The 72,089-nt window shown below is 30.0% G+C and overlaps 1 protein-coding gene across 1 annotated transcript; it reads left to right on the forward strand.

The window, feature by feature from the left end:
• Window positions 1-15,945: 15,945 nt before the first annotated feature.
• Window positions 15,946-20,425, forward strand: LOC123290946 (glucose dehydrogenase [FAD, quinone]-like). Its single transcript, XM_044871333.1, has 3 exons — window positions 15,946-16,037; window positions 17,145-18,064; window positions 19,180-20,425. Exons 2-3 carry the CDS (start codon window positions 17,181-17,183, stop codon window positions 20,288-20,290), a joined length of 1,995 nt encoding a protein of 664 aa, XP_044727268.1. The 5' UTR covers window positions 15,946-16,037; window positions 17,145-17,180; the 3' UTR covers window positions 20,291-20,425.
• Window positions 20,426-72,089: the final 51,664 nt, after the last annotated feature.

Raw genomic sequence — 72,089 nt, forward strand, 5'->3', positions numbered from 1 at the left:
TTACATATTACACAAAAGAAAATTGTTAGTTTAACGGTTTGTTTTAAACCAATTTTCTTTTTATTTATTTCCATATTTTTTAAGCAATAGTTACTATAGTACAGTACTAAAGATGTTACAAAAATACATGTAAGCTAATAAAGGAAAATGAAAGAAAACACTCGCACTTTGCTAAAAGCAGAAAGGCTTGAATAAGAGGCGTAAATGTTTCTATTTGTTTATAAACAATAAATTTTTAATTCAATGAAACGTTAAAGTTCACTTAAAAAATTTGTAAATAGGCAACTTGTATGACGTTAATGTTAAGTGCTTGTCAAATATTCGAAAACTATTATACATGTATAACGCATACGTAATCCAAGTTGTCTATTTAATGATTTTGTAAGTCAACTTAACCGTTCATCATTTCATTGAATTAACAATTTATTGTTTATTAACAAATTGAAACATTTGCACAACTAACTCATGCCTTACTTAATATTGGACACCTATAAGAAACACATTCCGTCAGGTTTTAGCAAAATGCTAGTGGTTTCTTTCATTTTCCTTTATTTGTAACATCTTTAACTGTACTACCTACTATGTTTCTAAACAAATTAATTTTTTTGGATGAAGTATATCTGATAATATTGGTTGAACAGGTATCCATAAATTGTATCTCCTCCACCCTGTTTGTTTTATATTGTTTTATATACTTTTTAATTATCTATGCCAGTTATGTAAGGATAAAAATGCGGGTGAAGCCGATGGCAAAAGCTAGTTACGTATATATAAATACAATATATTAAAGCGTTTATTTTGATAATCTTGAAAAGATACAATAAGTAAAATATACATGATAAAACTTATATAATCGAACAAAGTGTAGTTAAAAGAAATATAAATAGGAAGAAAAAAGGTTAAAATTGTTAAAAACAGATAAATAAAATTAGACTACACATTTAAAAGAAAACACAATAAATAGTTAAAAGAGTTTAAAAAAAAAAATCGGAGAAATAAAAGTGTCATATATCACAGTAAAAATTTTATATCAAAATAAACCAAACTGATTATCTTCCAGAATATTTTGAATATACAGGGTCAGCCAACATATAGAGTACATTGAGTATTTTAAGTTGACCGCCTTAATTTAATTTAATATTTTCATTGGATATACAAATATCCAATAGTAGGAGATTTTTGTAAATAATAAAAAATATCTATTTTCAAATATATTATCTGTCTCATTGTAAAGCAATAAAGCAATAAAGCAATAAATATTTCATGTTAAAACGAATCATTAATTGGTGGTAAAATGCTTGATTTTAAGCCGACACTGCAATGTATGTTTCACCAAAGGCTTCAATATAATTTGCAAAATATTTGCTTTCGTGTACATCGAACATCGAATACTTAAATTCGTTAAACATTATATTTATTATATATACATGATAATATTGCAATAATTTAGTAACAACGTTTTATGTTAATGAACATATCACGGTTTGTACTCTAGTAGCTAATAATCAATTATATTATGTGTTATTTGTTATACAATTTTAATCAAAGGTGTATAACAAACAAATCCGTGTTAAATATATATATAATAATACACCTAATAAAATAAATATGTTATACTATACCAAATCACTGCTATTATTATCAGTTAAAGCTTCAGCTTTTCACCACTTGCATGTACTATTTTTAAATATTCCGACTGTATGACCGTCAGAGCCATCTATATTCATTTTCATCAACTATCAAATGAAAGCTGCAATAAATGAAATACAGTTTTCTATAAAATGGTTTAGGTGGAAAATTATTTGTGCTTATAATCACATATTTTCATAGTTTTTATAAATATATATTTCAAATAGATGCGGCACTAGTTCTCTAAAAGATCTATAACTTCTTCTAAAAACATATAAATATTTGCTTTTATTTACTTTTTCTGTAGTTGATCCTTGGAGAAATTTTCTTGTAAATTTCGTGAATATTTGCAATTTTTATTCAAATTTCTTGTCGTGCTTTAAGCAAAAAGCAGTAAAGACGTCTCGAAAACATTAACTCTTTCGAAATATTTCTTTATGTATTATCATTTATTGGATTTGAAAGTCATTCTGATAACTGTTATTGATAGATGTACAACTTTTAAACCTAAAATTCAAATAAAATTTTTGATAAGTTTTTGTAATTTCAGAACATACATAACATCGTAAATCTTTTATAAAGCTACATTTTTGTAAAATTTAATTTTTTAGTGATCGGTAATTAATTTTTAATATTTTTCAAAATTTACTCAAACGCTCAAACGCGCTCCTTTGACTTCCGAAACCAGATTGATCCGAAATAAAAAATTAAACATCTTTTTAACGAAACTTTTGTTGATATAAATTTTTTTTTTAATTCTTTGGTCGCAATTTTCTATGTGATCGTCTAGTGTCACAGTGTAAAAAAATAGTTCATTGAACTATTTACATGTTTGATGTATCTCGGTTACGAAAATTTGACAAAATGCTCAAAATAGACTGACTAGACGATTTCGTTTTCGAAACATAAGGGTCGAAACTTTTAAAAATCCATCTTTTAGAATTAAAAGTAAATATTCTTGCTGAATTTAAGCCTAAAACATTTCTTTTTGCCTTAAACCTAAATAAATGGACCACTCTATAAAAAAGATTGTTCGACGTTTCATCAGCTGTTTCTGTAGCTACCCTTTTCATTAGCATACAATTTGATTTGAATTTTTAAATAATTCATATCTCCTTTAACAAACAAATATCTCACGATAAGTGTCTATTAGAAAATTCTTGAAAATGAATAATTTATAGAAAATGTAAAACTTGATTCAGTTCAAAATAGTTGACTGAACAGAACAGATGTACAATTTATTACCATTTTTATACCATGTATATGAAATAAACTAAGGTATACTAAGTTTAGTCCCAAGTTTGTAACGCTTAAAAATATTGATACTAGGAACAAAGGTTTGGTATAGGTGTTCATAAAATCACCTAATTAGTCCATTTCCGGTTGCCGGTCTGTCTGTCGTCTGTCTGTCCGCCTGTCTTCACAATTACTCAAAAACGAAAAGAGATATCAAGCTAACATTTTTATAGCGTGCTTAGGACGTAAAAAGTCAGGTCAAGTACGCGCAAATGAGCAATATAGGTCAATTTGGCCTCCTACGGACCCATCTTGTAAACCGTTAGAGATATAACATAAGTTTAAATATTAAAAAATGTTCTTTGTAAAAATAAACAACTTTTGTTTGAAATATTTTTTCGTAAACATCACTGTTTACCCGTGAGAACGCAAATTATGCGCAAATTATATAGTATGTATTATATAGGAATATCAGTTATATATGTGTGACATGTATGTATGTGTAATATGACAGAGTAATCAACACTGTCTATGCATGGTATTTCAACAATTTACTCAGTCAATTGTTTGTTTTCACTTGTATTATTATAGGTCCGATGGAATGCATTTACATATTTTCTTGAATCTGTCTGTTTGCTTCGGTCGAATTTTTGGTGCGCAATATTCAATTAGAAAATTAGTGATTTGGATTTTTCAGAATATACCACCCACTTATTTTACTACAAAATGTGTTTAAATATTATGCTTCAAAGCTTACAGACGTTATGTATATAACGTTGGTTGAAATAAAAAGCAGATGGAAGTAAATTGATTTATTAAAGTCTGTTCAAAATTTTATTGAGCAGCATTAGCAATTTCACTTTTCAAATTTTCGAATGAATTCTGACATAGTTTCCATTTTAAATTCATGATATCACACTTAGACTATTTTATTTTATTATGCCACGCTCACTGCTTCCACTAGATTTACATTAAACTTTTTTTTAATGCACGAAGTTTTTAGAACTTCATGTGAACATAACACTTGGACGAAATATGATTCTGGCTCACAGTATTGGAAATTTAACCGTCAGCACTCGCGTTATAACCACGTTGCTTGCGCTTGACTTGAAACATAAAGAACTACTATTTTTTAAATAGTATACGTGATTGAAACTTTAATTTTATCTTCATATAATCTATTTTCCAATTTTTTGATTTTTCGAAAACACTTTTAACTGACTGAATCTTAACCATCATCCGATCCACTTGAATTCACACACAAAATTTCATCAAAATCGGTTCGGTCGATTAGGAGGAGTTTAAAGACTAACATCCACACACGAAATATTTTACTCAAAACGCATGATCAAATCTCTTATCAGGCGACTAAAGATTATCGAACGATTGACACAAGTTCTGACGGGTTAATAAGTCTAGTGCAAACTGAAACTTACAAAAATGTAAACTTTAGCATTTTTTTTTTTTTTCGATATTTGTGTATATTATAAGCTAGACTAGTCAACGATCATGTAGGTGAACCGATGAAACAATTTGTGACAACCCTGACAAGGTTGTAATCCGGCTTGTTGGAGAACGGGATAATGGTGTAATTTAAAGCTCGTGTGTGTCGGGATTTAAGCATTGTCGTTAAAAAGCCTAACATTTCATTCAAATTTTTTAGTTATTATTTATTTGCAACATCAATAACATGTAACGATATATTAAATCAGTTCAGATTTTCAGTAGTAAATTCAAACAGTTTTTTTTTATAGAGATAGTAACAGATACTTTATTATAACATCGAAACAAAATAGGGGAAGGTTTAAAACCAGGCAAGAAAATTTATTTTTTTTTTAAGTTATATTTTAAAGTAGCACGATGAGAATAGTTTCTGTTTATAGCACTGTAATGCCGAAACACCGTGTATTTTACTCGATATTCTAAATATTAAACAACAATCGAATAAAAATGTGCTATTTATGATACATGGAGTGTGTTCCATGATACCATATAATCATGTGCCATGGGTCACTCTCTTCACTCTCTAATTATTCTAGAATCAACCCTCATCCGCGCAGAATGGACCGTCTTCAATACTCAGCCTTTCATTTCACTTCAAGGAACAGCGTTATACAAGACATAAAATAAGAGTTATATTTTATTAAAATTTTTATACCATGCATATTTGTAATATGCAAGGTATACTAAGTTTAGTCCCAAGTTTGTAACGCTTAAAAATATTGAATCCATGCACAAAATTTTGCTATAGATGTTCATAGAATCACCTAATTAGTCCATTTCCGGTTGTCCGTCCGTCCGTCCGTCTGTGGGCACGATAACTCAAAAACGAAAAAAGATATCGAGCTAAAATTTTTACAGCGTACTCAGGACGTAAAAAGTTGAGGTCGAGTTTGTAAATGAGCATCATAGGTCAAATGGGTCTTGGGTCCGTAGGACCCATCTTGTAAACCGTTAGAGATAGAACAAAAGTTTAAATGTAAAAAATGTTCCTTATCAAAACATGTGATTTAAACACAAGAAATAATAATAAATTTGTAAATAGATGAAATTTTTGTTGTTTGAAATAATCAAAATATAATTTCTACTTTATTTGAAAACAAATGCACAAGTAGGACCATAATTTACGTTGCTTGCCTTTTCGCTAATAAATTTTGTTTTTATATAAATGATATATTATATTAATATTTGTCGAAAAAATTTGAGAGAAATGAAAGAAAGAATGGTACTAAGGTGTATTGTACTCATGGTACAACATCCTTCTCTATAAATTTAGACTCTCAAACATTGATATTTTGATTTCCCATTAGACTGAATATATCCTTTGTGAATACCAAATGTATATGCCATATTCATTGGATGACCACAGTAACAAATAAGGTCAATCAATCATTTGCAAATATAAAATGCATTAAAATATTATCGGAACAAACGGATGTGTGTCTTTGATTTGATTGAATATTTAGGAAACAGTTCTATTGGTTTATATGTGGTTACTTGATGTTCCGTCTGAGAAAATAATCACAACCTACTCATTCTTTCTGATTATTTATAGGACTATAAACTACACCTTGAAAAGGACCCCGTAATATTCGATAGGAAATTGGCTTTCTGTGAAACTTTTTCTAACCCACTCTATGTTCTTTGGATCATTCTGGTCAAAAGCTCTCACGGCTACAAACATTTTTAACGAGTAGTTGTCGAGCTACGAGCGATCAAAGCTACATATTATTATATTTATAGTAGAATTAAGACTAGGAAAATGGCTTTCTGTGAAACGTTTTCAAACTGCCTCCAAAATGTTTTTCAGATCGTTCTGATCAAAAGCTCTCAAAATTTTTTAACGGTTATTTTCGAGGTACGGGCTATATATCCAAAATGTATGTGCTTTGAACGCACGTAGCTCAAAAACAATCCGTTAAAAAAGTTTGTGGCCGTGAGAACTTTTGATCAGAACGATCCGAAAATACTTTGAGGGTGGTTTGAAAAAGTTCACAGAAGGCCATTTTTTTCATCAGATATTTACTATAAATATAATACATGTGTATCTTTGACCATCCGGAGCTCGAAAACTACCTACTCGTTAAAAAGTTTTGTAGTCGTAAGAGTATTTCATCAGAATGATTTGAAGAACATTTTGGGATTGGTTTGAAAAAGTTTCAGAGAAAGTCATTTTCCTAGTCTCGAAGTTTTGATTGCCCACAGCTCGAACGTGAAATGTTGAAAATTTCGATTTCGAAAATAGAATTCATTACAATAGCTTCCTATAGTGGGATGTTAAAAAACTTATACTATAATAAATGATTTATTATAGTTTGGCCTTATCGGTAAACAAATTTTTGTTTTCACTATGTCTGTTATCACGTTAACGTCTTTAAATATCGTATAATCGAATCCATATATTTCACGTTGAATTTGTTCAAAAAATTCGACCTTTGCCAATAATATCTTAAAATAAAGTCACAATCTTAACAATCTTAAAGAAAAGAAAAAATTTGAATAGCAATTTTTTTAAAGATAATGCCTGCGACCATATTAAGATATTTATTCATTTTATAGAATTAGCATAAAAATTTCAAAATCGAATTTAATTTAGAAAAAAGTTTTTGTAAAGTATGTGCTTAAATTATATATATATATAGACTGAACAATTAGAACCACTCACTAAACACAAGTCGTAAATACTTTTTCGAAAAAATCAGAGGTCATTTTAAACTGCAAAAACCGGGATAATAAATTAACTTATGAATTAGTGCTGCCGTTGACTAATTACCGTTGTTAAATTACACAAAAATAATAAAACATTTTGTAGCGTGATTAAAGACACAATTGTTTTTTTTCTTTATACCTAGATGCAGAGGTTATTTGATTTAAAAATCACATCACACTATAGCTGATAAATGATGATAGCCACTCAACATAAAATGGTAGGAACAATCAGATCATCATCCCATCCATATGTACACGTACAATGGCGATATTATAGGGAGACGGATGTTACATATTACCATAGCAACAATAAGGATTATTATGTATAATGAATAAAAAATGTCCACTCATAGAAAAACTACACACAATACTCTTTTTTTTTGACAAGGTGATCGTTTTTAACTGAAGATGATTTTAGTACCTGGATTTAGCACACTAGTATGACAAAACTTTTACAACAAAGAACTGTAGCTTAGTGGAAGTTTTCTATACCTACTAGTGTTCGAAACAAGGAACGTAAACTAATCCCTGCAAATTTTAAGTCTGAATGTCAAATTGCAAACCAAATATTTCTCCTCTACCTCCACTCCTTTCTTCGTACTCTTTTATCCAGAATTCTGGCCTGTGATCTAAGTTTTCTTAGTTGAAGCAAATGCTTATAAAATCCTGCTCTAAATCAAAATGAAAAATTAATATTAAATAAAACATACTACATACAGTATGCAATTAGCAAATTACCACTAATCTGGACAATCTGCTATGATATACATCACATATGATACACAATTATGCCATTGTGACTTCTTTGCTGTATAAAATATAAAAATATGTATAATGCTTCATTTAATTAGAAGTGCAAAATTCATGTGGGTTTGCGTAAACTAATTTGTAATTGCATTTTATTTGACAATTTCGATTAAAATTTTATTAAATGACTTTTTATGTTCCTATTAAGATCATAATTATTAAATATAAACTGAAAAGAAATAAACAAGTCCAGCAGTTTGCATAGCGACTTTAGCAGTCGGGACCCGTTATTGAAAAGATTTAAGTCGATGTAGATTTTAATGGGTCCCGACTGTTAAAGCCGCTATGTAAACTACTGGACTTGTTTATTTCTTTTCAGTTTATATATAACTTTTCAGTTTTTTGATTCTTTAAATAATTTTTTTATTTTACCCCTTTTAGTAAGGATTTTCAAATACCTATTCAACGATACCCCTCTCACCATAGTTTATATACTTTCATTTCATTCAGCCTATGTATGTATGTTTGGTCCTTTGATCCCAAACGCGTGAGCCGATTTTAATCATTATTACGTTTATCGATTTTTCTATTTAAAAGCTATTCAATGATATCCCACTTGACATAGTTCGCCGATTTTCATTGTTTGCTTTTTCACAATATGGCGTAAGTGGTCGCCATATTAAATTTTCATTATTACCATGCCTTCGGTAGCAAATTGATTGGCGTAAGAATCATTGAAATCGGCCCAAGCGCTTGGTCTCTATTGAGCCACATAGGAACACACATACATTATTTTCACAATATGGCGTCTGGTGGTCGTCAATTTTGACTACTGCATACTTTTCAGCAGCACTCACAAGGTTTGGACAAATCGATTGACGTCTGAATCATCAAAATAGGTCCACGCGTTTGGTCTCTAGTGTGTCTTATAGGAACACACATATATGGACTGATAAACATATTGCCACTCCTTTGCGTTGCTCAGTTGGGTAAAAATAAAATCGAATGAATTAAAGTACTTCCTTTAATTTTTAAACATAAGTGAATGAGAAATAATAACAGATTGAGAAAAATCTTAATAGACCAAAATTATGAACCAACCTTTTCTCGAAACTCTTTCTCGAAAACCTTACGGACTCGGCTCAAACTCGGCTATTTTTAAAGAATTTATGTAATGCTTTGATATCAAGAATAAACCCATCTAGTAACGAACGCTGATTTACATTCATCTTGCATGAGATTAGATAGATCAATCATTTAAATTGAACTAGATTTGTGGGAATATGGGCATAATATAACTATCTCACTTGAACACATGATACCATAATTTTATTTTCCCATTAAAAAAGTATTGTTTTATTATACCTTCTTGCCCCATGATATCACAGTTAGCCATTCGGTTATAGTTATGACAACAAAACTTTATTGCTTTGAGTATCGTTTTTAATTTCAAATGCTACGAATACAGTCTCTTCACTTCCTTGTACTAGGTTAAAGAAGTGTTGACATCAAATTAACGTATGCGGTATAACTAAAAACTATTAGCATCATAATGTTAAAATTTCGAATTTAGGACTGCTGCAACACGTCTACTTGTGAATTTTCTCTTTTGTGCTTCTTTGTAACGATATTGAAAATTTTTGATGTAAAGATCTCAATCGAAATAACAATTTTGGTTATACATGATATTCTAAGCGATAAAGCGTTATTCAACTAGTACTTGTACTTGAGTTGTTGTAATTCAAGTAATTTGGTAGAAAAATCCTTTGAATGATTTTTGAACTTGTCTAAAAAAAAAAAATTTATAACAGTATAAACTTTCAAATTGTGAGTTTTGTTCGCTTTTGTATATGAACATAAAACTAAACAAAAATATCAATCACCGATAAGGGACGTTTATAGAGCCCTAAAACTTATCTACAACAGTAGGAAAGTGCTGACATTTTTCAATTTTATCCATTTTAGGGCATATATTTAGGTTTTTGGATTTTCTTATGACGAATTACTCAAAGTCTGCAGTATCTTGGCAAATAAAAATTTTGGAAAAAGTGGACAAACCAATGGTTTCCAAATGAATGACATCTGTATTTTGTAAAAATTCTTTTACAAAATTGGGGATGCTTATTTCAAATTTTAATTTTTTCAAAATTTTAAATTGAAGCCTATCGAATAGCATTTTTACTTTGTGGAAATTCTCATTTAGGAGTGCTGAAGAAAATTATAATTTCCTAATAACTAAAAATTGAAGGGTGGGCAAATAAAAATTTTGGGTGGACAATTTTGGGCAAATGATAGACAAACGAATCCAATGAGCATTTTATGAAAATTTGTATTTGGGGGTGCTATTTTTATGGGGCCTCATTACGCCCACCATTTAACAAAATAATAAAGGGAATGAATCAGTTTAAAAACGTGACTACAATGGAACATCCCCATTCATGGGTGGCGTAATTCTATTTCCCAGTCACAGAAAGCACTCGCGTACTATAATATAAGAATAATTTTATTTCTCCTTTTATAGATATTTATAATTTATAAACATTTTCTTTTAATTTAAAGCGAGGCAAGTTTTGCTTCTGTCGTAGGTCTTATCATACAAAACATACTTTTTTTTATTGATTATTTATAAAACAACTTCGGTTAGAAAATTTTTTTTGCGAAAATTTAGTACGTGATGCATTCAATTATAGGTAAAACTAAGAGATAGAACAAAGCTTCAAATGAAAAGTTGGATAAGAAAACAAAAAACTTTTGTTGATTTTTTTTTATGAAGAATAACATTATAATTTAAACTGCGTTCTTGTATCTTAAACAATTATTGAACTAATTGTGTTGATTTTCAAAAAGAACTTCAAAATATAAGTCAATTTTAAGTCCACTAAGTTCTTTCAAAAGCCCCCTATTAAAAATTTTCAGCTGGATTTTGAGCTAGTCACTTGGTAAATTCAATTTGGTAAAGTGAAATTTACATAATTTAAAAACCCCACGACAAATTTTTCGTTAAATTACCTTCAAACGAAACCAAAAAAATTAAAATCGGTTCATTCGTTTAGGCGCCACGTTGCCACACACAAACAGACAGACAGACATACGCACAGCTGTCAAACTTATAACACCCATATTTTTTAGTTTGGGGTTAAAAATAAATTCAATGACGCTTATGTCCTAAACCATGAATCCATTTTGATTAGTTTGTAAGCATGCAAGGAAGTCAAGTGGTGTTCACTTGTTTATCTTTTTTATTTTATTAATGACGGCTGGTAGTAAAAATAATCTACGTTTCAAAGTAAACAAAGAGTGAATGAAAATTTTTATCATGTAAACAAATAATTTTCCATTTTAATTCATATTTCGTATTTTTGTGATCTTTTTTATTAAAATTTACAACTGTAATTAATAATATTTTTAAATTTGGAAAATTATTTTTTAATCCATTTTTGAATTGTTTACATTTAAAATGTAAATAAATTCAAAAATATATATCGTATGTTACCAACTTTAAAACTAATTGAACAAAATCTTATTTCCTTTGGTAACTACATTCTTGGTAAATTAATTTTATTAAATTATATTATTTTTCTCTATTTCTAACATATTTCAACATTTCGTAGCCATCTAGCATTCGAGTTAGAAGTATTTTGCTCACGCTCGATTTAAAACATAAATAATTTTAGTTTTTAAAATGGTGTATGTAGTTGAAACTTTTCCTATCTTCATATAATTTTATCTATTTTTGATTGATCAATTTTTTAGATTTCTTTCAATCTATCTACAGTTTTTATACCATATATATATATATATATATATATATATATATATATATATATATATATATATATATATATATATATATATATATATCAAGGTATACTAAGTTTAGTCCAAAGTTTGTAACGCTTAAAAATATTGATGCTACCAACAAAATTTTGATTTTGATGTAGGTGTTCATTAAAATACCTAATTAGTCAATTTTTGGTTGTCTGTCCATATGTCTGTCTGTCTGTCAACACGATAACTCAGAAACGAAAAAAGATATCAAACTGAAATTTGTAAAGCGTGCTCAGGACGTAAAACGTGAGACCGAATTCGTAAATTCGTAAATAAGCACCATAGGTCAACTGGGTCTGGGTCAGTAGGACCCATCTTGTAAACTGTTAGTGATAGAACAAAAGTTTAAGTGTAAAAAATGTTCCTTATAGAAAAAAAAAAACTTTTGTTTGATTTTTCATAAATATCACTGTTTACCCTTGAGGGCGCAAATCAGGTGCAACTTATATAGTATGTATTATATGGGGATATCAGTTCTGTGTGGCTATCTACTTACATGACGTAAAACAAACAAATGATTCCGTAATCAATACTGTTTATACATGGTATTTCAACAATTAACTCAATTGTTTTTAATAGTTTTTCACTTGTTTTTAATAGATTTTTAACATTAAGTCCTTCAGAAATTGTGTTGTACAAAGATATTGTTGTACGAAGCTGTTTGTAGGTTATGAATGATGTCGTATACATTAATTTAAATTGTCGATATATACCTATGTTTTCCCGTGTAATGACATCAGGACTAGCGTATAATAAATATACAAGTGTAAAATTATTTGCAATACACAGTTGTGTAAATAAATGAGGAAGGTAAATTAACTCAAAAAAAACATCCTCATCACGCGGAATGTAATAAATAAACGTGCAGCTTTAATAAGTCTTTTTTGAAAAAAATAAATACTTAGGTACTAAAAAAAAACTGCTAAAAAAATTTTGAATGCCTTCAACATAAACTCACCTTTCTGTAAGTTCAGGTTGCTTTTTTACGTTTTCTACCTTAAAAAGGGAATTTCCTTACAGAAAAAATGATCAGTATTAAGTTACAAATTGTTATTCGCATCATACGTGAGTTTTATGTGAGGCGTTCTCATGGTAACGATACACTACTTTAATTATAGAATTGTATGGATGCATATATCAGTGTATGGATTGCATTTATGACTTACATTGAAAAATTAATATTTTTATCTCACTTTAAATAAATAATTATGATGATTTACATTTGAAAAATAATATTTGTGCAATTTGATTTCTTATTTACACAATTTTTAATGCATTAAGTTTAATTAATTAGTGATTTTCAATCATTTTAATTTGACATTTTCTATAATATTAACATGTAAAGAACTGCAAATTAATCATAACAGCCTCCTTTATCGCAAAAAATTTTTCACTGGAAGCGCTGGTATCGATTTTATTGTCCCTACCATGACTACGCACACAACGAATACTCTGTATACATGAGAAATGTATTGCCATGAAGTTTATATCAAGAAGTAGGTATACTTATTTTAGTTTGTAACGCTTGGAGACATTTATGATACGAACAAAATTTTGGCATGAGTGAGTGAAATCACCTAATTAGTCCATTTCTGTATATCCATCCGTGAAAACGATATCTCAAAAACGAAAAAATATATCAAGAAAGAGATAAAAAGTGTGTTTGAGTTCTTGTAAACCGTAAGAGAGTCTTGGGTCTTGTAAGCCGTAAGAGATTGAACAAAAATTTAAACGTAGTAAATGTAACCTATAAAAAAATATACAACTTTTCCTAAATCTTTGTTTACCCGTGAGGTTGCATAATTTGGCTTGAAAATTTGTAGTTAGGTTGAAATAGTTAGTCTATTGATTATAAATTCATACCAATACTGTCGGATAATACCTATAAAGAGAGGAAAATAGAAATTATTTCGAAATTTTAATTTCTATCTCCCAAATTCGAATGTATATTCAGGTAATACAACCAGCTAAAATATCTTTTTTTATTTATTACCCAAATTGAATATTCAACATTAAAACGCAATCATGCTCAGCTTCTCGATTATAAGAAATTATTTCTGCAATACATTTCTAAAAGAACAATGAGTTAATATATGCGCAAGTGTCAATTAAATTAAATCTTGAGTTGAGAAGTACTTCCTAGAAAAGCAAAATACGAATAAATTGGCACTACATAGGCGGTGTGGTCGTGTGAGTGCGACACCTGTAGTCCACACGACTAACTTCCCAGAGGGGGAAAAACATAAAAAAAAGGTCTTGTTAGCCTTCATAGATTATTCTTCGAACATGTACTGCAGCTTATGCTGGAAAGATCATTATCTCCATAGATAAATGATGTGTTTTGTCCACTTTTCAGATTCTGTTTATTCAGTTTTTTCCAGTTTTTTTATTACTTTTAAAAAACGGCAAACAAATTCTGATGAAAAGTAATTTTTTCAGTTCTTAAATACAGAATTAGCGTCAAATAAACCCAGTCACGTGTTAATGTCATAACTGGTTCACGAGATAATCGAGGCGAAAGAATCCGAACGAACATACGAACATACGCACATACGCACACACACACACACACACACACACACACACACACTCACACTCACACTCACACACACACATACATCACATTGAAAAAGTTTGATTCGAATATTGCGGCCTTGAAACCGCAGAAATATGTAAAACTCGATATTTCCAAAATCGGCCCCATAAGTCCCCGGAAGTTAATTATTGTTTTTGTAAAACGTTTTCCGCGGCACGCCCGTTGTTCTGTAGTGACTGTATCCTTAGTGAATTAAATTTTCAAGATTTTTTATTTCACAATTGATCAGCTCGTGGTGGAACTCGCATACCATATAAAATATTTATAGAAAATTAATTTAAATTTCTTTCTACTTTTTTTTTTACATTTCTAGTTACACAGTATTAAACTGCTCACCCTATTTATTGTCAATACTTTAATTTGAACATTCAAAACTCACTCTGTATATTCCATTCGTAGAATTATATAAACAATAATAGGGGAATTGAGATGAAATGAAGACAAAATTTTAAAAGATTAAAAGAACGATGCATAAATTGTATAACATTGGATTTTCTGTGAGCCAGCTCAAATATTTTGAAATAATATGCATCACCATTCTGCAATTCAGAGCATGCAAATCAGTTTCTTTGAATTTATAGCCATTTAAAATACAATAATGGCGAGTAAATATTAAATATTATAATTTTTTTTTATATACAGGGTGTTCTGTTATTGATAGCTGAAAATTATACCAGTAAATGAAGCTTATCAAGACAAATGGAAAATCTCTTCACCAAATTTTGATCTAAGCCTTGATTCGGGAGATGTGGCTATGGGAAAAATAGAAAGATTCATAAATTCACAAACCTATGAAATTCATTAAATTAGTAGGTGTCACTTTAGAATATAGAGAAGACTATCATAAAACAATAATTGATTGTAAATTGATTTAATTTGGTAGATATAATTATATTTTGTTGTCTTTATTTAAAAAGAAAATTAAAAAAAATACAAACTTATTTATCACATTATTTCACTAATACACTTAGACGTGGCAGGTATCAAATTATATATTAACATAGGTAGAATGGGATTAAATAGTGTAATACATAACACATATTGTAATAGCGAAACACAACATGTTGTGTTAGCCCAAGACATTATTGGTTATGTATTTCATAATTTAATCCCCCCGTGAAATCACCTAAAGTGACAAAGAAAATCAGTAAATTTTCACGGTCGTAGATCCAGTAGTTTGTACTGTGCGATGATATATCAGTAAGTCAGTTTTTCTTTTATAAAAATACCTATGTCAATGATCGTTTGCCGAATCAATTGCTTTCTGGCTGAAGAACGTTTATCAAAACTGCTGTCCAAGTTTAGACGTAATGCAAAATAGCTTAACAATTAGTAAATTATTAATCGTACTAATATATTGAACTATTAAAAAAATATTTTTATAAATAAATCAAAATTTTCAGGATTCGTGTCCCAGTTTATTTCAAATCTTTGTATCAATAGCCATCAGAATTGAAAGAAAAAAAACAAGAAACAATAAGAAAGTGTGATTGAAACTATTTTTTAAGAGTGTTTCAATTTCCCCCGAATGGTCCTATTTTTTTATGAACTGCCATTCTTTAATTATTCATTTAATTAATTGGCATTCTCAAATAATACTTTCATTTGTTTAATTGCACATTTTTTGAACGCGAAATTTTCTCGCAAATATTACCTTGATATGTCAATAAAGACTACAGGAAATGAAAATATGACTATGAGTAAGATATAAAAACTAACTTCATTTTAAACAGAACGTTGAAGTGGAAAGGTGTGAAAATTTAGTTGCAATTAAATATTATATAATTCAAAGGTATGTTTGACAAATTTTGATAATTCGTTAATTTGTAATTCATAGGAATATATTACATCATGAACTCACAATGATACGAAAATTCTACGGTTGTTTTTACTTACTTTTTGAAAGATTAATAAAAACAGATTCTTTAATAACGAAAATGTTTTAATTTTTTGTTTGTCATATATGCTAAGAGACAGGTATTAATATTACAATAATTTTAAAAATATGACTGGAAATTATCAAAATTTTTTACTTGAAACAATTTTTCGAAAATTCAACGGATTCGGTAGCCATTGGAAAGATATGAAAAATTCCTAACGCCTGGTACACAGAAGGGTAAAGTTTTCGGACACATTTCCCCTCTATTACTTGTTGCGGTGTACCTTATCACTGTGTAGCCTATAACATTTTCGAAAGGCGATAAAACGTTGCAGACTTCAATCAAATTAATGCATTCCTCCTTGAAATTAAAATTTATTATACTATGTATGTACGAAATATAGCGGAGTATACTATGTTTTGTTCCAAGCTTGAAACGTTTTGAAATATTGATGGAACAAGCAGAATTTTACTATAGCCTATAGCAAAATCATTCTGTCATCATTCATTTTCGTTTGTCCTCTATCGAGATAAAATATAAGTATAGGGAGAAACCGCCATGTAGTTCGTGGCGGACGGAAGAGATCGGACAAAACTTTAAATTCAAAAAATGTACTTAGTGAAAAAATAATATGGGATCATGCTTTCCCATGTGGATCAAAATAGGCATAAACTTTCATTTCCAAATTCTCTAAAACCATAAAAGAAACAGAATTAAAAATTGAAGATAGCTTTAAATAATGAATCTATTGATTTTAATTTCGTACAAAACTAATTGGAGGATGTTAGGGGTTAAAAGGAGTCCATTTTTGGCGAAAAGTTGTGTGTTTAAAAATTCGTTTCAGAGCATGTAATTTCCAAAACCGTGTCAATTTTTCTATATACATGTTTTTGCTTTTTGAACTAGTCTAATTTATAAAAAAAAAACAATGCTACCGAACGAATATACAACATTGTCTATACAGAGTATTTTAACAATTAACTCAATTTTTTATTTTCATTTGCTTTCTTTTATTATAGCGGGTATTGAAACCAAACAAAATTACGGCAGACAAAATGCACTACCCTACTTATTATCCTTCTAACGAGTTCTATTCTCCAGTATATTATGCTCCAAATGACGGCGATTGTTTCACACAATGTCCAAAGTATGATGTTAATCAATTAGGACCATCTTTAGCTACCACATGCAGTGTACTACCAACAATCATACTATTCATGTCATTGTTGGATAAATATTTACGCAAACAATGTGATATCATGGACCCATGCAGCCGTATCACATCCATAAATGAAAGATTTAATAATAACGTTTCTGATATTTATAATTATTTACAATTCCAAGAATATCAGTTTATAGTCATCGGAGGTGGATCAGCTGGTAGTATTGTAGCTGCACGGTTAGCAGAAAATTTTAGAGTTTTATTGATTGAAGCTGGTCCAGATGAGCCACCAGGTGCAGCAGTACCATCAATGACATCTAGTTTTTGGGGTACGAAAAGTGGTTTAGATTGGGCCTATAAAACTGAACCTCAATCACAAGCATGTCTAGGTAATCCAGAACAACGTTGTTCTTGGCCACGTGGTAAAGTTTTAGGTGGAACTGGAGTTATCAATGGTATGATGTATTTACGTGGAAATAAGTATGATTATGATAACTGGGCACAGTTGATTGATGATGAAGGAGCATATTTGTGGAATTGGAAAAATGTGTTACCGTATTTCCATAAATTAGAATCGAATCCACAAGTAGAGCAATTAAATTTGGATACCAAATATCATGGTACAACTGGTCCAATGACCGTGTCACAGTTCCCGTATCAACCATCTTTTGTACAGGATCTTATAGCTGCTGCAAAACAACAAGGATTACCTGTATCAGAAGATCTGAATGATCCAAAACGTCTAGTTGGGTTTGCAATTACACAAACAAATAACAGGTTCGTTAAGATAGGATTATTTTAAAACATATGATCATTCGGAGAACGTGTTGCAAAATCCTTCAAATATATTACATACAATTTCGTTGATGAACACCCTTGTAGAGTCGGCTATTGACTTCCACATCAGGTTAAATATTTGAGCAAATTTAGCGATTTTTGCACTTAGAACTCGAAAAATAAATATTTAAAAATGATGAAATAATATGGTATTCACTATCTGAAGTTTTTTTCGATTAACTCAACAAATACAATTTTTCTTAAACAAACTGCATGTAATTTTTAATTAACCGTAAAAATTTTACTCTACAATTAATAAGGTTCTAGAGTATAATTATCGTTTCGAAGGTAATTAAACACCATACGGCCTGTAGAGTTTTAAGCGATTAACGGAGAGACAGCCTGATAACTGTTAGAAGGAGACATTGTAAAATAACACATGTGGCTGCAAGCTTGTCAAAGTAATTAAAAAGAATTGAAAAAAATACACTCGAACCAGGACTTCTTGGATTCATGCCAGGCGCCCTACCAATTAGGCTATTCGAGTTCTAGACACGAATGCAGTTTTTTCAACTCAATGAATTTTTTAAATTGCTTATCCACTTATTTATTATTATTACTTATTGTTGTTGTTTACATTTAATCATGCACACGATATTTACATCATGATTCGACTATATTTTGATATAATATGTTACAAACAGGCGTAAACTAAGTATTGACAAATATCTTGTCTAGCAATCTTAATTAAAGAGAAATGAAATTGTCAAAGTAGTTCATCTTATTTTAAAGCGCTTGGCTGATGCATTAGCCGGACTAATGCCTCAGCTTCAATAAAAACTATCTCTGGGTTAAAATTGAAACTGGATAGCAAGATTAACCGTATTGAGTAAGCACAGCTCTCATCATTTGTCCTGGAAAAACTGAAAGTAATTCTACAGTTTTTGGGTAACAATGTTCAGGTAATGCTTAAACGAGTAAAAAATATAAATTACTCCGGAAAGTTCAGACAGAAATTCTCTTAAATGTTATAACTTTTACCGCATTATTTTTGTTAATCTTTTCTCCAAAACTCTAGTTACCGAGGATTTTAAATTTACCCTTTTTGTTCTCAGAAATGGAACACGATTATCTTCAGCTAGAGCATACCTACGACCACATGCCAATAACCCTAATTTGGAAGTTTTATTAAACACAACCGTTTTAAGATTATTATTTACCGAAGATCCTCGACCAATAGCTGCGGGCATAGAATTTCAAATGAATGGAGATAATGACATATATGCTATTAATGGTGCTACAAATGAAATAATCTTATCAGGTGGCACATTGAATTCACCAAAACTTTTATTAGCAAGCGGTGTTGGACCAAAAGAAGATTTAGAAAAATTGAATATAACTGTTGTAAAAGATTTACCAGGTGTCGGTCGTAATTTCCTAAACCACGTTGCATTTGGTTTACAATTTAGTCTCAAGAATTTAACAAAAACTAACTATATTAATTATGCAACGGTCATGGAATATTTATTTGAACGGAAAGGACCATTAGCAAGCAGTGGAATGGCACAATTTACTGGAATATTCCCATCAAAATATACTAATGAATCGTATCCAGATTTACAACTATTCTTTGGTGGTTTTTACGCAAGATGTGGAGATGGCTCGATCGACATTCAACAAACATGTGGAGATTCGAATACAGCAAAAGAATTCTTTTCAATAAGTGTTGTTAATTTGCATCCAAGATCCCGAGGTTATCTTACTTTAGCGAACAATGATTCTTGGTTATTTGATTCACCAGCAATGCAACCAAATTATCTACATGAAGTCCACGATGTGAATGTTCTCATCGATGGAATAAAATTAGTTTTGAATAATTTTACAAACGCACAAATATTAAAAGATAAATATGGAATTGAATTCAACGAAGCAGGAACAGTACATGCAAATTGTTTAAATTTAACGAAGTTCAGTGATGAATATTGGACATGTGCAATACGTCATAAAACTGGACCAGAGAACCATCAAATTGGTACATGCAAAATGGGTTCATTGGAGCAAGGTGGTGTTGTTTCATCGCAGTTGTCGGTACATGGATTAGAAAATGTACGTGTTATTGATGGAAGTGTTATGCCTTATTCACCATCAAGTAATACACAAGGACCGATATTTATGATTGGAGAAAAGGGTGCTGATTTTATTAAAAATGATTGGCTCTACTATTAAACTTCTTTTTTAATAGTGGGATAATTATTTTATTTGAAAAATTATTATATTATTACTTTTATATATTTTAATCAAGCAATACACATTTAAGCAATTCATTCTTTCATCACCTTTCTATGTTCTGTAAATTTCTTTTGGGTCATCGTAACGGGAATAAGCGGCAAGTTTATAAATTATTGCTTACGAATAAAAAGCGACTGCTAGTACAATTAGTGAACATTTTTTAAAATTATTTTCAACAAATCGAAAATTTGTGATAGCGAGATCTTTGGTTGTTCAATAACACTAAACAAGAACGTTATTGAGAGAGCCACGCTTTTGAAATACTGTGCCCAGCTATTTTTAAATCCGCGTCAGTTAAAAATTGATGAATGTACGTTTTTTTGTTTTACTTATAATAGACCGTGGGACAGAAAGGGTGCTTTGTAAAACTTTTAATATATATTTGAAATTTCATAAACGGCTTCCATTCGTGCCAAGTCTACCAAACTTTTCTCCACGACTTTTTTTGAAAGGGCTGCTTTTTTTTAAATAAACAAGATGATGTCATATTTAAGGTATCGGCTTGAAAAAACGCAGCAAGGAATTTGTCTGACCACTATGACCCAATTGTTAATTATTATTAAACAATAAAATATTTGGCCGACAAAAATACTGCACGGATGTGTTTATCTACGACCTCAAACAATCCGTAATTCAGTGTTTTTGCCTTTAAATACATACGTAGTTCACTCTTGCTGAATTTTTAAATTATTATTAATGTTATCAAGGGATCATAGTGGGCGACAAATTCCCTGCTGTGTTTTTTCAGACCGACAGTTTAAATTTGACGTCATCGTGTTGAGAAAGCAGCGCTTTCGAAAAAACTCGTCGAAAGAATTTTCGTAGACTCACCAAATGAAAGCCAATCACGAAATTTCAAGTATGTATTAATCATTTTACAAAGCATTCATTCTATTCCACGGTCTATAACATTATAACTTTCTAAAAAACAAGGGATGTAGCCTATTTTTGGACGATTATGGATGAAATAAACCAAGCCAGTAGTTCGCCATAAGTAAATTTGTTTACTGAAATCTTTACGCCTGAGATAGTTTTCTTAAATTTACTTCAAAATGTTCTATAAAGGTCTTTAAGGTCCTTTATAATTGCAGGCCTCTTTTGATTTAAAAACGAAGGTAATATGTCATTTTTACTATGGAGATACATTTTGTGATCTGACCATAAAAATTGGCCGCCTGCCCCATCGAAATTTTTGTTCCAAACTATACATTTAGAATCGGAAAACATTGTTGAAGTATCACTGTTAAAATGAATATGTCATTAATGTAGTAATAATTTACCAGCAGGTACTAACGTTATTATTGGAACAACATAAATTGAAAAGAAAAACCAGACCATGTGTAATATTACATTATTATTTTAGAGTATCTCTACAATGGTAAATTAACCATAATAGTTCCAGTCGAAATTATTATGTAATTTAATGATATAGAATTTTTCACTTACATTGAAGTTATCCATACTAATATTATAAATGCGAAAGTAACTCTGTCTGTCTGTCTGTCTGTCTGTCTGTCTGTTACTTTTTCACGCCTAAACGGCTGAACGGATTTTGATGAAATTTGGTATGGTGATAGATGATAACCTAGAAATGGTCATAGGCTATAAATAATCACGCCATCGTTCTTAGGGGGTAGGCAGTAGGCAGATAACTAAATTGAGTTAGTGATTTTTAGTCGTTTTTGTTGGGACTTTTGCTCTTTCACGTCTAAACGGCTGAACAGATTTTGATGAAATTTAGTAAGGTAATAGATGGTTACCTAAAAACGAATATAAGATCAAAATGATTACGTCATCGCTCTATCATGCCTAAACGGCTAAACGGATTTTGATGAAATTTAGTTAGGTGATAGATAGTAACCTAGAAAAGGATATGGAATATGGGGGGAGGGGTGAAACAAGGAATGTTGCCCAGCAAAGCGGGTAGTTCACAGCTAGTATCAAATAAATAGACAAAAGCAACTATTAGTGAGTACAAAAATTCGTGATGGAATAGCGCTTTCACGAAAGATTAATTGCTAACGAGACTAGAACAAAATTCATTGATTGAAACTTGAGAGTGTATTTTTTGTGCAAATTTTAAATCGAATATTAGCGCCTTGTTTCATTATATTAATATATTTACTTATTTTTTTTATATTCCCAATTTCTTTTTTTGTAAATTGAGTGAGATCTAACATACCTTAGTGTTTACATCATGGTGTAATGTTAACTCCGATATGTGAAATAAACAGTATTAAAAGATCTTCTGTACTGCGACCAATTTGACCAATATTGTACCTCCTTTACTTCAAAAGTGTTTCTAAAGACCTACAGATTTAATAAACTGTAGGATGTTTCTGGACGACACTTTCTTTATTTAACTTGGATGGAGTTTAGTCCAGTCCAAGTGATGGTGGCGTTTGAGAGAAAGGCTTTCACGTTCATCTAGAATGTGATTTCCAGTTTCCTCCTCTCCATGACAAAACTAGTAAAGTCGTTCCCTTTGAAATTTATTTTGTGCATATGCTTATTGAATTTACAATGGTCACTAAGTATCCTGAAATGATTTTTTTGAAACGGTCTGGGGCCTTTTTCAATGAAAATATTTTTGTAATATCCATTGCATAGTCGCCCTATTAGCTCAGTTGGTTAAGAAGTAACCAATTCCGTCCGCGGTATGCTTAGGGTAGCGGGTTCGATTCCCGCCGTCGCAGCAAAATTAATTTAATTAGTAGTTGTGATGGGCTGGTGTAGTGTATGGTATATGTATGAAGGAGGTGCGCTCAGCCTCTGAAATTGAGGAGCTGATAAAAGAAATTATCAGCGGAAAAGTGGTAAAACACATATATGGTATCACAATGGGCTCTATAGCCTAAGTGTGTTCTTCGTGGACAGACAACATAACCTAACCTAACCTATTGCATAGTTTAAGTCATGAATTTTTTTCCAAGAGCGATTGGAATCGTATATATCCATTCCCTATTTTGGCTTATTTCACAGATTCTTTGCTCCTATCGATTCATGAGTGTCTGGCTCATACAATAATGGCAAAGACATAGAAGATATTAAAGTAGAGTATCTACGTAGTGACGTCATTGTTTGTTGATGGCTCAGAGGAGTATAAAACGACAATGCTCTGTTAGTCCAATTTCTTCGAAATAGTCCATACAATATATTGATAACATCACCAAACATATAAGGTAAAATCTCATTATAATCTCGTTGATTGTCATTTCACAGACTCTAGCAAGTACATTTAAAATGGTCTGTTTTCAGCTTTGTTCATATAGGTTATATGCATATTTCAGACATAATAAAATAACAGTAGATATGTGTTTATACGAAATATTTACAAATAAAAAAGTTTCCAATCATTAAATTTTTATATTAGCAATTGCCTCCACGCTTATATTTTATAGGTTTTCCAGTCTAGGACGCATTTACATGCTTAATACTCATCATTTTTATACCATGTATATATGAAATATATTATACCATGTATATATGAAATATACATAGTATTATAAGTTTAGTCCCAAGTTTGTAACGCCTAAAAATATGGATGCTACAAAAAAAAATTGGTATAGGTGTTCATAAAATCACCTAATTAATCCATTTCCGTCCGTCCGTCCGTCCGTCCGTCCGTCTGTGGTCACGATTACTCAAAAACGAAAAGAGATATCAAGCTGAAATTTTTACAGCGTACTCAGGACGTAAAAAGTGAGGTCAAGTTCGTAAATGAGCATCATAGGTCAATTGGGACTTGGGTCCGTAGGACCCATCTTGTAAACCGTTAGAGATAGAACAAAAGTTTAAATGTAAAAAATGTTCTTTATCAAAAATTAAACAACTTTAGTTTGAAACATTTTTTCGTAAACATCACTGTTTACCCGTGAGGGCGACAATTAGGGCGGAAATTTTATAATATGTACTATAATTGATTATCAGTTATGTATGTGTCACATGTTGGTATATGTAATGTGATAAAGAAATCAACACTGACTATACATGGTATTTCAACAATTAACTCAGTCAATTGTTTGTTTTCACTTGTTTAAATACATGTATTATACACATAAACCTTCCTCTTGAATCACTCTATCCTATTAAGTTGTTTAGTTTTAAAGATAGCATGCATAGAGACAGGCAGACAACGGAAAGCGACTTTGTTTTATACTATGAAGTGATGACTTAGGACATCATTAGAGATATTTGTATGCCAATTTAAAACCCGTTCTCTGTAAAGGGAAGCTTTCAACCAACATTTTCTATCATTTGATTAAGTCATGCTATTATAGCTTCACCCTGTATAGTGGTGCTGCCGTATTCAATTCGATTCAAGGAAATCTGCCATGTGGAATGTAACATTTTCAAAAAATCTAATATGTTAATCATTGTCGAGTTAATACGATTCTTAAACAAACGATTGTTTAACTTTTGTAATTGGTATTGCGAGATAAAAGCAATTTAAAAATTAAATAAAACGTTCGCTGGGGAAATTATCGTTTAAAATTACATTCCTTGTTTCTACTTGTCTTATTAATTAATATTTATATTGTAACGATTTTCATGTTGGATTTATGTAATATATTATTGTAATTATTATAACGTACCTATACTGTGCACCAATATGTTATTAACTTCCCATGGGAAAGTTCTTGTAATCTGTCCGAAAATCTTAATCAAAATTTCCAACATATTTTTACGTGTCATATTTAAGACAATGTTTAATCTTTGTAACCTTTTTAGATATATATCGGTAAGTGTTCGTTCATTCTTCGTCATTTTTTCGTTCACCATTGCTTCTGAACGAAAGATGATAGCGATATTTCCGCCATTCGATGCATAATAAATTCAAGATGTACTGAAAGACAAAAGTGGTGCGTAGAAATTGGGTGGTCAGGGAAGAGACGAAAAGTAAAATTAATAATTCCTATTTAAAAAATTGAAAACTGTGCATATCTTTTTGCTGCGTAAAACAATCCCTTCAAGTGTTATGCCAAGTGAAGCGGGCGCGTATCAAGCTTGTATATTATAAATGTGAAAGTACGGGTGTTTGTTTGTTTGTTTATTTGTTTGTTACGTCTTCACGCAAAAAGTACCGAATAGATTTGAATAAACTGTACAACAAAAAAAGCTCATACATCAGAATAACACAGCCATAATTTTAAAGACATATTTAAAAAAAAAAAATTAAATTTAATCTTACATATTACTTCTCCATCTATGATCATCATTTTGAACCACATATTAAATATTTCTGTACAAATTTAAAATAGTGAGAGTAAAACAATTCATGGCCATCTTTCCTGATATACTCAATGAATTATGACTATTTTACACTGAAAAAATTTGGAAAACTGAATATATTTTAGCTGCGTAAAACAACCCCTTCGAATGTTACGGAAAAGGGGGAAAAGGGGGAAAAGGGACAAATGAGATCGAGAGAGATTGAGGCTATAAACCGGCGGTTTTTACTACTAAGCCCAGTCAAGCGGGCGGGTATAAAGCTAGTTTTTCTATAAATATAGCTTTATTAAGCAATTAATTTTGATAATGAGTAATTTTACGAAGAATTTTTTTTTGAAGATATTTTTTTTTCTTCAAATACTTATATATCGAAAATAGCGTGGTTAGGTAAAAATGGTTCAGAATCAAAAAATCCTGAGAATTGTCCAAAATATTATATAATTACAAATTTTTTAAATGTTAAATAAAGAAATTGCGATGTGGTTCTGTCCCTTCATATGGGCGTAAATCGAAAAAGCACAAGTACGCATGAATATGGCTTTGTTGAGTAGGACACTCAAATTTTCAACCAACTCCCACAAAAATCTTCTAACGAAGAGTTGATTCTTGGACCAATTGCTTCCTTTTCTGCAGTAAAGACATCTTTGTCATTAAAAAAATTGTTATTGATATTTATTATCTGGTCAGTTAATGATGTTGAAAAGAAAGATCACATTCACACGAACAGCTTGTTAATAATATGTTGTTAATGCATTTTCATTACAACATGTCATGTATATTGAATGTTTTCCTGAAGAAAATACATGTCATAAAATGTGGCAAGATAACTGTAACAAAATATATGTAAATATGTGTATTTCTTACATTGAATATGAGACATGCATCCAAGATAGCTTTTAGTTGGTGTATGTTCATATTCTCTTTGATGGATAATAAAAGCACCCCACGAGTGTTTCACCTTTCTGTTAGTACACTTGCTTATCTTATATGTAAAAAGTTATACATCCAAAATTATTTGTTCGAGTTGTATTTCGAGCATGATTTAAATAATCAGGAAAGAATATATTCTTACATATCATATTGTACATTGTAGAAGACCAAAATTTTGGCAAACTTCGAAAAATTTCATTACCCCCTGGAAATTGAAAAAAACCACCCAAAATTAAGTTTTGCAGTTCTATACTTGCTAAAGAGATGGTATTTTTACCAATCGATGCAAAATAATATAAATTTGACTTTATTTCTAATAGAATGATGAAAATCCCATCTTTCTAGCATGTATAGAACAGAAAACGGAATTTTGGGGGATTTTTCCAATTTTTTGGGATTTGTGATGAGGTTAATGGAATTTTTCTGTTTATTTGACTTGATTTGGGTACGATTGAGGAAACTCTCATCTGGCATGCATAGAACTGAAAAATGCGATTTTGAGAGGTTTTCTAATTTTCCAGGAGGATTGCAATTTTTTGAAGTTTCCCGTTGATGTCAGGAATTTCGTTAAATTTTTTTCCGTAGAATTCAATTGTGTAATTTTTTTTTGCATTAAGATATTTGTCTTTGTACAATATTGTAAAAATAGTGTGCTACATCATACAGCAGTGGTATGTACTTATAGATAGGTATGCTTAGCACACTCAAGTAGGTATTAATTTTAACATGCTTTTAACTCAACTGTCCATTTATCACGTACTTATACTCTAAATATAATTGTTTCTGTTATACAAAAAATTTAGTTAGTTTTTTGAAAATATCTTAAATCTAGTTTTTTTCTAGAATTTAAAAACTTGTTAAAAATACAACAAAACGCAACCATTTCTATGCTCTTTTCCATTATTCATTTAATATTTTTATAATTTTTTATTATTATTATTTTTTTTTTTTTTTACAGCATAAGTAGGTAATACACGTTTCCGTCAAAATTTCAGCTGTTACAAAGGACTCTATTACTAACTATCTTAGTAATAGAGTCCTTTTGGTTACCCTCGGGTACAGAACTCTAAGAACAAACCAATGCATAATGAATTTTTTATGTAAATAAAAAAAGTTATATAAATTAAAAAACATACCTGTTTTTATCTCCTTTTTTCCCACCAACGATAAAATACGAATTCAACTTACCTATAAAAAATATAAAAAAACTTTTCAATTTTTCATAATTAAGAAGCAACATTTAATAAAAAATATCAATTTAAATATGAAAAATAAAATTCATTACACGTGCCTCAAACATCAAGATTACTCATTTTATAACACTAGCGAAATTTACAAAATGTACTCCTCCACTACGTTCATGGAAAAAAGCCTGTTATTTCTAAACACTTGTAGTGATAGCTTAACATCATTCGGATTAAACGGGTCCTTCAATATATAGAAAACACTCTTAAATGGTCACACGATTAAGAGCAGATGTAGAACAGTTTCAGAGGCAGACACAAAGATTTTTAAACACTTTATTGCCATTTTAATACCGTTTTCTTTTTTAGGGAGCGGAGAAAAATATTTTTGCTCTATTAGAAATCTTTGAAAAAAGTCATAACTTGAAAATGAAAAAATAAGTTAAAATAATTAAACTGCTCAAAAATTAAAAAAAATTTTTAACAAAAAGAAAACCGACTTCAAAAGAAAACATTTTCCAAAACAAATTAATATGCACTTAAAAGTAAAAAATAACGATAATATAATGTTAAGTTAAAATTATTGTTATTTTTGGAGTCGGTGTCAGCCAAGGAAACAACTCTGACAGAACAGTTTGCTACAATAGCTTGACACCGACTCCAAAAATAACATTGTGATTTTTTTTTTCTGATTTTAAGTAAATCTGAAGTACACTAATAACTAATTTGTCAAAAAAAGTATTATCGAAGTATTATCTAAAAAAAGTATTATCGAAATAGGTTGGCGTGATATTGAGTTATTCATCCTCTTGCCGTACATATTTAATGCAAAGACTTTTATGGTTTTCTCATTGATGCCCTTGTCAAAAACCTTACGTTAAGTGATCTTACGGGAAACACCAGCTTTCAAATAGATAAAGAATCATCAAAATTGGTTCACCCAGCCGAAAGTTCTGCGGTAACACACATAACAAAAAATACAGTCGAATTGACAACTTCCTCCTGAAGTTGGTTAATGAGCAAATTTTTGCCCTTTAGATACATTTTGATTTCAAAATTAATTTAGCATTAAGAATACAATCTTAATAAAAACTGATACTATATTACCTCAATTCTGTACGAATAAAGGAAGAACTTCACAAAAAAAAAGCCTTGACATCATAATCTTATCTATTTTTATTTATAAAACTCACTAAATCAAATCACATGAGATAGATATAAGGAATTTTCACAATTAAATTCATATCAAATTCACTATAACAAAAAATGAAGGGTTTGTACAGGATATGCCACACATTAAACATTTCCTTATTTTTTGACATCCTAGTATTTACAAAACCGAAATCAATAAATTTGCTCGATTTTTTACTGCTATCTTATAGAAAAAGGAACTGGAAAAAGACTGACACAAATTTTATTCTCCCGATAATAGTTTAAATAATCTTCAAACTTAATTTGAACACAAAAATTAGAAAAACACGTTTATTTGGACGTGCCATGTTTAAAGATATTATACCAATATCAAAATATTGAATTTGTATTTCGAGAACCATAAATCTAATAACGCGAGTTTTAATCAAATGAAACGTTTTTATTGCGTCAAACTGGCATCATAATTGTAAAATCGAAAAAACAAAATTTTTTCGATATATTATAGGCTATTCGTTCAGAAATAGTTATTTAAATAGTTACTTTAAATAACTTTATATAAAAAAATCGCACTCATTTAAAGGTACGATTTATTTGTTTTAAGATATTGCGCGATGTATTCATTCACCAAGTATTGTATCGTTAGAACTGAAAAGCTATGTGAGTCTTAACTAATTACACATTTTTATTCCATGTATCCATACTAATATTATAAATGCGAAAGTAACTCTGTCTGTCTGTCTGTCTGTCTGTCTGTATGTTACTCTTTCACGCCTAAACGGCTGAACGGATTTTGATGAAATTTGGTATGGTGATAGATGATAACCTAGAAATGGTCATAGGCTATAAATAATCACATCGTTCTTAGGGGGTAGGCAGTAGGCAGATAACTAAATTGAGTTAGTGATTTTTAGTCGTTTTTGTTGGGACTTTTGCTCTTTCACGTCTAAACGGCTGAACAGATTTTGATGAAATTTAGTAAGGTAGTAGATGGTTACCTAAAAACGGATATAAGATCAAAATGATTACGTCATCGTACTTAGGGGGTAGGAAGTAGGCAGAAAACTGAATTGAGTTAGTGATTTTTTTATGGTTTTTGCTGGGAGTTTTGCTCTATCATGCCTAAACGGCTGAACGGATTTTGATGAAATTTAGTTAGGTGATAGATAGTAACCTAGAAAAGGATATGGAAAATGGGGGGAGGGGTGAAAGTGGGAATGTTGCCCAGCAAAGCGGGTAGTTCACAGCTAGTATGTAATATATTAAGATATACTCAGTATGGTCACAAGTTTGTAACGCTTAAAAATATTAACGCTATGAACAAAATTAGAGATAGAACGAAAGTTTAAATATAAATGTTCCATATAAAAAAATAAATAACTTTTATTTGAATCATTTTTTCGTAAACTTCACTGTTTACCCGTGAGAGCGCAAATTAGGAGCAAATTATATAGTATGTGTTATGTATATGGGAATATTAGTTAATTGTGTATGTAGGTATGTTTCGCTATCTTTCTTTACTTATGTGACGTAAAAAGACAAACGATTACATAATCAACACTGCCTTTACATGGCATTTCAACAACTAACTCAGTCAATTGTTTGTTTTCACTTGTTCATTTTAAGTTCATTACAAATTTTGATGGAATTGAGAATATTTTGAAGCGAAATCGAAGCTTAATCAAAATAAAAACTTATTTTACATTGTTTCTTCTATTTTAGAACATAGATCGGAATATAAAACGTAATTTTTTGTGACGTTCTGTAAATAGGTTTATTTGTGTCTTTCATTCAGTGGTCAGCCAGTAAATTAAACTTTATGATAGTGAATTTATTTTATAAAGGATTGGTATTATTCTTTTTTATGTATGCTTGCTGGCCAAAAAAAAAAGAGATGATTTTCCTTTTGATACCATTCATAATAACAAAAAAATTCATTGAGCACCGAAATAACTGAATGATACTATTATCAAACCTATAGTATAGAAAATAAATAATAAAAAACGTCGGTTAAGAGTTGCACAGTGGAGTATTCATACCAAATTTCCGGACAAAATACAATGAAGGGATTTTTATACTAAAAATTGATTCAAAAAACTATTTAGATGCAAAATTTTTTTAGTCGTATTCGTCTTCAAACCCAATTATTTCATTTTCTTTTTTAATTTTTTTTGCTTCTGAGCCATTTTGTTTTGATCTATGCTTGCATTTGTTTCCTCGTTAGGTGATTTTGCAATCATAAGTTACATATTTTCTCTGGAAAACTGCTTGCTTCTTTTTTAACTTAAGCTATCTTAAACTTAATTCTTATCTTAGTCTAAAAAGAAAATGCCCAAGTTCGCGCACGATTTTTTTTCATATACTGTGCCCTGTTACTAAAAATTTTACCAGACAAAAAGGGACACATAACCAAAAACCTTTGAGTTGGATAAATTTATTGAAAAAAGTTATCTTTTTTAATAGCAAATATGTATCACAAATGTTTAATTATGTTAATAGAAACATTAACATTAAATACTAATAAATAAAATACAAACCTTCTTCTTCAATATTAAAAAAAAATCCTTTCTTAATTGCACTTACAAACAGTAAATATAAATTAAATAACACGCTAATTGAGAGCAACAACAATAATAAGATGCATGCGTAAGATAGCAGGTAGATTGCGTCTAAACAAAACAGGTGGGGATTGTGGTTAAGGTCAAGTGACCTGTTTGTGATGGAGTAGTTATCTAACTACACCAAAAAACTTTCAATGCAAAACAAAAGAGCTGAGTTTTCAGGCTTTTGTCCGAAAATTTGGAATAAATACTCCACTGTAAGTTGATAACAAATGTTCGAATCCATTACCAATCACGTCATAAGAGATCTCAATCAAATTTTTATTCACTATGCTTTTGATATTCGACCTACTCACATTTCCTAGAACCAATTTTTTTCATCAAAAGTTATTTTCAAACTATATAGATTCCGAAATATTTTCATAGATAGGATAGGAGTAACATTTCGAAGATGGTTGGAATCAATAAATTAAAATTTATGTAAATGGAAATTTTCCTTATTTATGTCAATTAGTCTTCGGGTATTAAATAATTTTATAAATATTATTGACTGCTATTCCAATAACAATTTATGATTCGATTTAATTCTATCATTAAATCCACACAATTCAATTTTAATTCTACAAATTCTACTACGTCCGTAACCTTCTTTGTGCCATCCATATAAGTACATAGATTTTTATATGTGACTTGAAAAGTTTATCAACTTTCCTAAAGATTCTGTCCTTCCATATTCTCAAGAGAATAGTCAACAAAAAGTGTATATTCACTCTTTAGATAACTTATTTTTCAAATTTCCTGTTTGTATTTTTAATGGTCTTTGCTCGGTTTTGCCTGGCGATCAAGAAACAATTTTATATATTTATTAATAGAAGGTATACGGAAGGATTTATAATACAAGTAGTGATGAGCGAGACCAAGACCAAGACCAAAACCAAGACTGTACTTGTTTAACGAATTTAATCTTTGTGTTACTCATTGGTATTGGTCTCGCAAGTATTGTTTGGTCTTGCACATGTGTAAGAGCAAGATCAAAGTACAAAACCAAGTATGCTAGACAGAAGCAGTTAATTCGAACAGGACCAAGACCAATGTGGAAGACACAGAGCAACAAAGTTTAAATCTGAGTGTGTAAGATAAAGACAGTCAATTTAGCCTGGTTTGGTCGTGGTTCCCATCACTAAATAGAAGAAGAACGATTGCGTAGAAACTACCATATTTCGAAAGTTCATGATGAAAAGTATAGAAACTCTTAGTGTTTAAATTTTGCCACTACTATTACTACATAAGTATCTACAGTACATATTTTAACGTACAATAATTTCCGAAAATCACTATCACCGGTTTTTACCCTAGAAAGCAAACATCCTTAATTAATCTTTGTCCATTAGAAATTAAGTATCGTTACTATAGGAACTCCCTGAAATCCCTGAAAGTCATGCACGGAACGAATTAGGAATATCACTAGCAACGTTAAGTGCAGTCAATATTTCAATCCCAGATTAATGGAATAAACTTCTCCATTAAGGATATACGAGCGCCAGGGCAATTTTGGATAAAAGGCTTAATTGTTTTTTCATATGAAGTTGGGCATGTTTAAATAACTTCTGAAAATTTTAGGGAGGGGGGTTGTACCTATTATAAATTAAAATGGTTTATTAATGTTGATTTATTAATACAACGCCTTATACAACAGGAGTGAGAGATACCGCGAAATCTATTGGCATGGATCGGTTTTGACGTGATAACGTTCCGCATTGGTACGGGCATTATAACTACAAGATTATAGCCTCATTGAGAATACTATTGTTATTTCAAGATAATACACTTTGAAAAATGTGTCGGACTGGCAGTAGAATAAATCGCAATCTCTATAACGTATTTTTCAATTATTTGATTTTAATTATTTAATATATAATAATAACAACAAGTGAAAAGAAACAATTGGCTGAGTTAATTGTTGAAATACCATGCATAGTCAGTGTTGATTTCTTTATCACATAACACATACAAAAATGTATAGACAGTGTTGATGCGCAATCGTTTGTTTTTTTGACGTCACGTAAATAACAAAAGATATTCACTTTTAAATACACAACACACACACAACTGATATTCCTATATTAATACATACTATAAAATTTGCACCTATTTAACGCCCTCGTGGGTAAACAGTGATGTTTACAAAAAAATGTTTCAAACAAAAGTTTTTTATTTTTTTATAAGGAACATTTTTTACATTTAAACTTTTGTTCTATCCCTAACGGTTTACAAGATGGGTCCTACGGACCCAAGACCCAATTGCCCTATGATGCTCATTTACGAACTTGATCTCACTTTTTACGTCCTGAGTACGCTGTAAAATTTTCAGCTCGATATCTTTTTTCGTTTTTGAGTTATCGTGTCCACAGACGGACGGACGGACGGACAGCCGGAAATGGACTAATTAGGTGATTTTATGAACAGCTATGACAAAATTTTTTTCCTAGCATCATTATTTTTAAGCGTTACAAACTTGGGACTAAACTTAATATACAATGTATATTTCATATATGCATGGTATAAAAAGATGCTTTCAATGATTCGATTTAAATTAGCAAAGCAATTGACGTTTGCTAAGAACCCTCGGCCTGAATTTAGGGCGAAGCCGAATGTTTGACCGAAGGTGGTTTTTTTGGCCGAAGGTGGCCGAAGCCGAAGTCGAAGCTTCGGTCGGACACTAGTGATCACTAACGTCACTTAAGGAACGTGTGTATAAAATTTCATACTACTGCGGTTTACTATACAAACTTTAATCGTTATTTAAGCGATTATTAGATCGTACTTTGGCAAGGGTATACAGAAAAATAGTATACAACCCACGTCCAGAATGTTGGATACCTTTTTATCACACACGCCAGGAAATCCACCTTTCTGGTGTAGGGTCGTAATATACTATTTCAAGGACAAGCCTTTATTCCTACATAACTGTTTGCAGAGTGGATCACTTACACATGAATATTTGAAATGGAGCGAGTCCAGCTTTTAACAATTGTCATGGATGAGTAACCCATAAGAACAAATATTAACTTGTGTGTAAAATAAAATCTTGTTGCTAAAAATGAATGCTGAAAATGAATGACTAAAAATTTTTAAAGTCACACCCCTTGTATAACCCTTTTTTATGACAATTGTATGAAAAATAGTATGTCAACAAATATAGTTAAACTTCTTTGTACAAAATAAAACAAATATTAAGAATTGTATAAAAGAAGTTTCGATAGGAAATTTATATTTTTTCGAATAATTTGTCCTATTACTAGTTATTTTACGTTCAAATCACTTGGTTTCCTTTCCATTTACTTCAAATTAAATTAACCTTAACATAATCTATTTAAAATACTAAACTGAATTATCTAATTCCAAAACCAAAACTATTTAAACGTAATAATTTCATTAAAATGAAAACAATTGATCACGTTAAATGAAATATGAAAAACATAATAATATTATTCTTGATGAAATTCTCAATTAACAAATGCTAAAACACAATAAAATTAATTAAAATTATTATTAGTGTAGAGTATAAAATGTACTACCACATAGTATAGGCATTACTCCAATCATCTTAGGCTCTCCCCTCGGAATCTAACGCAATAAGCTGAATTTGTACAAACCTTTATTTTGATAGTATAAATGTTGTCTCGAAAGTCACATAAGATCACGCATGCGCGTCCTTAGGTATTCAAGGTCAAAGGTCTCGAAAATCAGTTATTTGTTAATACCTCGTTACTTTTGCCTTCAATCGTATTAAAATTTATTAAAAAAGTTGTAGAAGTTGAAATTTTCTACAAATTTTGACTGAAGCTTTTTTTTGTATGTTGAACCGTTTTTGAGATAGAGGGCGCAGAAGGTGTGGCGCTCAACTTAACGTACTTTAGTGCTGGGTCTATATTTATAAATATAAGTTATTAAATATTTATTGAAAATACTTAACAATTATGGAAAAAAACCACATAATTGACTGGTATTCACGATTGTATAATACAGTTTTTTCAATTAATTATCGATTCAATACTACTTAAATAATTGTTTAATACTATATATTTATAAATATTGACCCTGCACTAAGGTATGTATAGCTCAGCGCTTGATCTTCTGCACCTTCTATTTCAAAAAGGGTCCAAATTAAAAAGCTTTCAGACAATATAAAAAGCTTTCAGACAAACAGTTTTTCAGCGATACATAGTGTAGGGTAGATATTTATTTATAATACAAGATATAAAATAATTATTCAAATAGTATTTGATCGATAATTATGTGAAAAAGCCGCATAATAGACAGAGTCAATCGTACATCCTATTATGCGGTTTTTTACATAATCATTCATTAAATACTACTTAACTAATTATTTAATACCTTATATTTATAAATATTGAAACAACACTGAAGTAGGTTAAGCTGAGCGCAACACCTTCTGCGCCCTCTGTTTCAAAAAAGATTCAACATACAAAAAAAAATTTCAGGCAAAATTTGAAGAAAATTTTATTCTTTGCAACTTTTGTAATAAATGTTAATACGATGGAAGGCAAAAGTAACGAGATATTCACAAAGAACTTATTTTCGAAACCTTTGACCTTGATAATCTAAGGACGCACACGCGTGATTATATGTGACTTTTGAGACAACATTTGTATAATTGTACAAAAATTCAGCTTATTCCGTTGTATTCCGAGGTTGATCACTTATTTTGACTAAAATGATCGGGTTATATTGCAATAATGACTCCTTATTTTAATTGTTTTCCCTGAATGTGGTAAAGGTTTAGTAATATAAATACCTTTTTGTCATGTAGGTTAAAAAGGGACTTTTCATATAATAATCATTGTGTGTCTTTATGTTAATTGATAAAATATTTGTATTAAGTAGGTTACTTGTTACATAAAATCATATCCCAATGGATTTATACAGGATTGTCTATTAAAAATTAACAATCAACAAAATTTGCTTTAAAATGGAAATAGAATTACAAAATTCAAACCTGCCATACGGGAAAATATGTATGTTTATAATTAGTAAAAACAAATATTAGGAATTATAGTCCTTATGACAAAGCAGTTGATTAACCAAAATGCGTTGGGACTTATTTGACTCTTCTTAAGACAATACGACACTGAAAATAGTTTCTTATAGAAAATTAGTACCTAGATCGCTTTTTTTTCAGGATCAGGAGCAAATTCAAATTCATCTCCCTTTCATACAAGTATGTAACGCCCTATTGATGCTACAAAACAAATTTTTGGTATAGGTGTTCATTATTAGTGCATTTTCTGTTGTCCGTGTATATGTCTGTTTGTCCGTCTGTCTGTGATTACGATAACTCTGAAACGAAAACAGATACCTAGCTTAAATTTTTATGCTCAGGACGAAAACAGTGAGTTTCAGAGCGCAAATAAACAACAGATCATTAAGGTCTAAAAATAAACAACTGTTAGGACGCAAATTAGGACTAATCTTTGGAGTTATTTTCTCCAAAACTATAAAGGATAAGGGATGAAAATTTGCTAAAAGCTTCAACCAGTGATCTGTTAAATCATTCTCGCAATACGAAAAAAAATTCTAGAAAATACTTTCGAAAAGGTTTGAAATTTTCGAAAACCAAAAACAAGACGACCGAAAGGCCGCCATATTTGTTTTGGTTTTTAAACTTTAAACTTATGTGGATATATTTGAAAATATTCCATTGTTCATCCCACTTTCACCCCCGCACTTATCATATATAAATAAAAACTTATCAAATATAAATATAAAGATAAAACAATCTTTAATACTGGTTTCAAAATTTGAGTTCAAAAGATACACAGACAGTAATAAGTTAGACAAAGATACAAGATATTTGTTATTCATTTTATCACATTAGGTTAGGTTATATTGACTGTCCATGAAGGACACACTTAGGCTATAGAGCCCATTGTGAAACCATATATGTGTTTTACCACCTTACCGCTGATAATTTCATTTTATCAGCTCCTCAATTTCAGAGGTTGAGTGCACCTCCTTCATGCATATACCATGCACTACACCAGCCCATCACAACTATTAATTAAATTAATTTTGTTGCGACGGCGGGAATCGAACCCGCTACCCTAAGCCTTAACCAACTGAGTTAATAGGGCGATTTTATCACATTAGTTTTTTTAACAAACTGTCCGAAACAAAAGGTAATCATTTTTTAAAATGAAAAGGTCACTTTTTATATGCATAGATGATAAGTTCGTAAATATTTTGAATTTTGATGGTTTTCAATGCACACACACAAAAGTTTTGTCATTTAACATAAGTCATTCAAAACTACTGAAAACATGGCCTGCTCACTGCCTATAATCTCTCTTATCTCAATTGAAATAAAAAATCCCGATAAACCACAGTTTCTACCACTTGGAACCACTTGGAAATTTTGAAAATATTTAATTGTTCATCACCACTTCCATGCCCTGGGTGTTAAGTATAGATAAAAGTTATCGTGTTAAAATTTGACCTCAATCGATGCAGAACTTTTTGAGTACTTAAACCATACAACGAACTCAATTTTTATATGTATAGAAGAAGATGACATAGATAGTTGAGCGGGAATCGAATCCATGACCTATTCGGATTCGAGATTATGTTTTCGACCCTCGTTTAAATATAGACTTCTTAACTTACATTAAACATAAAACAATGTTTAAAACAAGAACTTGGTTTTTACAAATCAATATGGCACTAAGATTTTCTATCATAATAATTTATGTTTGGTTTTAATACACCTAGTAATATACCCACGCTAATTAAACATTGAAAATCATCGAATGTTATAAATATAAATTTATTCCAGTAGATTTTCTACGTTTAAAGGAAGGAAAATTGTTTATTAATTCAAATATTACATCCTTGTTAAGAACGATATTTACTTGTGGAAAATTTTCATTACGTCTATTAATTGTTAAAAAGGCAGTTTCCAGAGAATTTCCCGAGGCAGATATTAGTTAATTATTTACGACAGGTATTTATTTTGTAAGAGCTTGGATCGTCATCTGAAATCATGAAATAAAGTAATACTTACATCATAGGGCCGCAACAATTTATTTAAAAAAATAACAAATTTTGCTTTTTGCTTGGTCATAAAAACTTCAAAATATCTAGTTTTAGCTAACCCAATTATTAAAAATAATCCAAGAACGCCAAAGAAGCAAATGGCTATGGTGTTAAAGGGTTCATTGCCAGCTTTTATTTAAATTGTTGTTAAGGTTACTTTGTTCATTTCAAATCTTTTAAGCGGAGTTAAAACCACTTTTTCTTAACCTACAGGGTGGAAATTTGACAGGTTTGTTCAGTTCCAATGGTAATGCACTATTATGGATAGGCTTGATTGGCTTGATTACTATTTTGCAGCTTTATTTATTTGGTTTTCGAAAGACTTTTCTAGAATTTTTTTCGTTTTTCGAAATGTTTCACGAGACCACTAGTTTCAACTACCTTCAAATTTTCAATTCCCAATCTTTTATAGTTTTGGAGAAAATGGACACCTAAGTTTTGCCTTGCCCCACGGGACAGTCATGTTAACGAAGAAATGTTTCAAACAAAATATGTTTATTTTTTTTATAAGGAACATTTTATGTATTTAATCATTGTTCTATCTCTAACGGTTTACAAGACCTTGATGTATGTTGCTCATTTACGAACTTCGTTTTTGAGTTATCGTGTTCACAGACGGACAGGCGCATATATGGACAGGCGGATAGTCAGACAAACAGAAGTGGACTACTCAAGTTATTTTATGAACACCCATACAAAAATTTTGTTTGTAGCATCAACATTCTCAAGCGTTACAAACTTAGTATACCTTGATATATATTACATATATACATTGTATAAAAATACTTTTTAAGGAAAATTCTTTTTTGATTCAATCCATAAATTAATATATTTTTCTCACAAAGGATCTTTGCATTATACAATTCATCAAGCTAATACCTATTACAGGTGAAAGCAGAGACATCCCAAAATTGAAGCAACTTCTCGTTACATACTTTTTGTTCGTTATTGTAACTAATGAAAAGATAAATAAAAAACTTCGAGCCATCTGAAACATAATAATTTGCTAGCCGCCAAATCGCAAAAAAATTTATATCTATAACCAAATAACATTGACATCAAAATAAATTAATCTAGTTTACGTTTTCGTTCTGTTCAAAAATCTGGTGGCAAAAATTAAAAAAAAAAAAACAATTTATATCTAGCAGAACAGAATAAATGATATCAATGTTATGCATTCAATGTCGTATTTTGACTGGCCTACATTCTTCTTTATTCCATGTTTCAAAAAAATCCTATGTATAGAAACGAAAGCTAAATAAAAGTATTTAATTATCTGTTAAAATAGCAGCTACACTTTTAAGACTTTTATGAAAAATGATATTATTAGTTGTAATAATTCTTCTTTATGATATACGTGTAAGAAGTACTGTTTAAAGCAAACTTATTAAAATTAATCTAGACAAATTATAAACATTTTTTAGCATGAAATATAAATACAAAAGAAAACTTGCGCTGGCCTTAACCATTACGCCCATTTATTTAAATAAGTTCATGGATGAACGTTAAAGTAAGCAACTAACAAAACTTTCGAAAAGCATTATCAGTTAATAATTTCAAATTCAATGGAAAGCAAATTCTTCCAAAGTTCGTTTGTGCAGTTGCGTTCGACTATTAGTTCCACAATAAGTATTTATATGTTTCTAGATTTTTATCTATTTATTGGAATCGGGTAGAGCCTATGTCCAATCATTTATAGAAAATAAACTTTTGAAAAATCAGTAAGAAAACTCATAAAACAATGAAAACATAAAATTTGAAACTTCGTGAGAAAAAATAGCTCTCGAAAAGCCTAAAATCAACCTTTGATTGGATAAAAAATGATTGTATTGTAAGGATGCACCAGACCATATGAATTCTACAGACGATTTGAAGTCAAAGTATTCAACATATCGCCATGGGAGAACAACTTTATCTTTTTTGAAAACCATAATAAAATCTGGGACTCGAACGGATTCAAAACCGAAAAAAGAGCAGGGTCAGAGTCCGCCTCAATATCCCAAACTGAAGTGTATGCCAAAAATAAATATGTAACCATAAACCTTCAGTGAATAAAACAATTTATCAAATAATCTGCGCTCAAAATGCTAAATTGATCATTACTAAATTCTAAAGCTGTTTTGGAGTGCATCGAATAAGTAAAAAGTCGGACCAACATAACAAAGTCATTATTGGCTGAGCGCCCAGACATTCAGAAATCGATGTGAAGGAAGCGACTGACAATTTTTCTAAAATGGGCGCAGAATCATATCTTGGAGTAACAAAAATCACAATAAAAATTTAAATAAATGAATGAATGATTCCCGAGTTCAACCGCCGTTGGGAAATTATTCATGGCCAAAACCATGCAAAAGCTCATATAAAAGATTGTTTATCGAAAAAGGTTTCAGAGCGTTTGTAGCTTGCGTAAAATTATTTGTCAATGCTGAGTGACCTACTAACTGGCCATTACAAACTGCTCTTTTCTGAAATTATACAATCTCTTGGAATAGACTTATATACACTCGAGTAAAATAAATGAAGTATCACCAAGGAATATCCTAAGTTTATTAATGCTGTACCTCTGTACGGAGGTTTCTGGAACACCTTTGAAGCAATGGAGGTACATTAGAACAAATTGGTCGTTGTACAGAAGATCTCCTAAGACTAACTCTCACTTCAAACATTGTATAATCTAAGAATAATTGTAAAAATGTGTATCATTTTTATGTTTTTAAACAACAAATTTGAGATTTATTGTTTAGGAACTAGAACAAGCATATTGGATACGGAACCCTAAACCCGCGCTTGATACATGGCTAAGAATACTTTCCATTTAATTGCCTTTTTCTGTAGAACCTTCTCCAAACTGCAAATATTTTGAGGATCATCGCTTCTTTTTTAGTTTTTTCGGGTACGGAAACCGAAACTCGCACTTAAAACATACCTAAGACCACATGCCATTAAATTCAAATAAAATTTAAAAAAAATCGATATGAGTTCATCTGTTTGGGAACTACGATGCCGCAGACAGGTAGGGAGACATATACACAACGTCAAAGTTATAACACCCCTTTTGTTGGTTCGCGGGCTCAGAATATGAATATTACTTAGTCGTAAGAAAAGCAGTCGACTTCTATTCAGAATAATCGTAGCCATAATTAATAATTTCAAAAAACCCGATAGCAAACTTAATATAGTATGAAAATTAGACCACTTTCAAATCTTGTTTTAAAATGAACCTGCCCATATACTTATTATGGCAAAACGTCTTTGAAAATATTACCGCGATACAAATATTTTTTACCTATTCCTCTTATATGTATGGGATTGGGTGTGTATTAGAAGCTTAATGAAAATGTTGTATATCATCTGCTAATTCTATCCTCAAATTACCTGTCTGACAAATATAAATAGCCTTTTTTTGTAGCTCGGCTATGTGTTATTATATAAGTAAAAGTTTTATGTAGAGCCACAAAGAAGAGTGATAAAAAAATTCATTTAGAAAAATATTATCTCATTCGTATAATATCTTAATTATTAAATGTAGAATTGCTGTAGATATATTTACTAGGTTATCACTAGTTGAATAACTTCGAAGTAATTAAAGTATACTACTACTATTAGCGGCGAATATATAAAACTAATGCTTTGTCTATTTATTTTCTACTCTACTCTATAAGTTTTAGTAAATGTTTTAATTTTTGATGGTTGATGGTTCGCAAGGATAATATAAGGAATTCCAATTGTTGAATAGAAATAATCATCAAAAATGATATTTCATTCCAGTTTTTCATCCATAGCAATTGTAAAACGCTAGGAATTAAAAGCTACGAGTAATTAAATATAACTCAAGGAAATTTGTTATCATTAGCACTTAGAGAAATCGATAATCATTTATACAAGTCACATGGTTGTAATTTTTTCCGCGATCGTTTTCGTAACTATTTCAAATTAAATATAAACTGAAAAGAGAAAAACAAGTCCAGCAGTTTATATAGCGACTTTCATCAGGACCTATTATTGGGAAGATTTGAGCCGGTGTAGATTTTAATGTGTCCCGATTGTTAAAGTCGCTATGTAAACTGCTGGACTTTTTTTTCTCTTTTCAATTTATATTTAACTCAGTCGTGTTTTTTGTTTTTTGTTTTTTTTAAATAGTTTTATTTATTTTACTTAATAGTTTTTTTTTATTTTAATTAGTAGTTAGGTTTTTCAAATACCATCATAATAAGGCGTCTGGTGGTCACCATATTGAATTTTCATTACTGCCATATATTCAGTAGCACTCCCAAGATTAAGACGTCTGGTCTCTATTTTGCCATCCAGGAACACACATATAGACTGATAAACACATTATCACTCCTTTGCGTTGCTCAGTCGGGTAAAAATACGTGAACTCTTCTGAACAAGCGGTTAAAAAATTTAAAAAACCCCCAATTTTTAAGTTTTTCAAGTGCGGAATCCTAAACTCATACTGAAACATAGCTGAGACCACTCTCCATTAAATTACTTTTTAAACGGACAAAAAATAAAAATTAGATCATCCGTCTAGTCACTTCGATGCCACCGACCGGCAGACAGACAGACACTCAAACAAAGCGGTCAAAATTATAGCATCCCTTTTTTTAGTTCGGGGGTTAAAAAATAAAACTAGTTTCCGGATCTGTTAGTAATTGAACTAAACAAACTTTTCAAGTGTCTATTAGAAACCAAATTACTATCCCAAATCTTAAATGCCTATTCTATAATATTACACTTTTACTGGTTTGACATAAAAATTACAAATCATCTTTCCATTTTTGACCAACAAATTTATATTCACCCGAACATAAACTGAATATTATTATTTACTCCGAACTAACCCGAATTATTATTATTTACTCTATAAGTGTGAATAAAATTTTCCATTTTTGTTGTTTATAAAGAACAAGGAATTCAAATGGGCAATAAATACTGCTTTCTATTTTACTAATGATGCTTTTGTTGATATCGAGAATCAATCAAATAAAGACTTCATCTCAGAAAAGCTTTCACGTAATTTCAAATGATCGCTACATGAACGAAGATTTTATCGAAAACAACAAAAATGGTGAACCAATATTCTAACCTTTGGCTGAAGATACAGCATTTACAATTTTACAAACTATAATATAATAAGTTGTTAACAAACGCAATATATATTTCGAGAAAATAGTAAAGACTATTTTCAACAAACTTTCCCATTTTGTGGGATACTTGTTTTTTTAAGAAACAGATACATAATTAATGATCTTCTATAGTAAATAAAAACATAAACTTTCTAAGCATTTTTATACCATGCATTTTTATAATATGCAAGGTATACTACGTATAGTCCCAAGTTTGTAACGCTTAAAAATATTGATGCTACGAACAAAATTTTGGTATATGTATTCATGGAATCACCTAATTATTCCATTTCCGATTGTCTGCCCGTCTGTAACAAAAAGAGATATCAAGATGCAATTTTTACAGCGTACTCAGGACGTAAAACGTGAGGTCAGTTCGTAAATGAGCAACATAGGTTAACTGGGTCTTCGGTCCGAAGGACCCATCTTGTAAGCCGTTAGAGATAGAACAAAAGTTTAAATGTAAAAAACAAAAGATAGAACAAAAGTAAAAAATATCCTTATAAAAAAATAACCAACTTTTGCTTGAAACATTTTTTCGCAAACATCACTGTTTAGCCGTGAGGGCGCAAATTAGGCGTAAATTTTTAAGATGGGAATATTAGTTATGTGTGTGTATGTAATGTGATAGAGATGTGTGTATGTGTAATGAAAACACTGTCTATGCATGGTATTTCAACAATTAACTCAGTCAATTGTTTGTTTTCACTTGTTTTTTTGAAACTTATACCAACGTTGTTTCATTTTCAGAATGAGACCTTTAAAAACATACAAATTAAGTTATGTAGGAGATAATTCTCAAACCAACTGTCACGAACTAGCTCAAATGAAATATTTTCTTCAAGTAAATAAATTATTAAAAATTCCAATTTGTTTTTAATAATTCTGTCAAGTTTAAGATTATTAAAACAAGCATTGCCAACCTCGTATCTGTATTTAATAACTTTGGTTCTATTAGACCATGAGGTCATAATTTCTAACCTGTTTTTTGGAGGATTGACACATTATTGAAACTCGAGTTTTTCGTACTGACGAGGAATAAAAATTTTTTATTAAATTATTGGCTCACGGTCGTTACCTTGAAAGATTCATTCTATACACAAAAAAAAGAAGATATTTTGATAATTGGTTTACGTTAGAAAATAAATACGAAGAGCAATCTTCAAATTAAAGATGGAAAATTTCCATAATAAAATATGTATAATATTTTTAATGCTTTTGGTCATATTTTCTCAGGAAATATAGACTTGTGCGCTGAATCGAAGGTCAGTGGGAGGGATCGGAGTGTATTATGAATCCCTAAAATAAGATTAAGGAGGTTTTGAGAATATTTATATTTTCTTCTCGGTAGATTCCACAATTTGGGTGGAAATTCCCCGGAAACGTTTTTTTAACGTTTTACGTTTTTAAAATTTTGTTAATCTCTATAGTCCGTCGAAATCAAGCTAGAGAGTTGAAAGTCGTTACATAAATTGGATAAGTTTCAAAGACGTGCTTTGAGAAGCAGCTTTGCTTCATGCTCCATAGCTCCCTTTATTGAGCTAGAGGACTCTCAATCTGTATGTAGATTAAGTTAGTAAAAAGGAAGCGTCTTTTAAGGGTATAAACTTTCCAGTCTCACCCCCATCTTACAAACGAAAAATCATGGATTTTTGCTGATATTAAAGACTTTTTAACTTTCAAAGCTTCCCCAAATATAGTTAGAGAGTTTGAAATTCTCCTTCCACCTCTTTAATGATATAATTTCATTTATTTAAGAACAAACAAACATGAAAAGATAATAATCCCATTTCAATAGAAAACACTCAAAAATAAGAAGCATCAAATGAAGAAAATATGACCCTAGTGACGATGGTCTGCTGCTCTCAAGTTTTTTCTTTCAATCTAATATTATATTTTTTATGCGTCTGCCCATTTCGTAATAATTTCAACAACGTTGGTAAAAGTTAGGTTAAATGAGTTTATTTTAATTTGATTTATAATTAAATTTGAAAATATATTTCTTTCTGTCGTTCATAATTAAACAAACGTTCACAACCTTCCAACTGAAAGTGTAAAAAATATTTAACTGTAGACAAAATAGATTAAGAAAGCTCTTACATTATTTTAATTATAAAGACATATGGGCGAAAAGCTTGTCACGAAACGTTGCCAGTAACGTAACAAAAAAGTTTATTTTAAGTCGGCGTACAACAAGCACCTGAGCGAGGTTATGTTAACGGGATTTAATAGTATTTCCATAAAAAGCTGCAAAAATTACTGATTTTAGGATCGTATTAAGATAATATTCTTAATTTGTGTGTCTTCATTTATATAAAATAATACCAGACAATTTTGTAGTAATTGAAAAAAATCTTTTTCAAATCATTTAAGTACGCTTGAATTTTTATACCATGCATAAGTGTAATGAGATGAAATAAATACTAAATTTAAACCAAATACTAAATTTAGGTATACTTAATTTAGACCAAAGTTTGTAACGCTAAAAAATATTGATGGTGCGATCAAAATTTTGGTATATTTTCCAATAAACGAGGAGAAAAATAGACGAAATCTTTAAATATTGACCAATTTCCCAAATTGGATGATTAATTATTAAATTTGGGATTAAGTTTTGTTTGCCCTTTAGATCAAAAGTTACATAATGCCGACAAAAACGACAAAATCTAAGCAAGTGTCATTTTGCAATATCGGAATTTAAAAGCAAAAATTTTTTTCGAAAAATAGAAAAAAATGTCCTTATCGTTCATTAACTCGAAAAATAATAAAGTTACGAAAAAAAGTTTGGAAGGTAAAATAATATGAGGAAAACGAAATAAATTTTTTTGTTCTAAACTTTTTGTACCTTTAATATTTTTCGAGTTTTTTAACGATAAAGACAATTTTTTCGTTTTTATCGAAATTTGTTGCATTTAAATTGCAATACTTCGAAAACTATATATCCGAAACTGTTAAAACTATTTGAGCATGTTGTCAGTACCTAAGTAAAGTAAATTCTAAAGTGGCAAGCATTTAATTTTAGTTCCCGTGGTAAATTCATAAGTTTTTGTGCTGAATAAAAAAAAAGGTACGATAAACTTCCTGTTCATTACAAATAACTATGTTAATTTTCGTGCAAATGACTGGAAACTTTTTTCATTTTCAAAGATTTTTAGTACTTTAAAAAAAGTATGATATACTTTTTTCAAAACATGTTAAATTTTTCAGTTATTTAACGTTAAATACTCCGAATTTCAACCGCCAATAACTCGGAAAGTATTGACTTTTCGAAATATATTTAAATGAAATTTTTTGCTGAGATTTCATCGCTCTATCGATTTTTCAACATATATTTTTCCACCCCTTTGAAGGTGTGATTACCACCCCTTTAGCAAAAGCACCACTAGGCACCATATAGATTTTGATATAGAGAGTAAACAAAGCTAAATCCCAAATTTTCAGGTCAATCGGAGTTATAGGAAAGAATTTAGAGATTTAAGCCTTGTTTACTGGAGTAAAAGGTGTTCATAAAATCCATTTCCGGCTGTCCGTCTGAATGTCTGTCTGCCTGTATGTTTGTGCAAACTGATTTATGCTGGTTTAGCGTCAAAGTTTGGCGTCCTCCAAGTAACATCAATTGTAATTTTGTTTTTTTCCTAAAAATATATTCTTTTATTAGGGCACATAGTCTGCTTTCAGAATACATAAAGAAAACATCAACGCGTAAATGAGTCTTTATCGATACCCCTTTTTTCATCTTCCAGTACTATTGTTGTTTGACAATATTGTTAAAACGAAGGTTAAAGCAAGCGTATTGCATATTAAAATATATGATGCAACCTGATTTATGCACTTTAATATCATTCCACCATTGCACATTGATTAACATAAAAGCATAATAAAATCATTTTATTGAAACACTCTATATAAAATTGGTCCATAAATCAACAAACACATATAAGACATAATTATAAGAACGTTTCAACGGTAATAAGTGGTTTTCACTTTGTTCAGTTTATAACATATAAAGTGCATAAAGGTCGGTGTTCGCAGTTGTATTTTGTTTATCTTTCAATTTTCTTACGAGAATTCTTTACTAGAAGTTTCTAAGTAATGCAATATAGAGGCATAAGGTATAAACACCTTCAAAATTTCGGAATCCAAGAACAGTCAATGAATTTTTATAAAAACTGTGCGACGGTATTGTTTAAAGGTTACTTAAAGAAGTTAAAAACAAAAATTTGTACGATCTAGCCCATGGGATGCGAGCCTCCTTTGCTGAAATTTATGCTGAAAATGACAACGGGAATCGATAAAAGAATGAATTCTAAGTAAAATGTGTCATTAAAACATTTTTCGAAAAGTCAATACTTTTCAAGTAATTAATAATATCTTTATATTATCGATAAGACGTTCAGTTGGATGGTCATGTTTCTGTACGAAAATTCTCAAATGCAAAATCTTTCAAATTGATAAATGTCAGTCTAGTCGGGTGTTCATCAATTTTTAATTTTCTGGTCCCTTGCCAGGAAAGTCTTGGACTTTATGAATTTTCTTGGAAGAAAGCCATGAAAGCAGGACTTTGACAACAGCCCCTCAAATACTTTCTCTAACCTATTAATAAAGAACTAAGTCATAATTGATTCTAAATATAGTTCTCAAGGTAATTCTTAAAAATAAATTTCGAATACAGCCCTAAGAACAAATCTTTAAACATAAATGAATATAGATTTTCAATTAGTAATTTGTGTCTAAAATCTAAGAAAATACACCAATTTGTTTTGCGTATAGTTTACAGCATATTTAAACTCTCTCTTTTATTCATATTTTCATTTAATATTACTTCAAATTAAACACCATTATATACATATACCCTATATTAAGTATAGTCTCTTCGGTCTCTATAAATTATTTAATATTGAATGAATTTAATATTTTAAGCTATTTATTATTTGTTATAATTTCTTTTGTCTTAAAACAGAAAACTAATACCATAAATAAATTTTGATTAAACATTATATTATTTTATTAAATTTGTAGTTTAAGGTTGTTGAGGCGCTACAGAAAAGTAAATATCATTAACTTAAAATTTTGAGAAATTGTTCTTTAACATAAAAACTTGAAAATAAGTTACCGGAAATTAACATTAGTTCTTAAAATATAAATACTGTTTAAAAATGCTGTAATTAAGTGTCAAAAAATATTTAAAATAGAGAATAATTTGGAGATGTTTAAACGCGGCCCTTTTGGCGTTCCTGTTGATGAAGTATTAATATGTGAGCTGTCATTTGGTGATAGATGACATTTCAATGTACTGTTTTCTACTGGTGCAATACTCAGGTATGTAGTAATTATAGTATATATCCATCGTAATACCATACAAAATATAAGTAATTAATACCATACAGTCAACAAGTCTGACAAGCCACATACTATGACGTCACGACCGCCTTAAAATTTGAATTCCCATTTTAGAAAATTAAATTTCTCTCACTGAATTTGTATCTTTATTAATGAATTTTAAATACTTGAAAAGATGTTAATTACTAAAATAATGGTTTAGTTCAAATGTCTAGCTAATAAAGTTGCGGGAAAAAAATTTTTGAACCAAAAAATTTTATGAATATTCCCTAAAGTTGTGCAAGTAAACATCCATGATTAATTCTCTACACTTATAATTAACCAAAATATTTGTACGTCAAAGAGGAAATTTACATGCAATCATTTTGAAATAATAAATGCCAAAATCTAATGTCTAAAATTAAAATAAAATCATAATGATGTCTTGTACCGTTTTGTTTTTGTTTCAATTCAAAATTGTATTACTCTTGTCTGAACACCGTTTATAGTGTTTATTTATCATACATTTTGTGCTTTTTCGTATTATTAATTAATTGTTATGCTGCGGTAGAAATTACGTCAAACGAAACAAGTTTTTACAACGGATAGTTTATTTTATTACATCATTAAAAGTTTTAAAACAATTTTAACTAAATATTGAAACACGTTTAAAAGCAAATTTCATCAGTTATGACTGGCAATCCGTAACAAAAATTAACATTAGAGCATCAAACTCAATTAAACTATAAATAGTTCACTTTAATTTAATTTCATCATAATTTGAAGTTCCCATTATTCCATAATGGAGAACAACAACTTGAAAAGATAATTTGCCAATGAAATTCTACACTATATAACAACCAGTGTATTGATTCATAATAATAAACAGTCAATACAGAATGTACAAGCATTAATGATACATTAAAATTTCTAACATTCATGTGCATGTATTAAACTGGATGTGTTTAATATAAAATGTGTGAGAAAATGATTTAATGTAACTTAACTTCAATATGTAATTTAATTAAAAATTTACTATTTAATTAAAACGAATAACGAAATGAATGTTATCCCAATTTTAGAAGATTTGTCACAAGAAGATTAGACACTACGAGCGAATATTGGGATATACTTTTCCCAACGTAGAAATCGTTATTAGATTCATTTTGAACGAAAACAGTTGTACAACGTCTTCAAATTTATTGGTATTGCATATCGGATAAAAGAAACATTACTTTTAGTCGCATCAATGAATGTTTTTACTCGGGAATCCTCAATAACAGCTCCGATTTTGATGATTTTGTTTTAAATGATTCTTTTTGAATATTATTTAAAATCTGAACATTTCAGCTAAGAGAAATAATCTGGAGGGGGAATAGGCACTGTCGCGACAGAAATTCGAGAGGATATTGATTTCATACTGTAGCCGTCATTTAAGAAAGGATTTTTGAAATTCATCCCCTAAAAGGGTGAAATAGTGAAATTTCAAATCTACATTTTTGAGTTCACCTATAGAATGCTACATTATCTGCAAGAAACATGGGCTATATTTTATTATCAGAAAAATTAAGGTTCCGCACCAAAAGTAAAAATCTAAAAATAAAATTTTTCAATAGTTTCGAATTTCTAAAAGTCATAAAGCAATACTTTCAAAACCTTTTCTTGAGTAATTATAAAATTTAGGTGAATGATATTTGTACAGTCCTTCGAGTTGATGGCGTAAACGGTGATATTTGTTGGCTGTTGCAAAGCTCTCAAAACTGATATAGAGTAAAACAATGTACGATAAGAAATTTTTTATTTTTAAATGCTAAATCCTAATAAATATTGGGTAGAAATTTAAAAGTTGACGTCCAATTCAAAAAAATTAAATGAGAAAATTCTAGATCTCGAAAAAACCGATTTACATTTGCTTATTAACTTTTTCATTTTTTTCTTTTTCGATTTTAAGGTTGATATTTAGTGAAGTTATGAGTGTTACAGACTTTCTGGATCAAGAGGAAAGTTTTTACGAAAAGTGTTTATTTTCGAAAAAATGCGATATTTCAAAAAATTTGTGAATCTATTTCTCATAACTTTATTATATATCAACTTTAAAATTGACAAAGAAAAAAGGTTATAAGCAAATGTATAAATTGGACTTACCATACGTCAATCGATACATTTTTTTTGAGATTTAGAACTTACCAAATAAATTTTTTTGCATTGGGTGTCAACTTTTTTTTTTTAATCTCAAGAAAAACCTTTTTTGATTTTTGCGAGTTTTTTCGGTTAAGTAAGCCGTTGATTAGCCGTAAACAAAAAACCTTTCCTTCTATAACAACGTATTTTTGGTTTTCTGATTGAAATTTTGTCATCCGTTTCGCAGATTTATTAGTTTTTCTTTTCGACTTCAAAATACACTTAAATATAACAATCCCAGTATTTGCTCGCACAGTCCAATAGGTATAACCGCTTTACTAAAACAGTTAAAATCTTCTATTAGTAAATCAAAAATCATTATTTCATAAGAATTTCAACGTTTTTGTTTAAAAAACTGTCAAATACCTGTCTATGTTAGTACTAAGACTTGTATGACTCCAAATAATGGTTCTTTATACAATATTTTTTATATTATGTGCTTAAGAAACATTAAACCAAATTCTCACTAATTGTAATATTGTTGTGTGAAAAGTGTCCTTACATTTCTTACCCAAGTACGTCCTAATAATAAAGCATCCATTTCCGATTCAGCCGCTACTGTGGTTGCAACGGCTGAAACAGGTGCTGCTGAAATAACAACATCAGCACTTCCACCACCAGTTGAAGCTATACCATCTGAATCCATTTTCGCTGTTGTATCTATTAGTTTTATGTATAAATTTTATTAGTTTTTTAATTAGTAGTTTTTGGACCCGGTAAATTACACGAAGATGTTTTATCAAAAAATATATTAATTATTTAATTTTAGAATAGAAGAATCTTATGCTTTGGTCCTTTTTTTGGCACCCACGAATTTTTTTGTTTTTGAAAGATCAGTCTTGTGTTTGTTTGGTCACATTTGTTATAAACTTCAATTTGTAAATGTATACCTAATTAAACTCTACATATGGAAAATTTTCTAGAAAAATTAAAGTAAAAAAGTGTGCTTTATTTTGAGTAACCAAAAAGCAAACATAAAAGCTGTTTGTAAAATGAAAGGAAAACCGTAGACTTCCTGAATTATAAAGCCTTTTCGTTATGTTTTGTAAGAATGATATAATGAGTCTGAGAGAAATGGAAATTTAATGCAGAAGGTCATAATTTAAATGACACGATTATGGTTACTAAAGACATAATCCAATTAATCTACGAAACGAATGATAATTATTAACAGAATACTAAAAATACGTTGTTATAGCGTTTTATTTCTACGACTAATCAATGGCTCATCTAACCTATAAAAGATTCGAGAAAATCAAAAAAAGCTTTTCTTGCGATAAAAAAAAAAGTTGACGGCCAGTGCAAACAAATTAATTGGAAAAGTTATAGACCTAAAAAAATCCTATGAATTGGATTGCACATCTTTCGAGGTCTAACTACCTCATCAAAAAATACAAAATTTCACTTGCTGCTAAAATGCCATCATAGAAATAGTCTAGACAAAGAGATTATATCTCCGAAAAAGTTCGACTATAAATCACTCGACCAAGAGGAAAGTTTTTAAGGTTGGAAAAAATGGGATATTTCAAGACATTATCGAAATTTTTTGTTAAAAAATGGAGGTTTGAGAACCCATTACTCATAACTTCACCAAATATCAACTTTAAAATCGAAAAAGAAAAACAAGTCTTAAACAAATTAAAAAACCATTATTTTCGCTCATTTTTTCAAGTTTTCTCGGCATATACGTATCCAAATCGGAGTTACCAGACGTCAATCGATAGGTTTTTTGGGGATCTATAACTTTTCCATTTAATTTTTTTGACTTCTGCGAATTTTTAAGTTAACTTCGCCATTGATTGTTTTCTTTTAAATTTTGTCAAATTTAACATTGGGTCTCCGTAGATTATTTGGATTTACAGATGTGCATTTTAACTAATTTCACATATTTTTTATCACAAGTTATTTTTTCTTCAATTTACTGAGTACGAGTAAAAATTAAAAAATTAGAGTAAAAAGTATGTTTTATTTTTTTTTAAATTCATTTAAAAACTGTTTGCTTGTAAAATGGAAGAAAAACTGCAAACTTCCTGAAGGAAAGGCTTTATAGCTTTTCGCTATATTTTGTAATAATAATATAATGAGTCTGGGAGAAATTAAAATGTTATGAATAGGGTAAGAATTTTAAGGACATGAATCGCTCGGAAAATTTCTGAAGCTAATACTTTTTTGCTTGCAACTTAACTTTCGAGATGAGAGAACCTCTCACAAGACTTGAAAAAAATATTTTTTAAACTGTAGGTAGATTGAAAAAATCTGAAAAATAGAAAAAATTTCAAACACATTTGAAAAATAAAGGCTACTATGTTTAAAATCGATAGTGAGCAAAATGCTCATAATCAGTATCATAAAAATGTGATCATGAGGTGGATGGTTGGTTATTAGATATCTGATTTCTAGATTTCGTATTTTTGGCGCTAGAATTCATTCAACCAAAGACTAAAAATATATATTTTTTTAAAAATACATAGAAAAATTAACCGTAAACTTTCAAATCATAGTATAGGCTACCGTGCTTTAAGAATCATCGTCCCGTTGTATCTCCTACATGTGCAGCAACTTTGATTGGCTTTGTTAAGAACCATTCAAGTATTTTGCTTACTCATGCAGTGATTTGGTTAAGGATGTAGAATAAATGTGGTATTTAGATAAAATTTCTTACAGCATAAGAAAATCTTCTATCTGTTCTAAGAAATAAGAAATTTTCTCTTTGACTAGAGTTAATTAAACGATAGAATATTGAATTGCACAATGAATCAGCGTTAAATAATTTTCGAATAAATAATTTATCCTGTATGTTACACCAGACCCCACACACCCACCCTTTGTCAAATGTTAATAAATTCACAAAGAGTGCAGCGTTCATGGTACCGTTCTCAAAGCGATTCTTAAGCGTGCACTAAAGTGTATTAAATGCAATTTTCAAGTAATAATGTAAATTTACATATTCATTATTAACAGAAGAAGAAATACAGTCTTGAAGTTTGTTACATTAAAACTTTTTGTACGAGAAAGATTATTTAAGGTAGTTGGGTCATTCCAGCAAAATCTTAAGAAATCTTTAAAACTTTTAATTTTAGTAATTAAAAGTTGTTAAAATTTAAAGAGAATTTAACGCGTCTAACATTAGATAATTGCAATTAAAAATGACATTTTTACCAAACGTAGCATAGGATAAGCGTGTCAAAATGGCAATCTTATTATATTTTTCCAGTAAAGGAAAGTTACCGATTTGACAAAAAACTTAAATATTTGGAAGAATATTATATTCAGAATCATTAAAAAATAAAAATGAAATTATTAACCGTTCGGTTTCCCTAAAAAATTAGGGAAGAATTTCTCTAAAATATTAGGTACGTATAGCTGAGCTTTTCATCTTCCGCTCCATCTATTTCAAAAATCGGTTTGACGTATAAACAAAGGTACGACACAAAATTTGTACGGAGTTTTATCCTCTTCAACTTTGTCCTCTTTAAACTAGAAGATCTAAGGACGCTGACACGCGACCATATGTGAGAGACGACATTTTTAATATCAAATAAGGGTTTGTATAAATATTGTTAATTCCGTTAAATGCAGAGGTGAACCCCCAAGATGATTGAACTACTACACTAAATTGCAATATTACCCCAGGAGTGGTTAGGAAGACGGAGGTCATTTGAGGACAAGAAGTGATAAATGATATTATGGTAGTGTTTGATTTAATAGTGGAAATTATGTATCAAATACTGTATATTTAAAGCGAAATATAAAAAGTTTTTTAGCTGGCACGGGACGCAACAAAGTATCGTCGGCCCTACACGTACGTTGTCGCCATAATTTCATGTTTCAGTGACGTGTGATACTTTTTCATGAAAAACTGCTTCCATCAATGACACCAAGACCGATTGACGCGATTTTAACATTGAAAATATGACTTCCGGAATACGCGTTACCCAGTGTACCCACGATATCTATTTGACAGAAGTTATATTCCAATCAAAATACACCAAATATCCTTAAAAATAAGTAGCTTCGAGTGCTCATAACGAAAACACTATACAGTCAATATATCATTGTCTTATAATCAATTGTTACATGCTAGTACATTCAGTAAATTTACAAGTAGGTAAACATTTCTATAAATAGCTTAAGAAAATGAGGTGAAACTAGAGATATGTCTAAGTGAAAAATGATAAATTGGCCATACATAACCTCAAAAACCAATATGTTTCTTATATACATATGTATAATGGTAGAAGAGCTGGCGGCGTTACGTAAAAGTTCATTTTAAGACGGCTAGATTTTATATTTTTTTCTTATTTAAAAGAGGTAGGAGTGAAATAGGTTAGCCTGGTATCTGCGAGAGATTACGTTAACTATGTTTACTAGTGCACATTCCAGAAGAAAGTTGCGAAAATTGATAATTAATAATCAATTTCAGGCAATTTTTTAATAATCAATTTCCATGTACTTTTCATCATATAAGTTCCAATGCGTCAGATATTATTCTAATAATTAAATTTAATAAATAGTTAAAAAAAATCAATAACCCAACTGCGTTAAACAAAATCTGAAAAGAAAGAAACAAGTCCCGTAGTTTACTTTAAAATTCAAAATGCTCAATTGTATGCCCCGACTGTTAAGGCGCTATGTAAACTACTGGACTTGTTTTTTTCTTTTCAGAATGTATTTAAGGTAGTCGAATTTTTGATTTTTTTAAATTGTTTATTTTATTTTAGTCTTTTTAGTGTCCAGCACTAATACTGTATTAAAACTTTTTAAACCAATTTATTGTTCCTTATTAAATTTAAACCTATAATTTATATATTCTATTGTTGTAATCCCCTTCTAATTTCCTATATTTTGATACCGTTCTCGGTAGGTTTGGTTAGTTTTAACAATTTGGCGCCAAAGATCTCCTATTTGGTTTAAGATACGAGATAATCAAGAAAGTTACAAACAGACATACAAGATACGTGTGAAAAACAAAACCACTTCTTGACAATCGGGTAAAATCAATTTATCTAATGCAAGAATTACAAAAATTCTGCCGTCTTAAAATAAACACTTGAAAACGTTGCCAACTGTCGAACCATAATAAAAGTATCTACATGAGAATGAATATATACTTATCGAGTACTTGGTATGTGATACATAATGAAATTTGATCATATGGGATCATGTCATGGTTAGAGGGATACATACTGTGACTAAAAAATAAGTCCACAGAGAGTTTTAGAAAATGTATCCGTTCGAATGTATACTTTATGTAATAAAATTGAAATCGAACGTAATAAAAAGTGAAATTTATAGAAACAAATTAAATTTCTTCTCTTTTAGTTCGGAAGATGATCATGCAAATTTTCTTGTCTTTTGCCAGTCAGTATTAAACGGTGATGCAAAAAATATTTTCCGAATGGCAATGGAATATACCTCTTCGTATGATGGGAACGGTAATATGTACTGAACATGTACAGGTTGCAAGGTTTACAGGTCTAAGTGTTCTGGGGTGGGACACTTAGACCACAGGGTCCGTTGTTATACCGAAAAAGGGTTAACCCATCCCCGGCCACTACTCCATGAACAATTTGGAGCTACTTAAGCACAGCAGGATAGCTTTTTAAGAACAGCAGGATAGCCTGGGAGCAGATAAAGGGCCATCAACGTGGCCCACAGTTGCATTCATTATTTATCGAGCTTTTCTAAATACGTGCCGAACATTCTATCTGAGTCAGAAAGGGCTTACAAAGCTATATTCCCCACTTATTTACATCAGACTTTACAATAAAGGAGAGTTGGAAGTCGTTTCATGCTTAAATTCCGGTTGCCTGAATCCAAATGACTTGGTCGAATGGTAATCACGCCTCCCTGATTGAATTGTTGGCCTGGTCCAGACAAGGCTGGCAGAGCTTGAATGGTTGTGTGCTATACAGATTGATCGCATAAACCTCTCAGTAATACTGTATATCACTGTGTTCCGCGATCGCCTTTCGCCATATTAGCCATATTAGGGAAGAGAAGAGTGACGCTTTTGCCCATTTTAAAATTTCGAGCAACAAAATGTGCTCGACAAAAAAATTACAAAAAATTATAACAGGGATGAATGGTGTAAGCTTACCTTTATACAAGTGAAGTTTACAAAATTTAAAAAAACCGTCCTGAAATTTTTCGTGTACGGAACTCTTAACTCGCCTTTGAAACATATCTAAGAACACACTCCACTAAATTGCCTTTTTCCTTAAAGACTTTTCCAAACTGAGCCGAATTGGAAGATCATCACCAATTTTTAGTTTTTTCGAATACGGAACCCTTAATTCGCACCTGAAAGTTCGAGTGCTCATAACAAAGCTAAAAATACTCTTCATTAAATTACCTTTCGAAAAAAACCAAAAAATCAAATCGGTTCATGCGTTGATAGGAAGATACACACATAGCAATCGAACTTATAATACCCCTTTGTTTTAGTTCGTGGGTTAAAAAAGGGTTTTTTTATACACCAATAGGTTAACTTTAAGGCTGGCTACATTTTCATGTGATTTGTAATACATGAAACATAAACATAAGTTAGAAAATAAAACATAAGTTAGAAAATAATGTAATTGAGGCCAATGATGAAATTATAAACAAAACAAAGGAAAATTTAATTTCTTTCTTCATTTGAGTTAAAACTGCATGTTTTTCTCGACATTTTCTGTGTGAACCTATCAAGTGCACTGCATGTATACAGACAGCAATTTTGCTGCATACAATTCGACCTCAAGGCATAATGTTTTGTTTGAAATAGCGTACACACAACTAATTCAGATACTACACTCTTTGAAAATAATGTATGCAACAAAATAATAGATGTTATACGAAAATTATCAAAATTCCTTTTGTAAATGGAAAAATTCCGACGAGGGCTTAATACTGTGTGCACCAGGTTAATGTTAAGGGTATATCACACTATATTTAAAAAAATTAATTGAAATATAGATAACATCCCTTTTTTATTATTGAGTAAAATATTCTAAAAGACTGGAATTAAGTTTGCAGATCGTGTGTTTTTATTTACGTTAATACTTTGATTAAACCCACAAAGGTTTCACAGGTTACCTATGCCTGTAATGAATTCAAATAAGATCATGTCTGCAGGTTTTTTGTTTTTGTTTTCGGTTTCGTTTTTATTAAACAGTTTGTTGCCTGAGTATACTTTCTAAGAATATTTAATATTGAGGATATTTTGTCTGAAAATATTTTGACGTAAGTATATTTTACCACGAATATTTTGCCTATAATGTTTTGCTATAGAATGAAAACGCATGAAATCGAAAAATCAAGGTATTATATATTATTATTTTTAATAAAATCAAAATATGGTCAACATAGCTCTATGTTAGGCCTCTTCAGTTCTCAAAATAATTTATTCTCTATTTATATGACAAAAGCAAGAATTATTATCCTTGAAAATTTAAATATGATTAAAAGTTTACGGTATTTTATTTATTGATATAAAACTTCCGTCGAAGATTCCCACCTTAATAAAAGTTAAAGAGGTGCCCAATAAGTTTTTAATAATTGTTCTTGCTAAATCCATCAAAACTAGTAAGCTACAAAAAAAATACGGTGATTTGCTCGTTTTAGAATCACGGCAATTTGTATTCGAAAATTAAATATTTGTCACCGAAAATGAATTAATATAATATGAAACTTCAGGTGTGATTCTAAAAAGCTTATCAAACTGCTAAAGACTTTTAAAATAATACCTATATATTTTTTCGATAGATATGTTATGACGTATGAAACAACGAAAATATTACAAACTATAGTATTAAATTACAAAAACTTATCCAAACAATGAAATCGAAATGCAATCCAGTCTCTCAATATAAAACTTACTTTTCTTACATAACATAAAATCCTTTGGGACTTTTTTGATAGCAAATAAACAATCATGGTTATTCAATTTAATTTTATTTTTAGATTTTGAGAAATCTGTAATGTAATTTTCATTTTCTTATCACATTTGTACGTATTTTAATTTGCCTGAAGTTCAAATCCCTCACATTACAAATTGCCTATTTTATTACACTTGTATTTCGTTACAAAATTGTGTTTTATGATTTTAGGAAGTGATACTACTCGTAAAAGTAAGAGTATATATTTGTTGGAATGTAAAAATATGAAAACCGTTGTATCAACTTTCTAGTTTATTTAAGATGAAAATATTCCTTAATTAATTAGTGTAAATTTCCAACTTTTTATCGTTTTATACAAAAAAAATACAAACTTGAAGGAAATACAGATAAAAGATTAACACATTTTTCGTTCTCATGGAAAAATAAAATCGAAAAGTTAAGAGCTATGTTGTCAAAATAATAAATTTGGTTATTCTGACTATTACTAATTATCTTAAAAATTTACAAACTAACAATAAGTAACAAACTTTAAAAAAAGGGGGTTGATTGGTGGCATTGGTAATCTTTCAATGTGTTACAGAAAACGTGAGGAGTCGAATCATTAAAATTATTAGAAACAACTTAATGTTTGAACGTTTAACGGATTTTATGAACTTTTCAAGCGCCTATTAATCTGCTACTAAATAGACTTTCTTACATTTATTATTTGAATTTTCCATTTTGAATGAAGTATTTGACTCTTTTCTTTGCGTTGTTATTGAAATTTTTTAACAAACTTATCATTTCAGTATCCAAATTTTATTAAATTAAATTTCTTATTAAATTAAACCAGAAAATTAATTTTTTTTGCTGTTTTGAAATTATTAAGGTAGTTTGAGCACCAAGGCACCTTAGACTTGTGGTTGAAATTATTTGTAGGTACCTTATTTTCAACTTCGATGATAAATTTTGTAATAACTGCATAAATGTAGACGAAAAATAAGAATGAATCGATATCTGCCTTGGTTCTCAAAATATCGAATAAGTACTAAATAATAAAACAAAATTTTCAATTTTTGTATATTTTGAAAATTACTCCAAATATCAAAAAATTTTATTCTTGTCTTATACTGCCAAATTATAACATAATGTACCACCAAAAAAATTTTATTTCAATTTTGTCCGTACTACCGTGCTCATACATCCTTAATTAGTCGCATACAACGGGTTTTCCTTGTCTTCAATAATTTCTTAAGATGTTAACTTTAATTAAAATGGTTTTTTTTTTTGTAATTTTCACCGACTAGTTTTGGAGAAATCTATGAAAAAATTATCATCTATCAACCGTTTTCCCATAAGACCAATGTTAAATATGAAGTTATTTATTTATTTCAATAATCGGGCAACACTCCCGATTAAAATTAATTGAAAACAAAAATAAGCCTTTTATCGAAAATTGCCCTGACTCTCGTACATCCTTAACCACTCTAAGTAGCTCTAGTTTTAAAAAACATAGTAAGTGTATCTCATATTTTGTTCATAATAAGAAACAGCGCTGATATATAGTATCCCCTTTAAATTATGAAACATTATCAAGAACAAGTCACTTCAAAATTAATTACTTTTATATATACATAATTATATTTACCAATTTAAAGTAAACAAAAGCAAAAACAAGAAATGAATGTCTAATTATTCCCCTTTGTTTTGATCATAAATATGTCAAGGCTTTTATAATTCTAGGATGCGTCCATTAATTACAACAACGGTCAAACAATATTTATTATAAACAAATTCATTTCATAAAGCACACTCATACATATTTACATACATTTTATTGGTTCAAACTGATTGATTGGTTCTCACGATCAGTACTAGTTAAAATCTATACAATAAAATGTATGAAAATAATAAAATTACCTTTTGATTTTCCTTAAAAGTTTATTTAAAAAATATCTCCATATTGAATGGAAAAAATATAAAAACCAAAAGAATTCACTCAAAAATAAATTTAAAAAAAAAACAACACAATTGTTAACGTGTTTGCGTAAAAAAAAGAAAAGAAATAACGTTTTAAAATGTAAACAAACCAGCGTGAAACGAAAGGAGTCAACGAGCGAGCGTGAAGCAACAAGCGACGTATATTTAACTAAATTACTGTAGAAATTACGTAAATATAGTTTGTTTTCTTTGTTTTGTTTTAGACAAGCAAATAAGATTAAGCGAATAGCGAGCGAGCGAGCGGCGTAAAGCTTTAAATATGTTTATTTAAGATATGATAAGATTTGATTTTTTTTATGATAGAGCTTAAGAATTTTAAATAAGTGAATATTTATATGGAATTATAAATATAGCGAGCGCGTTATCAGTTGAAAGCTTTCAAGCATACTAAAATATAATATTGTTATATAGGTCCATATCTGTCGTCTCATTTATTATTTATACGCATGCGTTTTTATATTATGAAAGACTTTTAGATTCGACCGTTAGTCTATAATGAAACGAAATTTTCACTATTTTTTTGTATGCCTTTTCAATGATTAATAAAAAGTAAGTTTGACAAGTTTTAAACCTGGTTCGAATCTCGAATTTAAAGGAAAGGAATTTTTCGACTTTTGTTATTTATCTTTTTCGTATGCAAATTGAATCAAAAGTTATTGTAAACAGGGAGACATGGTAGGAAGCTTACAATATATAATCAAATAAAAATATTATCATAACGGGTGGATAATTGAGTGCAATAGTAGAAATCAAATTTTAGAGATCATTTTAAACCATTTGTATAGTTTCACATTTCTTGTTGCCAATGCCTTTTTATACCATGTATTTATGAAAAATGTCAAGGTATACTAAGTTTAGCCCCCAGTTTGAAACGCTTAAAAATATTGATGCTATGAATAAAATTTAGAGAAATTTAGGCAGAGGTGTTCATAAAATCACCTCATAATTAGTCCATTTCCGGTTGGTCTGTCCGTCTGCCATCACGAGAACTTAAGTTGAAATTTTTACAGCGTGCTCAGGTCGTAAAAAGTTAGGCCCGTAGGACCCAACTTGTAAAGATAGAACAAAAGTTTAAACGTAAGAAATGTTCCATAAAAAAAAAACTTTTATTTGAAACATTTTTTCGAAAACATCCCTGTTAACCCGTGAGGGCGCAAATAAGATTCAAATATTGTATAGTATGTATTATATGGGAATATCAGTCATGTGTGTATGTATGGATGGCTATCTCTCTTTACCTACATGACGTGAAAAAACAAACGATTGCGTAATCAACACTGTCTATACATGGTATTTCAACAATTAACTTAGTCAATTGTTTGTTTTCCCTTGTTTAACAAATAAGATTGATTAAATAGTCCTCGAGAAACACAAAATTCGAAAAACGTGAGTAAGTACAATTGCCACGACGATTAAAACATCAAATTCGTTTATAATCGAACTTTTAAAAAAACAATTGAAAATAAACAATTGACTGATTTAAGTTTTGGAGTACACTATGAAGACAGTGTTGAATTTCAGTCCTTGTATTATTTTTAAAAACCAGAAGATTTATGTAGGATAAAATAATTTTTCTGGGTTTTTTTTTTGTGTGTTTTAAGAAAGGTACCTAGACTCTTTATACTTCCTCAAACTGACTCCCGAAACCGACATTTACGTAAAACGTTTAAAAAAACGTTTAAAATTTAAATTTTTTTTCCAAAAATAGTGCTTTTTCATCATTTGCTACAAAAATCCTCTAAAAAATGAAACCCGTTCACAGTATTTATTCTTCTCTACTTTCAGTTTTAATGGGGTGTTGCGCAAGCACAATAATATTGTAGATACAAAGAGAAAAGTCATAAACGTGTGAAAGTGCTTCAAGTAAAGGATATCTAACAAAAGAAATGGAAGTCTACGTCTGAAGGTTAGTGATATACGTAAAAAAATTTATGGTTATCAATAATGCAACAGAAAATTTGTTGAAATAGAAGTATAAAGTTCTCTTTTTATTTCCTTTTAAAGAAAAATTCAAGTTGTTAATTGAAGCAGTAATAACACGCATTTGGATATACTGCCTTTCAAGTAATTGGAGATTACTGAGAAAAGATTGAATTTCATATTTAACCCCAGCAAGTGGTCGATGAAGGATGAAGGGGGTGATTTCCCAAAAAATCCTGCGATTCAATTTTGAAGTGAATGAATTAAATTTATTATTAAATTTATATACATTAAAATAAATAATACCTACATGATATTTTACCTCGGAGTTGTTCGCTAAGGGGTAATGGTGAAAAATATCCGTAAATTTGACATACAATTTATATTCAGCGACTCCAAAAACAGCTGCAATTTTGTAGCAGATTACTTTAATTTTCGAAATTTGGTCGTATTTTTACCTGTCGGACTTAGAATTGGTCAATCGTAAATGGACTAATTATTAGATTCATATTTGAAAACCTTTACCAAAATTTTGCCTGTAGCATCAATATTTCCAAGCGTTAAAAGAAGCTAATAAAAAATAACAATTGCTTTATTATGAGCTCATGGTCTATAATGTATGTTGAGTATAGACAGACAATAATATACAATTTTATATTTGTTATTGTGTTATTTTTTATTATTATCACTAACGAAACTTTTTCTGGAAAATTGAATCATTCATTTCCGATTCGATTATTTCATTCAAAAATATTTTTGTTTTGTATGATTTGTTTTTTGACAGTCTTTTGATGATTATATATATTTATTAGTTTGAATGTACGATGTACCTACTTTTGGATATTTATTATAACCTTTTCATTTCTTGTCTGAGAAAAGTATATACTTTTTCTAAGTTAAGCATTGAGGTTGTTTTAGTATCTAGATTGACTTCCGAGAGTTCCGTCATCTCTTAAAATCAATAAAAGTTTTATTATACTTTCTTACGCTTCCACCAATTTTGTATAGTTTTTCTATCTTCGTTTTAATGTACGACTTTTAATATTCATCTTATGTTAAGTATTAAGTATTCTCAGCATATAATTCTTATGGGCGCTGAAATGTATTTTTATGTAAAAATTCAAACCAATTGAAGATTTTTCCTTCGACTGTGGTTAAAATGAAAAGTGATTAAATGAAGTTCATAAAATGAAAATTTTGTCACAATTTATGGACTCCTTGAAGAGGAAAATTAAAATTTTGTTTTAACAGTTTTATTGAATATTCATTAACCCTTCGATAAGGCAAGAAAAAATTCCAATTTAGACCCTTTCAGAAACTCCAATATCCAGAAAACATGGGACTTACCATAAAAGTCTTCCTACCAACTTACCAACTTATTCATCATCTATCAAACGCTAAGAATTTTTTCATAAAAAACACGTCAGCTCCCTTTACTTCTTTGGAAAGCTATTTTATGTCATTTGTGTTATAAGATTTGTTTGCATTGTAAATAAAAAGTTTGCAAATATATTTGGATCTCTCCTACCTACGTAATATGATTATTATGTACCTAGCTATAGTGGAACAATTTTTTTTCTTGAAAAAACGTAGTTTCACATTCTTCCAAGGGGACCAAGGATAGTCTAAGCTGAGTACTTATTATTGTATGTTTAACATAAAATTTTTCCCATTAACGATGTCTTTAATATTGGGATAAACTCGAAACATACCTAATTTTTTTATTGTGATTTTGCTGTTGAAACTGTTTCAAAAGATTTAATCAAAAATTTCAAGCCAACCAAAAATAGTAATAAGAGACTTATTTCTTATGACTCAATTGACACAATAGTTTACTTCTTTTAAACTCTCGACGCAAAAAGAGGGATGTTAAAAGTTTAACGCTAAATGTGCCTGCCTGTGTCACCGTAACTCTTAAACGGGTAAATCGATTTAAATGTGATTAAAATTTTTTTTAAAGGTCGTTATTTATATTTCAAGAAAATCTGAGGAAATCAAGTAAATTTTATAATTTTCATTGGAATGCATATACATAAAATACTTTATTTTCTTTAGCGTATTAATTTAAATAGTTTAATTGATAAGATATCCCCACCCTTATATTCTACGTTAAAGCATAGATATAAGCATAGGTTGCATATTTTTTTTTAATCGCGCAATCGGTTTGGAATCAAATTTAGCTTTCAGAGACACTAAATAAAGTGAAATCAAGATAATTAAAATGTCTTTTATTCTTACGGACTCAAATGTATGCAGTACACACTTTAACAAGTGAAATTTACAACATTTAAAAAAACCCCGACCAATTTTTCCGTTACGGAATCCTAAATTCGTACTTGAAACATATATAAGAACACTCTCCATTAAATTACGTTTTTCCTTAAAGCATTTTGATGATCGTCGCCAACTTTTTAGTTTTTTAGTTCAAACATAGCTAAGAACACTCTGTGAAATTCCATTTCAAATGAAACCAAAAAAAATTGAAAATCGGTTCGTCCGGTTAGGCGCTACGATGCCACAGACAGACAGACAGACACACATAGCGGTCAAACTTATTACACCCCTTTTTTCAGCTCGGGGGTTAAAAATAGTACTAATTGCAAGAAAATATGTTCCTTACATGGTAACAAGCAAATATTTTCTTGATTTAAGAGAATTTTTAAGCACTCAAATAAGTGATGAGATTTTTGACTCCCGAAATTCTTACTTGCTATACATATGTTAACAGCCATGTAAACGCGGAAATTGATAGAGAGTTAAATTTATGTATTTTTTTTTTTTTTTTAATTACTAGAGAACGTGTGTTACGTATTTTTGATTTTTCAACGAGTTTGAATTCTTTATTATCGGTTGTATTCGTCAAGTTAATCTACTTGAAGGTATCACTTTTGTCAGTTGGTTGTGTTATATGATATGCGTATCCTATCTCATAATTAAATATCTTTATATTTTCATTCTTCCCATTGAAAAAGAAAAAGGAGTTAAGATTTGTATGAAATTGAAACGTATTCAAAAAGATTCGATGTAAGAGTTTTTTTACTCTTGTTATGATGTTTTATTATTAAAACATGATTTGTGCTTCTATTCAAGAGTAAATCTCAGATGCGTATGAAAAAAAATATAAAGGGTGTTTAATCATAAATAATTCTCAGACTTTTTTAACATTAAAGAATATAAAATTTTTTTACAAAAAATTAAACCATTGCATTGGGAAATGCAAAGAAGAGTAAAAAGGCGTCGACTTCAAATTGTAATTACTCTCAAGGAAATTATTGATTGAAGACGGCGGTATTTTTAAATTTTTTTCTAATTTTTTAAGCTTTTTGTATTTTTTAGTGAAAAGGTCTACCATCGTACGTGACAAAAAAAGTCACTTGCACGTATTAGCCCACATCTTATAACTGCAGAACCAACTTCGATGAAACAATCATGGGACCACTTGAAGAGTATACCCTTTCAAACAGAAATCGGCAGAAAAAAATTGGTGGAAAAATCGGTGAACACACATAAGAGTCGGTTGGCTAATAAAAATCATTCCCAAGTTTGTACCCTTAGGGGCGAAATTGCTGTTCGAATTTATGTAAAACCAATTTCTAAGTATACCCTACTCTATGAAAAATCGGATTACTCTGTAAATAGTTGCATGTAGTCTAGCATCAAAGAAAATTATATGCTTGTGGAACTGAGAAACTTTCTCGTTCTTCGTCGGTTATAAATACGAGGCAGTGAGGTAAATATTCGAGCCTCTTAGATATCCGATCTACGACTCCAACCATCTATCTTAACCAATACTGCTTGGATAGTCTAGTTCATTTTTGTGTAATATCACCTCGGTTACCTTTTATTATAAAATCAAACTTCTTATATGTGAACAAGACTTATATGTGAACAAGACTTAAATTTTGAATGGATTAATGCACATTCCGTTCTTAATTTAAATGAATAGAAACAGAATATTACAATGTTTCGAAATTCAACTTGAGATAGTGACATTCTTTATGTAGTGTATCCCTTTTACATCCTTTGAAATAATAAGTCGAGTAATTTTTTCGATAGGCTAGAAATTTACCAAATTTACATTAATAGATAGCTTGATCCGAAGTGTAACCTTAATCGAAAATTTTTTCACAATAATAAAAATTTTAACGCCTACACCTGGAAAAGAACGCTGTTCCGGCTATAAGTGTACTGTTAAATTATCATTATTTTAACTTGATCTACCATTTGATGAAGTTCTGCTGTTCTAACTTGGACCACCCTGTACATATTACAGGGTTGTTTTTTATTCATATACAGGAATTAAAGTGGGTAAAAATGACAAGCCTTTGCTTATAAAATGCATAAATTGCCGGGATTTGTAAGTATTATGTAATGTCTAGAATAGATAATAAGCCAACAATTTTTCGATGAGTAATAAAAAACAAAACACATTGGAATAGCCCGAAGGTCGGCAACAGCCAGTGGGTGGTGATTTTTACCAAGATTGTCTTCTCCTAAATAAGAGTGGGTGATGGTTTAAGGTAAAGAATAAACCATTAATAAACAAAAACAAACACTAACTGTTTTCTGTGTTAAAATCACAGGAAAAAACACTGATATATTGAGCCAAAATTTATTGTTTTTTCATGCCAATAAGAGGAAATCAAAATATCAATATACAATACCAAGGGCCAGATCTGCCAAATATCCTGCGATTACTACTTCTTTTATTGGTATAAATTTAAAATTCAGATAGTATATACTCCTGTGCCTCCTTTGTCTTCAAAATATTTTTTGTCTCTTTATTCAAAACAGCAGGTTAGATAGAAATTTACTACGAGAATGAAATTTTTTTACTCGTCTTGAGAATTTGCTTTAATTTTAATTTTTTAAATCCCTTTTGTGTTTTTGTACCCTGAAAATTTCTTGGATATCATAAGCGCTCTTTTCCAATAATTAAATTAAATCATGTTTTTTTTTTTAAATACAGACTGATTCAATTAGATTTCTAAAAGCGAAAAAAAAGCGTAGTTGGTAATGCCATCTCGTATAATATTTGCTCCCTCACGGGTAAACAATGATTTGCTCCCTCACGACGAAACAATTATTTAATTTATTTTAATAGGAACCTTTTTTCATTTAATCGTTTGTTCTAGGTCGAACAGTTTACAAAATGGATTCTACGGTGCCAAGACCCAAATGATCTATGCTACTGCTTATTTACGAATTCAAACTCACTCTTTTCATCCTGAGCACGCTATAAAAATTTCAGCTCGATATCAACAGGAAGTGGACTAGTCTTTTATGAACATGTATACCAAAATTTCAATATTTCTTTTGCGTTACAAACTTGGGACTCAATTTAATACCTATACCTTGACATATATTTCATACATACAGGTTATAAAAATAGGACGAATTTACAATTTTCGTCAATACATTAAAAAATCAATTCTTCATGAAGTAAGAGTTTCGAATTTTTCTGGGAAAATGATGACAAATGACAGACACTTGAATGAGTATGGCAAGGAAGAACTATGAAGAATTATGTTTTCTCGTGACCGCATACGAAATATTTATGAAAAATAATTTTTTAATCACTCCGGCTCTATCATCGTTTCAGGACTTTATTTAATTTTGGGAGGTATGGCTCTTAGTATAAAACATACACACATGAGAATATTTCAAATAGTAAATATATTTAATGAAGTTTCACTATACTATAAAATAATTTATAGTTTATATCCAGATCGTAAAATAACCATTCAACATACCTACATATTATATAGGTTACACGGGCAGGCGGCACTTTATTATCTGATTTTGACAGATTTATTGTATGACGGCCGCCACCAGGTTGATAAATTGATGGTCAATTGAGGGTAGATTTTTCCACATTTACCGCACTTTTTATACCGTATGTTCCAGAATTCCTTAGCCAATCTTTTATTAAGATCTTTCATCTAATTTTTACAATACAAGATCTCTGACTTTAAATTATAATTATAAACATCGGACGTCATTTTTTGAAAAATCCCCGGCTTACACTTGATACAAATTATACTAAAAACCTCCCGTGATATCCAATCTATGAATGAAATAAATAAATTTAAAAAAGTGTTAAAAAAATCATTTGTTGAATCTGGAACCATATAATTTTTCAGAAATGTTAAGCTAAAACTTAAATGTACGACCTTTTATATACCCGTTTGCGTCTTTAAATTAATAAATACATTTACCGCACTGATTATACCGTATGTTCCAGAAGTCCTTAGCCACTCTTTTATTATGATCTTTCATCTTTCTTTTATTATTATTATTATTATCTAAGAAAGATATTCTAAGCAAATGTTGCACATATCAAAAGCCGGCGTCTCCTGGGCACCTTGAGATCGACATCCATCTTCAAGATCAGCTAATGGACAACACATTTTCATTACAAGTAATAGACAGAGCACCACTTTTATTTTTACAGTTGTTCCTATATTTTCTCGAAATATCAATAGTTTAGGAAGTAAAAATTTTTGGTTCGAATTTCTTAACAAAATATAAAGATACCGTAAAACAGATGACAAAAAGTGAAATTAAAATTAACAAGTGAAAACAAATAACTGAGTGAGCTTATTGATAAAATTCCCTGTATAGAAAGTGTTGAATGTCAGTACTAACATTATTTTAAAAAAAGATATTAGAAAAGTTTCAAAAACCAACACAATTATGACGGCTATTCGGCAGCCATTTGTTTTGGATTTTGGAAATTTAAAACCGAACAGTTACATCTTCATTTGCATAAAATAAAAAAATATACGTTATTAGTCGTTTCTTATGCATGACGTTAGCAAGTGTCGACTCACTTTCATATAAAACTGTTAATATGTGTGAACAGCACTTAAGTTAGAGTTTAGACAATTCGTAGGTCTCTCTCGCACTTATCACCAAAGTTTTGTGCTAATATGCTCCCTGACAGGTAAAAAGTGATGTTTACGAAAAAAAGTTTCAAACAAAAGGTGCTAATTTTTTTATGAGATACATTTTTAAAATATAAACTTTTGCTGAAAAAAAATCACTGACAGTTTACATTTTAATTTTTGTTTTGTCTCTAACGGTTAACAAGATGGGTCATACGGACGCAAGACCCAATAGACTTATCTTGCTCATTTTCGAACTCAAACTCACATTCAAATTTCAGCTTGACATCTCTTACGGGCAGACAATCGGAAATGGGCTAATTAGGTGATTTTATGAACATCTATACCAAAAATTTCTTCATAGCATCAATTTTTAAGCGTTACAAAGTTGAGATTAAACTTTGTATACCTTGACATATATTTCATATATACAGGGTGTAAAAACTTATATGGAAATCAACATCAGGATAAAAGCCTATTAAAAGTGCTCTTCTATCTCTCACCAGTAAAAAAATGAGTTAATTGACCTGCTTATTAATTAATTAACTGACCTGCGACATCAAGGTTAAATCCATGGTGATCATGAGATATCCCCGGCCTATTTTGATATTGACGAATAATTTTGGCTTGAAATATTTTTCTGCATACGACTTGCCTTTTATTAAAAGGTAGCTAAAGATTTTTGGAACATACTGTATATTATAATACATATACACACATTTTGCTCTAAGTGAAAATTGTGTAATATGAATGAAATTTCCCATAATGGACACACAACAAAATTTATTTATTGTTTATGAAATATAATACAAATTGACAATAATTTTGATTGAAAAACTTTGATAAAATTTTATTGAATTGAAGTGTTGAAATATTCGAATAATGGTAGCTCATAAACAATGTGCAAAAAACTTTTACTAAAGTTTATTACTTGGTCTCGTTATTGGTAATATGCGGTTGTATTTGTTTCAGGAGTCGAGAATTTTAACAACTAAAAGTGTCGAGGATTGAATCAAGTGGAGGAATTGTACGGATGAAAAAAAAATTACATTTTAACAACTGGTGAATCGGGGCATGAAATTCGATTTATCTCAAGTTATTGATTATTTTTATACCATGTATATATGAAAAAAAAAGAGTTTAGTCCCAAGTTTGAACCGCTTAAAAATATTGATGGTACGAACTACAGGTACCTATAGGTGTTAATAAAATCACCTAATAAGTCTATTTCCGATTGTCTGTCTGTATTCACCATAAGTCAAAAACAAAAAGGTATATATAGCTGAAATTTTTATAGCGAGCGCAGGACGTAAAAAGTGAGGTTTAGCTCGTAAATGAGCAGCAAAGTTTACGGTTTTTGGTACGCGGGATCCATCTTGCACACCCTTAGAGATAAAGCAAAAGCCTAAATGTAAAAAAAATGTTAAAAAACAACAACTTATGTTTGAAACATTTTTTATTAACATCACTGTTTACCCGTGAAGGCGTAAATAAGGTTAGAATATTATACATATAGTGTGTAAAATATGCATTGTATTGTATCAAGTGTACATGTATTTGATATATTTTAAATTTATACGTTACAAAGAATTATAAAGTGATATGTGATTCTTCAAAATTCCAAAAAATTCAAAATTGAGTTGTTTAGATCTGAGTGAGAGATTTTATACCATGTACATATGAAATATATCAAGGTATACTAAGTTTCGTCCCAAGTTTGTAACGCTTAGAAATATTGATGCCACCAACAAAATTTTGTATAGGTGTTCATAAAATCACCTAATTAGTCCATTTCCGGTTGTCCGGCGATCTGTGCGTTTGTAGACACGATAATTCAAAAACAGAAAGAGATATCGAGCTGAAATTTTTATGTATATATTATGTAAGTGTTTGTTTGTTTATCTTTCTTTAGTTGAATGACTTAAATGCGTAATCAAGACAGTCTATACATGGTATTTCAGCAATTAAGTCAGTCAATAATAATAATAATAATGGGGTTTAACCTCTGTTTTCTTCAGATATTTATCTAAAACAGAGGCGGTCAAGTAGAATTCAAAACTGACCCCTAATATAAAAGCTGTACTTTCTTAAATTTTTAAAGTCGCATGTTATATGTTAAAAAGATTTTGTTCTACTTTCAACGGGAGTACCTGTAAATAAGTTATAAATGGTGCAGAATCTCCATTAATACTAACAAAAGTTTGAATGGTATACATGACAGAATAAACTTTTTAATGCATCTTCTAATTCAATTTCTCATTACACTAATAC

Source organism: Chrysoperla carnea, chromosome 1 (genome assembly GCF_905475395.1).
Source record: "Chrysoperla carnea chromosome 1, inChrCarn1.1, whole genome shotgun sequence".
Taxonomy (NCBI): Eukaryota; Metazoa; Arthropoda; class Insecta; order Neuroptera; family Chrysopidae; genus Chrysoperla; species Chrysoperla carnea.

Bases quoted from the DNA above. Each gene is read 5' to 3' on its own strand.
- LOC123290946 (XM_044871333.1), top strand. From the start codon at position 17,181: ATGCACTACCCTACTTATTATCCTTCTAACGAGTTCTATTCTCCAGTA. The intron at 18,065-19,179 runs GTTCGTTAAGAT...TTTTGTTCTCAG, and splicing joins ATTACACAAACAAATAACAG to AAATGGAACACGATTATCTT.